This window comes from Camelina sativa, chromosome 17, assembly GCF_030686135.1.
Source record: "Camelina sativa cultivar CO46 ecotype springtype chromosome 17, ASM3068613v1".
NCBI classification, from domain to species: Eukaryota; Viridiplantae; Streptophyta; class Magnoliopsida; order Brassicales; family Brassicaceae; genus Camelina; species Camelina sativa.
In genome coordinates, this window is record NC_141896.1 from 38,456,269 (window position 1) to 38,525,228 (window position 68,960).

The 68,960-nt window shown below is 33.9% G+C and overlaps 8 protein-coding genes and 4 pseudogenes across 28 annotated transcripts; 10 read left to right on the top strand and 2 right to left on the bottom strand.

Annotated features, from left to right (window-relative positions):
• The first annotated feature begins 5,349 nt into the window (after window positions 1–5,349).
• LOC104758645 (lectin-like protein At1g53070 pseudogene) lies at window positions 5,350–6,663 on the top strand (annotated as a pseudogene). Its single transcript, XR_015585752.1, has one exon. The product of XR_015585752.1 is annotated as a lectin-like protein At1g53070 pseudogene (transcript).
• Window positions 6,664–7,464: 801 nt separating this feature from the next.
• Window positions 7,465–10,310, top strand: LOC104760004 (lectin-like protein At1g53080 pseudogene; annotated as a pseudogene).
• Window positions 10,311–11,706: 1,396 nt separating this feature from the next.
• LOC104758647 (protein SPA1-RELATED 4) lies at window positions 11,707–15,364 on the top strand. 13 transcript variants are annotated; one of them, XM_010481548.3, is made up of 9 exons: window positions 11,707–11,903; window positions 12,097–12,155; window positions 12,300–12,801; window positions 12,890–13,047; window positions 13,134–14,022; window positions 14,105–14,251; window positions 14,371–14,682; window positions 14,776–14,835; window positions 14,936–15,364. In XM_010481548.3, exons 3-9 carry the CDS (start codon window positions 12,529–12,531, stop codon window positions 15,122–15,124), a joined length of 2,028 nt encoding a protein of 675 aa, XP_010479850.1. In that variant the 5' UTR covers window positions 11,707–11,903; window positions 12,097–12,155; window positions 12,300–12,528; the 3' UTR covers window positions 15,125–15,364. The 13 variants fall into 13 exon arrangements, 8 of the variants coding, with proteins under 8 accessions (XP_010479850.1, XP_010479853.1, XP_087350541.1 ...); XR_015586355.1 differs by having other exon boundaries at window positions 11,753–12,013; window positions 14,105–14,277; XM_010481551.3 differs by having other exon boundaries at window positions 11,753–12,013.
• LOC104758646 (beta-glucuronosyltransferase GlcAT14A) lies at window positions 15,227–17,484 on the bottom strand. 5 transcript variants are annotated; one of them, XR_015586357.1, is made up of 5 exons: window positions 17,282–17,459; window positions 16,392–16,998; window positions 16,238–16,313; window positions 16,034–16,145; window positions 15,227–15,929 (listed from the first exon to the last, which is right to left on the bottom strand). XR_015586357.1 is itself a non-coding variant. In XM_010481542.3 (5 exons), the coding sequence occupies exons 2-5, from the start codon at window positions 16,810–16,812 to the stop codon at window positions 15,427–15,429; spliced, it is 1,116 nt and encodes a 371-aa protein (XP_010479844.1). In that variant the 5' UTR covers window positions 16,813–16,887; window positions 17,282–17,484; the 3' UTR covers window positions 15,227–15,426. The 5 variants fall into 5 exon arrangements, 4 of the variants coding, with proteins under 4 accessions (XP_010479844.1, XP_010479843.1, XP_019094692.1 ...); XM_010481542.3 differs by having other exon boundaries at window positions 16,034–16,149; window positions 16,392–16,887; window positions 17,282–17,484; XM_010481541.2 differs by having other exon boundaries at window positions 16,034–16,149; window positions 17,282–17,484.
• Window positions 17,485–23,327: 5,843 nt separating this feature from the next.
• LOC104758649 (proton pump-interactor 4) lies at window positions 23,328–26,222 on the top strand. Of its 3 annotated transcripts, none has more exons than XM_087495614.1 (5): window positions 23,328–23,881; window positions 24,013–24,327; window positions 24,419–24,691; window positions 24,792–24,890; window positions 24,991–26,222. In XM_087495614.1, the coding sequence occupies exons 2-5, from the start codon at window positions 24,019–24,021 to the stop codon at window positions 25,690–25,692; spliced, it is 1,383 nt and encodes a 460-aa protein (XP_087351740.1). In that variant the 5' UTR covers window positions 23,328–23,881; window positions 24,013–24,018; the 3' UTR covers window positions 25,693–26,222. The 3 variants fall into 3 exon arrangements, with proteins under 3 accessions (XP_087351740.1, XP_087351741.1, XP_087351742.1); XM_087495615.1 differs by having other exon boundaries at window positions 23,508–23,823; XM_087495616.1 differs by lacking the exons at window positions 23,328–23,881; window positions 24,013–24,327 and having other exon boundaries at window positions 24,551–24,691; window positions 24,799–24,890.
• A 29-nt stretch (window positions 26,223–26,251) lies between these two features.
• Window positions 26,252–28,578, top strand: LOC104758651 (uncharacterized). The gene is made up of 10 exons (XM_010481555.3): window positions 26,252–26,638; window positions 26,884–26,993; window positions 27,092–27,223; window positions 27,297–27,370; window positions 27,463–27,568; window positions 27,678–27,746; window positions 27,845–27,909; window positions 27,991–28,089; window positions 28,177–28,276; window positions 28,362–28,578. Exons 1-10 carry the CDS (start codon window positions 26,494–26,496, stop codon window positions 28,422–28,424), a joined length of 963 nt encoding a protein of 320 aa, XP_010479857.1. The 5' UTR covers window positions 26,252–26,493; the 3' UTR covers window positions 28,425–28,578.
• A 38-nt stretch (window positions 28,579–28,616) lies between these two features.
• Window positions 28,617–29,450, bottom strand: LOC104758650 (protein GRIM REAPER). Its single transcript, XM_010481554.3, has one exon. The coding sequence runs from the start codon at window positions 29,359–29,361 to the stop codon at window positions 28,852–28,854; it is 510 nt and encodes a 169-aa protein (XP_010479856.1). The 5' UTR covers window positions 29,362–29,450; the 3' UTR covers window positions 28,617–28,851.
• A 2,667-nt stretch (window positions 29,451–32,117) lies between these two features.
• Window positions 32,118–38,001, top strand: LOC147924870 (uncharacterized; annotated as a pseudogene).
• A 9,371-nt stretch (window positions 38,002–47,372) lies between these two features.
• Window positions 47,373–47,909, top strand: LOC109130009 (putative cytochrome c oxidase subunit 5C-3 pseudogene; annotated as a pseudogene).
• Window positions 47,910–55,086: 7,177 nt separating this feature from the next.
• On the top strand, window positions 55,087–58,687 carry LOC104758653 (dynamin-related protein 5A). The gene is made up of 8 exons (XM_010481557.3): window positions 55,087–55,577; window positions 55,860–56,051; window positions 56,134–56,340; window positions 56,436–56,864; window positions 56,971–57,198; window positions 57,284–57,479; window positions 57,566–58,223; window positions 58,311–58,687. The coding sequence occupies exons 1-8, from the start codon at window positions 55,224–55,226 to the stop codon at window positions 58,495–58,497; spliced, it is 2,451 nt and encodes an 816-aa protein (XP_010479859.1). The 5' UTR covers window positions 55,087–55,223; the 3' UTR covers window positions 58,498–58,687.
• A 3,244-nt stretch (window positions 58,688–61,931) lies between these two features.
• Window positions 61,932–63,263, top strand: LOC104758654 (squamosa promoter-binding-like protein 4). 2 transcript variants are annotated; one of them, XM_087496286.1, is made up of 3 exons: window positions 61,932–62,438; window positions 62,527–62,689; window positions 63,039–63,263. In XM_087496286.1, the coding sequence occupies exons 1-3, from the start codon at window positions 62,116–62,118 to the stop codon at window positions 63,105–63,107; spliced, it is 555 nt and encodes a 184-aa protein (XP_087352412.1). In that variant the 5' UTR covers window positions 61,932–62,115; the 3' UTR covers window positions 63,108–63,263. The 2 variants fall into 2 exon arrangements, 1 of the variants encoding a protein (XP_087352412.1); XR_762759.3 differs by having other exon boundaries at window positions 61,997–62,438; window positions 62,527–62,841.
• A 3,641-nt stretch (window positions 63,264–66,904) lies between these two features.
• On the top strand, window positions 66,905–67,924 carry LOC104758655 (uncharacterized). The gene has a single exon (XM_010481559.3). It carries the CDS (start codon window positions 66,918–66,920, stop codon window positions 67,821–67,823), a length of 906 nt encoding a protein of 301 aa, XP_010479861.1. The 5' UTR covers window positions 66,905–66,917; the 3' UTR covers window positions 67,824–67,924.
• Window positions 67,925–68,960: the final 1,036 nt, after the last annotated feature.

Below are 68,960 nucleotides of genomic sequence, written 5' to 3' on the forward strand. Positions count from 1 at the left end.
TTTGCGTTGTGATTCTCAGAATATTTACTGTGGTAGATTGACTTAACTTTATATTTATTATATCTCTGCTTTTGTGCATGTATGTATCATAAGATCTCTTGCTTGTATATGTCTTTGTGTCATGCTCTTAGTCTGGGTGGCTCAAACATACAAAATGACATTCTCAAATTGTGAATCATACACTGATTATTATTTCCCTTCATTCTACATGTATACTCATTGCCTTGATTTGTTTACAATATATTGATTGTAAATATCTGTGTTATGGCCCTAGTGTCTATTCTTTAGTCACTTAATCTTACCACTTGATGGAGCTCATTGAATCACTAGTGTATCCATTTAGAAAGTGCAACGAATCTTAACTTGATTTCTTTGTTAGTTATGTTTTTGTTTAATAATATAGTTCTGTAATTGACATACAGTTTTATCATCCCCACTATAGGCATGTGGCATAATGTGTTTCTGCTCTTTGTGTACTAAATGTATTATATTTTGTTAATCACTTCTCTGTTTCTTACTATTCTATTTTAAAAACATTGTAAGAGTTTGTTTGATTATTTCTGTTTTGTTTGTAATTATGATACAATTTTGATTTGTTCAGGTATATGCTTATCTCTGTTTTGGTGCTTGTACATTCTCAGATCAACTGCTATGATATTCTCTGCTCTTTAGGTTGACTAATTGTATTCTATGTCTAATATTCTGTTTCGGTTTGCTATATTAGTTGTTAAACTTGAAAGTTCTTCTAGTACACATATATATACATGTTCAAAGTCGAGTTTTTTTTGTTTGTCATTCGGCAAAGTCGAAGAACTTTGTTTCGGTGTGCAATTAGTTAGTAACTTAGAATTATAGAACATTGTAAAAGACTGTAAGAGTCATGTTCTCTTACGTTTATATGAAACAACGCTACTATCAATGTGTATATATCTTGTCTACTTCATTTTTTAATAATTCTTTGTTTGTTTGAAATAGACACTTTGAATTTCAATTTTGGGTTTGTCAATTACCATTGTCCTCTGTAATTTTTTTTTCTTTGTCTTGCATTTTGGTTTGTTGTCAAATTATCTTTGGATGATACTTTTGTGACTTTTGCCTGTTGATTCTCTGAATATTTACTGTGGTAAGAATCCATCATCAATGTCGTATAGTTAGTATGAATATTCCAAAATCTCTTGCTTTATGAATGTATTTTGTCTTTGCGTCATGCTCAAACTCTGGGTGATTGGCTCAAACATACAAAATAACATTCTCGAATTGTGCATCAAAGAGTGATGATTATTGTCCTAGAATTCTACCAAGTATACTCATTGCCTTGAATTTTTTTACAATACATTGTTTGCAAATATATGTGTTATGGCACTAGTGTCTATTCGGTAGTCACTTAATCTTACAGCTTGATAGAGCTTAAAACTCCATTGAATCTCTAGTGTATCCATTTAGAAAGTGCAACAAATCTTAGTTTAATTTCTCTATAGTTATTTTTTTGTTTAATAATACAATTCTGTAATTGACATACAGTTTTATCATCTCCACTATATGCATGTGACATAATGAATCTCTGCTCTTTGTGTCTACTAAATTTTTGATGCATCTAAATGTGTCTCAGTTTTATCATGCTTTAGTAATCGCTTCCCTGTTTCTTACTATTCTAGAACATTAAGAGTTTGTTAGATTAATTCTTAACATGAGACGCATGTGATTAATAAATATGTCTAGTAAACATATAGTTCTTACATTTTGGTTGGTTGTCTAATTTTCTTTTGATCATTCTTTTCTTTGGATGACCACCATCTTGAATTCTTCATGGTTTTTGCATAATTTAAGAGTGGCAAAGTCTTACTTAGGAATATTTATTTTTCTGTGTTTATCCTAAATTATTCTCGATAAAGGGTCCATGATCATTTGGTTATGCGTATGGAGGATAAGACATTACTTGAATCTTTTGTTAGAGAATAATACTTTTTCATGATCGAACCCATAACTTGAATACTATTAAACTAAACTAACTAAACCAAATTATTACTTTCTCAAATATAAATAGAGAGGTATATTCGTATTAGGAGATTGACTAGGAGTGGCAAATACTTTGTTTTGAAAAGTTTCATCATCCTAATATATTAATTAAGATTAATTAATTAATTAAATATATATAATTAATTAAAAACGAAAATTGAGAACACATAAAATAAAATAATTTGTAGAAAAGAAAAAAACAATCTATTAGAATCAAAACTAATTCGTACTTAAAAAAATGAACAGCTAACTATTTAGAAAATCTAATTGAATAAAATCTATAAAATCACAAATTTTTATCAAAAAGCTTTCTCAGCACAGTTTAAATTTTTTTATCAAATATCTAATCAAATAAAATATTCTACTATATTAATTTGGAAGCACAAATATGAAACTAACATTAAAATGTGTAAAAAGTTACATTCAATTGCCACTAGAAAAACTTAACTAAAATTAATTAATTAATTAATTAAAAACGAAAATTGGGACACACAAAAGAAAATAAATTGTAAGTAAGAAAAAAAATCTATTAGAATCAAAACTAATTCGTACTTAAAAAAATTAACAGCTAAGATTTAGAAAATTTAATCCGTTTAAGGAACGGCTTAGATTTTTAAAATTAATAAATAAAAAATAAAAGATATAGATATAGTATCTTAAATATTAAAAAATTATATTTTTCTTTTAGACACCGTTCTTTAGGAAAATAGAACTAAGTTGAGATTTAAATATATTCAATGCTTGAAGGTGTTTAATGACAAGCAAATGAAGCCATAGAAAAAAACAATGAATGTTGTTTTCAAATATATTTTTCAGAACCTTCACTAGTTATATTTAGTTGCTTTTTTATATGTTAGTTATATTTTTTTACTTATTTAAACAAGAATTGCGTTTAACTGACAAAAGTTTAAACAATTTTATTTATTACATGCAAATGTTTTATTGACAGGTTTTTAATAAAAACTTTTAAAATACAAAATTTTTATTATAAGAAAACCAAATTTTTAATCACAAACCATTATAATAACAAAAATTATTACAAATTTTTATTTAAAAAAAGTTCAGCCCGCGGTTATTCACGGGTTCGTACCTAGTCTTCTATTAAAAGATCAGACCAAAACATGATGAGTTATATCATACTATATTAATTGAGAAATATGAAACTAATCTTAAAATATGTAAAAAATTACATTCAATTGCCATTAGAAAATTTTAATTAAGATTAATTAATTAAATAAATAAATATAATTAATTAAAAAATAAAAACACTGACAGATCAAATATAAAAAAATCTAGAAAAAAAAAAGAAATCTATTCAAATCAAACTGTGATTTCAAAGATTTTGCTAAAATTTCAAATTATGATTCTCCTATCATCTTTATTTTATTTTACTTACAAATTATTTGAAATTTTTGTATAATACTTATGATTAATAAAAGGGAATGGAGATTTTTTTCTGTATATGTTGTGATTTGAATTTTTAAATTTAATTTTCACATTGGCGGGTTGGTAAAACTAAAACTATATAGTTGATAAATTAAGAAATTTTATTTGTTCATAATTATAATATTAAAATTACTACTTCATATTTAACAAAATAATGATGTAAATACAACAAACAAACAATATAAAACTGTAATACACGTCAAAATAAAATATTATAATATTCTAAATAATTAGTATTCAAAAAATATATATAGATTTAAAGAACAATTAAAAATAAATATTATCTCAAACAAAATATTTTTTTTAGAAAAAATATAACAATAACTTCTATTATTCTATTATATTTTTTTTTTTAAAATGTTGACCCGTGCATTAAGCACGTGTTATTTCCTAGTAACATATTTAAAGGGGAAAAATCTTAATATAGTATAGTGTTTTTTTTTGTCTCAATATAGTATAGTGTTATATTCAAAAATTTGAAATATAGTCTATCATAGACTGTCTATGTCTTTTATATTAATTTATAAAATAGTATAAGAGATATCAATCAATCTAAGATTCATTGCATTCTAATTATAATACAGGGTTATCCTACTGTAATTATAAATAATTAGAGCATTTATAATGGCAATATAATTTATTTGAGTTTAATTTTCTTATTTATTTAAATTTTAAGTGATGAATAAAATTGAATTATGTTAAGATATATCCCCTATATAATAAAACGGAAGTACATAACCTTTTTTTGTAGACTATAATTTTTATAAGTTGGTTACAAAATAGGTTATAGATTAAATATAGGTTTGTTACAAAAAAATATTATAGATTAATTGGTCAATCCGTGGGCTATATGAATACACTTAAGAATATCCCAAAGAATCTTCTTAAAGAGAATATTTCAATGATTTATACAATTTCCAAAATAAAATCTTTAGTATTCCATGTATTCTTACAAAATATATACGGTTAGACATAAAAATATACTATTAGGCGTAAAAAGGAATAAAATATTGGTAATTTATCACACTTAATCATGATAAAAAAAACTTTTTTACCTAAGCATGGATCATATTAAAACACTTTCACCACACATGTTCAAAAATTGAAATAAAAACAAACAACAAACATAACCATTTCTCATACAAAAAATTATAAAATTAACAATATAAAACTTACAAAATAGATATTTTTTTCAAATCATCATATTTAGCATATGATTTTATTGCATAATATTTTATCCAAAAAAACTTTTAAAACAATTATATAAATTATTAGAAATTTCTTTAAATACCACTAAATTTTTTTTTTTCAAACAATACCACATTGTAGTTTTTTTTCCAAAAATACCACAAAATTGATTTTTAATGATGTAGAATTTTTTTTTTTAGGTTTGGGTTGACACATTTAGTTTTAGGGTATAGTTTTTAGGGGTAGGGTTTAGTATTTAAAATTTAGAAATTAGTTTTTAGTATTAGAACTTTAGTTCAATTATGTAGTATTTTTGGAAAAAATATATTTTAGTGGTATTTTTAAGAAAAAAAACTAAATTATGGTATTTTTGGAACAAAAACCTATTTTAGTGGTATTTATGACAATTGCCCTAAATATATTTTATTTTAAAATTATAATATAAATAAAAGAAATTTCAACCCATCCTAATCTAGTACCATATGTAAAGGGAAACTTCATAACCTGCCTGCTTTTGAGCTAATCTAATATATTTGTTGGCAAAAAAAAAAAAGAAAAAAAAGAACTCCCTGCTTTTAGAGATATTGAAAATAGAATTTAACTGTTAGCATTAACAAATACAAAGATCACTTCGTATAATACTAAAAAAAAATTACTTAACTCTTAGGGAAAGCAAAACCTCATCTTACTAGTCATTCATTTTGTCATTCATGCTTTGGTTCAATTATAGTGGATAGGAAAATTTTAGAACTTGTTTTTCTTTTCTTTTTTTTTCCATTTGGCCACCACCACTCATAAAGTTTTGTTTGCAGCATCATCGTGGCCACAGAAAAAAGAAGAAACGTTTTTGTGCGTTCATAATTAGAATTTGTCATGTAATGCCATAATTCAAATCTCTTGTCTCTTTTTTCATTCTCAATGTCCATTATTTTAACACAAAGCCAAAAAATTTTCTCGATATCTTCACCCTCTTTTTACTTTTGATCACTTTCACAGATCACTCCTCAAGTTCCCAAACACAGAGCAAAAAAAATGAACAACCAAATGCTCTGTTTCACCTCTTTGTTCATAGCTATCTTCTTCACCTCTCAATCCACTACCACCACTGCTTACAATTTCAAATTCAATTCCTTTGGTGGTAACGGCACCGGTCTAATATCATTTCATGGAGACGCTGAGTATGGTCCGAACAGCTCCGGAGCCATCACATTGACACAAGACAACCTCCCTTTCTCACACGGCCGAGCTATTCACATCAGTCCAGTCACTTTCAAGCCTAACGCTACGTCTCTCTACCCTTTCAAAACCTCTTTCACTTTCTCCATTACTCCTAAAACAAACCCTGCTCCAGGTCATGGCCTCGCCTTCATCGTCGTACCCGCTAACCAACACGACGGTTCCGGTTTAGGTTATCTCAGTCTAGTGAACCGAACCAGCAACGGTAATCCCAATAACCATCTCTTTGCTGTCGAGTTTGATGTCTTTCAGGACAAGAACCTCGGTGACATGAATGACAACCATGTCGGAATCGACATTAATTCGGTTGAGTCGGTGGTTTCGGCCAAATCCGGTTATTGGGTTATGACAAGAAACGGTTGGTTGTTTAAGGATTTGAAGCTGAGTAGTGGAGATAGATACAGGGCTTGGATTGAGTACAACAACAATTACAAAGTCATCTCCGTTACCATTGGTTTGGCGCATTTGAAGAAACCGAACCGGCCTTTGATCGAAGCAAAATTCGACCTTTCCAATGTGGTTCACGAGGTAATGTATATCGGTTTCGCCGGTTCGATGGGACGTGGTGTCCAGCGTCACGAGATTTGGGACTGGGCTTTCCAGAACTGAAGAAAAAAAACCGGTTCGATTTGGTTCGATCTGCTTTACTATCTGTCGTGACTTTAGCTTGCGATAATTGAAGTGAAATAAATGCTCAATTTTATGGCTTTACCGACATTGTGATGAATTATTGTTGTCAGATTACTAAAAATCAACGACGTTTAATTCCTGATTTAACAGATTCGGGTAATTTTAGTAGTTTTATGTTTTAACTAACATATTCTTATTGTAAGAAACTAAGAATAATAAGTGGACCTTAGATAGTATTATTTAGTTATCATATTCACAATCAAATAACAAAAACAAACGTAAGCAAACAAACGAACCGACAGATACGTTTCGGTCAGGCTCAAACGGATACTACGTAGTTTTGTTTATAAGAGATAAGCAATAAATAGAAACCAAAAAGTATTCGAAGAGATAAAACAATAAAAGCCAATTAAAAGTGCCCAAAATAAAAAACGACTGGAAGTGAATAAGACTAATGCTAATTCATCCATGTCATCATTTAACAAAGCTTGTCTTCGACTAACTCCGTATGGGAGGAGACTAAAGATACTGTAGGAGGTAGTTAGACTTAGACCACTTCGCCATATATATGTAAACATGTTGAGATAACCTTCCAAACACATACAAGCGAAGTCTAGAACAATCGTTTTGTTTGTTTGGAGGATACATGTTAGTGGTAGTTGCACCACCGGCGTTACGTTAAAACTGATGTGTTTGGACCTGATTGAAACTACTAAATATATATCTAGTGCTAAACAGAATAATCAACTAGAAATAAAATTAACGAGTCTTTTTATGCGTCCGAGTTGTCGTTATGTAAATTGACCACTAGTATTATATGTTTGAAAAGTCAAAGTGAATGGCTCTTGCCACCCTATATATATAATACACACAATCTTCCCTTACCATAATAATATACCAAAATCAAACACAAGTACACAAAACTCATAATGCAAATGCAAAAAATTATGTTTTATTGCTCTGTTCATAGCTTTGTTAAGCTCTGAAACCATTTCCGCCGTCAAATTCAACTTCAACCATTTCGACGGAACAAATCTAGTGTTCATCGGATACGCCGAGCTAGGACCAACAACCGATGGCATGAGCCGGTCCGGAGCTCTCTCCATGACCCGTGACAATATTCCATTCTCACATGGTCAAGGCCTGTACACAGACCCAATCCCATTCAAACCATCCAACAACACCTCTTCTTCTTCTTCTTCTTCTGTTTACTCTTTCAAAACATCATTCACATTCTCCATCACTCCTCGCCGGTCAAACCCTAACAACCCCGGTCATGGTCTCGCCTACATCGTGGTCCAAACCGTAAACTACGACAAAGACTCAACCCGTGGCTTCCTCGGTCTAGTTAACCGCACGACCAATGGCAATCCTAATAACCATCTCTTTGCCGTCGAGTTTGATGTCTTCCAAGACAAACGTTTTGGTGATATTAATGATAATCATGTTGGTATTAATATCAACTCTGTTAACTCAAAGGTCTCTAAGAAAGCTAGGTATTGGGTTCAGACAAGAACCGGAGGGAAGAATGAATGGTCGTTTAAGGAAGTGAAGCTTAGTAGTGGAGATAAGTTCAAGGCTTGGATCGAATACAAGGACAGTAAAGTTACTTAACGCTAGCACCTGCGCATTTAAAGAAACCAAAGAGACCATTGATTGAAACACAAGTTGATCTCTCGGGGGTTGTTCTTGAGACAATGTATACTGGTTTCACCGGTTCGATAAGTCGTGGCATCGAGCGTCACGATATTTGGAGCTGGAGTTTTGAGAATACCGCCAAAATCAATTAATTTTGGTTTGGTTTTGATTTTATTTTACATTGGTCTTGTTTGGTTTGATTTGTGTTTTGCCTTTTTATTATGTTTGTCACCGGTTTAACATTTATTCTATTTTCTCCTGTATTTATTCAAATGTGGTTTAATGGTATATACAAAAATCAACCTGAAATTTATGATTAAAATTTAATTTTATTAATTTTCATTTAAGTCAACATAAAATATAAAAAATGACCGGTCGAACCGGTTTGATCTAGTCTAACAGAAAATTATGTTGATTTCGTATATTGATCGGCCGCCACATTTGCTCACTAAAAACAAAAAGCAAATCCTAAACACCCCTGGCCACGGTCTCGTTTTGGTCTTCTTTCCTTCTCATAACTACGAAAAAAACAAAACCAGTCGCCGGTAAGATGTTTCCATAATTCCATCAGTTTTCTTAACGAAACCAACAAAGGTGATAGAATTGATTGTTTCAAACGCTTTCTGCGTTTTCATTTTTGTCACAAAATATTTTGGGTGAATTAGGTAGCTGACCAAAATACAATTGAAATGAAGAATATCGAATGTTAATTGGAGAAATTAAGTGACTGACCAAAGGGTAATGTGATTTTACCAAACTACACACAGAACTACGAGTGAGAGTGAGGAGAGATAAATTATATAATTATTTTATGAATTTTTTTTACTTTTATCCCTTTTGATTTGTATTTTTGTTTTTTCTTTACAGTAAATACATTTTGATTTTTTATAAATCTTCTAACAACTAAATTTTTTTTCTACATATATCATGATTTGAATTTTGGAAAACTGACATAAACTTATTTTAAAAAAAAATTACTGTATACAGAAATTACAAATAAAATAGTATAGAACAAAATAAAATAGTATGAAGTATTAGTAATAGGGGTGGCCAATGACTGCCGAGTTAATTGCATGGAAAGAAAAATTATACCCTAAAGAATATAACATAGGAAACTCAAATTATCAAGTTAAACGTTCGTAAAATAAAAAAATAGTATAATTAAATGAAATAGTATGGAATAAAGCATGGTAGTAGTGATTTGGGCGGCGATGATAAAATGGTAATGACGATAGTAGTAATAGTGGTGGTCGTAACGATGATAGTGGTAAGAATGCTAGCGTTTGCGATAGGCGGTGGTGATGTCAATGAAAGTAGTAGTAGTAGTAGTAATAGTGGTGGCCAATGAAACATGCAAAAAGAAAACTATACCCTAAAAGATACAACATAGAGAACCCAAACTGTCAAGTTAAACTTACACCAAATAAAAAATTACTATACTACAAAAAAATTAATATATATAACGGACCTAAATTATCGATTTGAATGTTATTAAAAATACCTTGTATTATATACATGATATAATATTTTCTATATTATAATTTTTATCTGTATTATGTTTCTCCAATAATAACAAATCAGATATGACCAAATGAACAAAATTCTAATAAGCTGTAGTCAAATTATTTATGCAATAGTATATATTTTTAGTTACAAGAGAATTAATGCATAATATAGTTAATATATAATTATATAATAATCAATATAGAGGTTGTCATGTTCAGTTTTCCTCGCGTCACTTTTTGTTATGCAGCCATCAAGTGAGAGTGAAAAACATTGTAACTGTTGGTCATGTATAAGGGTTAATTTGGACATTATTATACATAATACAGAGAATATAAGAGATGGATGGTTAGAGTAGTCATAGAGTGAATTATAGTTTTTTTTTGGGTTATTGGTGCCAAATTCCCAAATATTTTTGCATAATGCAAAGAAACTTAGAAAAGTACTTATTTCGTTAGTTGTTGCCTTGTTGGTTTATCGTGATTTATCTCAAACAACATTAACAAAAGGTTGCAATTATTTAACTAGTGCTACATAAACATTCTTTCATCTTTATTTTATCGTTTCCCTTAATAGGTAACCCGGACAACCATCTCATTCTCCTCGCTGTCGAGTTCTTCCACAACTTGGAAGACAAGTTTGTTGATGTGTGATCTAGTGGTTTTTGAGAAAGCCGGTTATATATTGGATTAAAGACTATATAACTGGGAAAGTAAACCGGTGATTATTTAAGGAAATGAATTTGAGTAGTGGTGTGTGGAGATAAATACAAACTACAAAGCTTGGATTGGGTACAAGGGCTAAGGCTATTGTTATGGTCCAATAGAAAACGTCAAGTATCCTAAGAGGCCTTTATATTGAAATTGCCAAACTGGGCTATACGGTATAGCCTATACCTCCGTAAAGTTCTTATTGGAGAAAACCGGTTTAGCCGGGTCAACAGTCGTGGTGCTGACTGCTGAGCCTCGCAACATTTTGAATTTGAGGTTTGGAAATTGGAACTAATAATCCGGTTTAGTTTAGTTAAGCAAGCATTTAATAGCTTCTCTTCTAATCCGTAGTTTTAGTGATGCCGAAGTTAGTATGCAGCTTACTTAAAAATCAGTCATTACTCATAAGGCTTAAAACTACTTGTTCCAACGTGTTTTGTTAAATAAAGAAAAAATCTATCACGAAAGGGAAGAAATATAGAGCTAAAATCTAATAACACCCTTTCTATAAAAAACGGAGAGCTGCTACGTTATCTAATCAGTAATCATAGGAATAGAAAACACACGTGGCGTGTCCGGACGCATGTAGTTTTGTAATTTAGCTTTGTAGAGAGTAGTCGACTTGTCTCAATCCATTCCATGGAAATAGAAACTCCCCTCTGGTCATTAAATGCTCCCCCCACCTATACATTCTCTCTTCCCTTCACCAAAACCAATAATACATACAACAAACCATTTTGTTTTTCCAACTAGTACAATCATCATTCTAGGTACAAATTTTGTAAGGCTTCTTCAATTCAATACCATTGCTTAAAATTCCTAATATAGCCTTACAAAAACGTATACTAATATATACTAGTACAATCATCATTTCTAGGTACAAAATTTTTGTAAGGCTTCTTCAATACCATTTCCAGCTTTTTTTTTTTTTGTCATTCTAGAGTAAAATTTTTGTTTTTTAATACTTGTCATTTTAGGTTTTTAATGCATATGTTTGGTAAAAATATCAATTTTATTCCAACTATTTTAATATTTTGATCAATAAAAAATTAGAAAATGTATTAAAGAAGGGATATAATAGAACATTAATCTATTTTCTTGATTTGTGTCCAAAGAACGACAAGTAAAAAAAATCGGAGAGTATAGATTTGAACAACAATTTTTGGCTTTTGACCCTATTGTTTGCATATATTTACGTATTTGGCCCAAAACCAAACATACGAAGAAAAAGGTTTACACGCTTTACGTTCGTTGTTGTTTGTGATTCCTAGGTCGTCGTTTCACCACGTTGCTTGCGTGGAAAGAGAAGTGACGATTAGCAAACAAAAAAAGCTAAAATGAAATAAAATAAAAAGCAATAAAACCCTCACTGTGAAGTAAAAATCGTAGGCCCAAAAATAGATTTTTTTTTTTGCTTTTGCCGAGAATTTAATTATATGAATCTCTCTACGAACTGTGTGTGTTTGTGTGGTGTGTGTTTGCGATGTGTGGTTCTCAAAAAAGATCATTTTCTTCGGTGCCTCTTAGTCCTCTCAAGTACTTACTTCTTCTTATCTTCTTCTTCCTTTTTGCTTTTTCCTATATAGAGAGTTTAGTGGTGTACAAGCTTACTCGTGTTTGTCTCTTTTATTATATGTAATTCAAAGGTTGCATTTTTTATATCTGGTTTTGGTGTTTTCTGTCAAAGGGCCTTTTAAAAATCTTAACTTTTTTTCGATTCTTCTCTTAGGGTTCTTTTGGGATGGGATCATAATGAAGTATTGGAGGATACAGAGGAGTTGTCTTTTGGTAATTTCTGGTTAGATTTTAAAATCAAATGATGAAGGGTTCTTCAGAATCTAATTCCAGAGGATTAAACAATAATAATACCTCTGGTGTTTCAGAGTTTTTTACGGATGGTTCTAAGTCTTTGTCTCACATTGATTATGTCAGAAGCTTACTTGGTTCAAACAAAGACGATAACTTGGGACTTGTTGATGATGGCTCTATTGTGAGAGCCTTGGAATGTGAAGATGTTAGCTTGCGTCAGTGGTTAGACAATCAAGACCGATCCGTTGATGCGTTTGAGTGTTTTCACGTTTTCAGACAAATCGTTGAGATTGTCAATGCAGCTCACTCTCAAGGCATTGTTGTTCATAACGTTAGGCCTTCTTGTTTCGTTATGTCTTCCTTTAACCATGTTTCCTTTATCGAATCCGCTTCTTGTTCGGATTCCGGGTCTGATGAGGAGATTACAACAAAGTCTAGAGAGGTTGGGAGCTCGAGTCTATCAGAAAGACGAAGCAATAGATCAGAAGGAGCAGAGAAGCAACCTTTCCCTATGAAACAGATATTAGCAATGGAGATGAGTTGGTATACAAGTCCTGAAGAAGATAGTGGGTCTCCGAGTACTTGTGCTTCTGATGTTTACCGTCTTGGTGTTCTTCTCTTTGAGGTTTGTGCGTGAAAAGATGGATTTATATGTTCTTAGCTGCTTTGTTTTCTTGAGAATACTGATTTGATGAATGTTAGTTGTTGTGCAGCTATTTTGCCCTGTTTCATCAAGAGAAGAGAAGTCAAGAACTATGTCTAGTTTAAGACATCGTGTTCTTCCACCTCAGATATTGCTCAGTTGTCCTAAAGAAGCTTCCTTTTGCTTGTGGTTACTGCATCCTGAGCCTAGCTATAGACCAACGATGAGGTGATTGATTCTCTCTTTGATGTTTTAGTTTTCATTCGGAAACGTTTTGTTCTTTTTAATAGTATTGGCTTCTCTGTCTGGTGTAGTGAGTTGCTACAAAGTGAGTTTATCAACGAACCTAGAGAGAACTTGGAAGAACGTGAAGCTGCCATGGAGCTAAAGGATGGAATCGAGGAACAGGAGTTATTGCTGGAGTTCTTGTTTCTGATTCAACAGAGAAAACAAGAAGCTGCAGACAAATTGCGGGATACAATATCGCTTCTTTCTTCTGATATTGATCAAGTCGTTAAGCGACAGTTGGTTTTACAGCAAAAAGGGAGTGATATTCGTTCGTACTTAGCCTCAAGAAAACGGATTAGACAAGGTTTTGAGACCACTGCAGCAGAGGAAGAAAATGATGATAATACCATTGATGATACTCTAGAAAGCACACTTCTTGAAAGCTCTCGGTTAATGAGGAATATAAAGAAACTGGAATCAGTCTACTTTGCTACGCGATACAGACAAATCAAGGCAGCTGCTGCTGCTGAAAAACCAATGGCTAGATACTATTCTGCGTTGAGTAGTAGTGGTAGAAGTTCAGAAAGAAGTTCAGTGAGCAGCCCGGCACAACCAACTAAAGATCCTATCAATGAGTCTAGACAAGGCGGGTGGATAGATCCATTCCTCGAGGGTTTGTGCAAGTATTTATCTTTTAGTAAGCTACAAGTGAAAGCGGACTTGAAGCAAGGAGATTTGTTGAACTCGTCTAACCTTGTTTGTGCAATTGGTTTTGACCGTGATGGAGAGTTTTTTGCCACGGCTGGCGTCAACAAGAAAATCAAGATATTTGAATGTGAGTCAATAATAAAAGATGGCCGGGACATTCATTACCCGGTTGTGGAACTTGCTAGCCGCTCTAAGCTTAGTGGTATATGTTGGAACAGTTACATTAAGAGCCAAATCGCATCAAGTAACTTTGAAGGCGTGGTTCAGGTAAGTTCACGATTGAAAATAAGATGTAGAAGTATAAAACTCAACGAAAAATGTCTAAACAAAACTTTTAATAATTTCATAGGTATGGGATGTTGCAAGAAGCCAGTTGGTTACAGAGATGAAGGAGCATGAGAAGCGTGTTTGGTCCATCGACATTTCATCAGCAGATCCAACATTGTTAGCCAGCGGTAGTGATGATGGTTCGCTTAAGCTCTGGAGTATCAATCAGGCAAAATTTCTAAACTAAACCAAAACGTATTATATAAAGACGATTTCTTGGAAATGCGAGAATTTAGTTCTTTGAGGGATGTATATTAACGGTTAAGAGTTCGTTTTCCTCTGTTTCAGGGAGTTTGTATTGGAACCATCAAGACAAAGGCAAACATATGTTGTGTCCAGTTTCCGTCAGACTCGGGTCGGTCTTTAGCATTTGGTTCAGCAGATCACAAAGTTTACTACTATGATCTAAGGAACCCCAAGCTTCCTCTTTGCACTATGGTTGGTCACAACAAGACCGTGAGTTATGTCAGGTTTTTAGATTCATCAACACTCGTTTCTTCTTCTACGGATAACACGCTGAAGCTATGGGACTTATCAATGTCAAATTCCGGTGTTAACGAAACGCCTCTTCACTCATTTATGGGACACACTAATGTAAAGGTACCTTTTTAATTCTAACTTGGTTTCTTTTGCTTCATTTCAAGCCTGCATTCTGAGACTATAAATACATTTCTGTTCATGCAATGTGTGTAGAACTTTGTCGGCTTATCGGCCTCTGACGGGTATATAGCAACAGGCTCGGAGACTAATGAGGTATGTTTACTCTCGCTTCAAAAATATACAAAAAAGGAAGAACTTTTGGTCTTATTTGTTGCAAAAAGAAGATAAGCGTGACTTTCTTGTGCCTTGACAGGTTTTTGTGTACCACAAGGCATTTCCAATGCCGGTTTTGTCGTACAAGTTCAAAACTATAGACCCTGTGTCGGATCTTGAAGTAGACGATGCCTCACAGTTCATATCCTCAGTCTGCTGGCGGGGACAGTCCTCGACCTTAGTCGCTGCAAACTCCACTGGCAACATCAAGATTCTGGAGATGGTTTGAACCAATGTGGCTCAGGAGCAACATGGTATTTATCCAGGGTTTGATTGGTATAGGAAACAATTTTTGGGAGAGAGAGAGAGAGTAGAAAGAGTGAAAACATTGTTGCTACTAAAGAATTGTGTATAGAAGAATATATATGATCTTTGTATTTGTATAGTACTTATAGTAAACCCTAATGAGACCAGTGGTAACTTAACATACAAGTAATAGTTAATCACTTCTAAAGAATTATACAATCAATCTGTGATCTATATGTATAGCCTGGAACTGCAATATACTCCTCCACAAGAAATTGATTCTCTCTATACACACTGATTCTTTCCTGATTTAGCCTCTGTAACTAACCTATCTACAAGCCCCTTGAGCCTCTCAGCCCCTGAGCTAGGTCTGATCCTAGCCATGTCTTCAACAACCGAGCATTCTGGTTTCCCACCACACCAACCACCGGGAGTAAAACCGTCTTCGTTCATCCGCGTAAGGAGTTCCTTATCGATCTTATCCAAAACCGTGTCATTTCTTTTGAACTTCCTACCAAATGCAGATCCGCTCGCAATCATCTGTTCCATGTCTCTTACGGACAACACGCGAGGATGCTGTCTCGGTGGCTTGTCCCAAGCTATGTAGTGAAGATCATGGTTCACCACGGTTTTGGAGAATTCTGGCGTGTTACATATGACTGTATGGAAGTAACCTTCAGGAGAAGAAACGAAATTGGTGTAGTACATGAGTAAAGTTCTTGGTAAATTGTCCCAACCCCATATGACATGCTCCACGAATGAGTGTGATAGAGCCATCCAAGCTGATCCTGAGGAAAAGAACAGACAAAAAAAAGTTTCAAACTTTATTGCTACCAAGAAGAACAGAGTGATTCTGCTTTTTCAACTTCAGGATTAGAAGAACAGTACTGACCAGTAAATAACTTGAAAGCAGCTGGTAAACTTCGCTTAGAAGAGACCCAAAAAACGTCTGATTTGTTCAACATATAGAGTCCAGGATCAATCATTAATGGCATTGCCCGCTTCTTGCTTCACCGAGAGACATGACCAATAAACTTTAGATTCAAACTAATGAAAAAGCTAAAAAAGAGTTCATAAACTGAGAGAAGAAGCTCACTATTTCCACCCTAAGTTACTTGTGTGTTCGATAAAGTTGAGGCTCCGGTCCAAAGTCGAAAACGTGTAAAGCAGATCTTCAAACATAGAACAATGTTTGTCAGTCTTAACAAGAGGAAGATGAAGAACAAAACGAAAAAGATCGAAGAACTTACCATCTTGAGTCACGAGGGGGTAATCCGAAGCACTAAGATTGATAAACCAATCCCAATCCGGACTTCTTTTAAGAAGAATAGCGCATGCGTGAAGTGTATTCGCTACCATTGTTGGTCCGGTATAAGTCACAAGATTAGCTTTAGCTATCATATACACATTCCCTATGTTTGAAAACATAGGATCTTTTTTAATGCGAGAAGCCAACTCTGATCTCTCGTTAACCGGTGATTCAAGATCCAAGTGAACAATGTACTGGTTTCTTGGATGGTACACTGCTCTAAGAGTTCTCCAAAGACTTTCAAGATCTCCTTTAGATCCTGAAACAAGGTAAGCGAAACGTGGGAGCTTGTCCTTGGCTTCTGAATCATTTTCAGCTGAATGAGATAAAGTTCCGTTGATTGGTGGTCGAAGGGAAGACATTAAACCAATGTTGAAGGAAGTTGCAAGGAGAACAACGCAGACGAGAGATGTGATCACAAATGAGCATACGAATCTCTTCTCCATGATTACATACCCCATTGAACAGAGTTTGTGATCATGAGACAAAATCATGACGATGACACCAAAGCAAAAGAACCAAAACCTCTTTAGTTAGCAAATTTTCTTCTGCAAATACATCATCAATTTAAGCCTGATTATAAATACATCAGCTCAAGCTCGAAGTAGGCCTCTAGCATCATCACACACACTAATTACTTTCAAACAAATCAAGATTTCAAGTACATAACAGAAACAGAGAATGTTTTCTGTCCTCTAAAACATCTCTAATCACAATTTCTAAGTTGATTAATGAACCAGACCACAAATTAAGCAACTCTTCACGAAAACCACACAATAAAAAAAAACGTCTCACACGATAAGTAAAGAGAGGAAGAAGAGAGATTGGTACCTGAGTTCCTCTGTAGTGGTGTGCAAGAGAGGAAGAAGAGAGATTATTGCTTTGTTTGATACGTTTGGTGTGAAGACAGTTAAAACACTTTTGTGTGGACTAGAATTATTATATAGAGACGATGAAGAGAGAACATTTTATTAAATCCTTCCAAACAAAAAAAAAAAAAAGATTTTAAAAAACTTTTAAAACCTCAAAAAAGTAGATAGAAATTTTCCTAGAGAGGTTATATCCAATCCTTTTGAAGCTACAACACGAAAACGACTTTAAATTCCGTTTTTTCTTTATTTGTTAATTTTTGCTATGCGAAAACGATTTCATTAATTAATTATCTGCTAAAGAAAAAATAAACGATTTTGCCGTTCTGGTAACACGAATATAGTTTTCTTGACATATTCCAAAAACTTGTATAATATATGTTGCATGAAAACTCTTTTTAAGGTATGTTTCTCGTTTTTGAAATGTTTTAAAAACAGAAACTCGTGAAAACACGTAAACAAAATTCGTAAAATTCTCTGTTTGGAAACACCGTGGAAACTTTTGGTAACACGACAAAAAAAAAACTTAGTTTAGAAAATTATTAAATAAATAATTTGGAAATATATATTCATGATACATATAAATATATATATAATATTATTAGTGTTTTAATTCAATTATTTAATATTTATGTTTTAAATTTGCATTTTTCAAATATTCCTTTTAATATAATTTTTTATATTTTGTGTTTTATTATGTATATAGTTTGATTGCTATAGGTATTTCAAGTAGCTATAGTAAGAAATTGGGCGTGGTTGAACCTATCAGACGAAGAATTTGGAAATCATATATCGACTGTTTTTAGCATTTGCGTTTATGTTTACGTATATACAATAAATAGGTATTAACTTCTTTGCTTAAGCCATCTCCTAAAAAGATAGTGCCCTTACAGGCTTAAACTATATATAAGACTAGATATCCTATTCTTATACGCTGAAAAATTCTGCAACACAAGTTCTTTTACAATAATTAATTAATTCATATATTATAGAACCAACATCCTTATCACTAAGAATCGTTCAAACTCCAATAAATTTTACAACAAAATTTGTAGTTGTAACGTTGATTTTCTTTGGTTTTCTATTTACTAGTTCAACCATACTTTTCTACACTATCTATTTTTAGTTCATATGTATTTGTGTTTCAATTTAACTTATTAATTAAGCCCACACACAAAAATAGACTAAATTATTAACCGCACAAAATCATATATATAAAAGTAGGGTTTTGATCTCTCCTTATTGGTTGATTTTCATTTAATGTTTTCTAATTTTTTTTATTTTTTTATTTGCTTTCTAATTGCTTTAAACAATATTTAAGATCCAATAAACACAATACATTTAACTCACACATTAAAATAAAATTATAACTGAAAATAAAATAAATTATGCATTAATCATATTCTACCACTCAATTCTATTCAAACACAATAAATTACTATTGTAACTCCATAGTTCTAAATGTAACTTCCATCATTTCTTATCATATAAATAAGCATTCTCTCAATCTATCATTCTCTCATATTGACATTCTTTTACTATCTCATTTTCACATTCTCTCATTCTCTTCTACAATACCTCAAATCATTTTTCAATTTTTTTTGTTATTTTTGATTTCTTATTTTTGTTGTATGGGTTGTAAAAAAAAATGAAATATCATTGTAAATTGTTAATGCTAAATTTTAATTTTAGAGACTACATGATATATATTTTACATTGTTCTTATTTTCAAAGATTTATCTCCCTTATCTAATTTGGATTATTATCTTATAAGTAATCATTCTCTATTCCTCTCCCACCAATATCAAATGTTGTTATATTTCATATGTGTTGTAAGAGTTTGATTTTATATTTTAATTTAGAAAGTATTATATATATATATATATTACATTGTTCTATTTTTTAAAGATTCATCTCCATTATCTAATTTGGATTACCATCTTATAGTAAACATTCTCTCTTCCTCTCCTACCAATATCAAATGTTGTTATATCTCATATGTGTTGTAACTTGTAAGAGTTTGATTCTATATTTTAATGTAGAAAGTATTATATATATTTAACATTGTTTTCAATTTTTATTTTATTTATAGAAAAAATATTTCTTTTATATTTCTTGCCTTTCTAATCTATTCATATTTATTTTTTAAATTTGCATAGTTAAATTTAAATTCACATATGTTGGTTTTAACAAAACAATCAACTTTATTTGAGAATTAGATGTTCCTATTCATTTTTAAACGATCAATGTGTAACATATAAGCATTTTGTCTTGCAATCACAAGTTCCATTTCCATTTCTTAACTCCATGGTTAAACTATATTATATGTTGTCCTATTTGTAGCAATAACAACATACTTATTTAATTTATTTAAAAGAGCAGATGATTAAATGAAATAAACATTTCTCCAAATTTTATAATTCAATCAGTGAGTGTACTTATTACTTTGAAGAACTTTTACATTGAAGTTCACAAAATCATATAAGAAAACTAAAATACTATATCACTTCAAATTTGGAAGGAAACACTTGGTATTCTTTTTTTAAAAAGTCAAGACACATATAAAAATTTATTAATATTTAACTCACTTTAAAGACATTAAAGGTCATTTAACTCAAAAATAACTTCTATCCAATAATTTCATACATTCCTCCCACAAATAAATAAATATATATATATGTTCAAGATTGTATTTATATATTACATAATTTTTTAGTTAGCTAAATTTATAGTCACATATATACAATATATATACATAAGAATTTATATTACTTATTAACACCATAATTCGACCCATTATTTGCTTAACTCAATATTGGTTTCAAAGCCAACTAAAGAAAAACAGAAACGATCTTATTGATATTAGACCAAACATGGGCATACAAACATAATCACTTACACGGAAGATATTTTTTAAAAATAACTTATTATTGCAACATCAACGTATGAAGGGTTTACATAAGTAGTTAATTAAATAATCTATAATACAATAAATGTATTGGAAACAATATCAGTCAATGATAAGATTGGATCCTCAAAAGCAAGAAACAACATCTTCATAATTCATAAAAAGTAAACGCCACAATTATACACATCTGAACGAAATAGTATAAATATATAGTGTATAAATAAAAGTGACGGCAAAACCCGTACATACCTAATTAAAACGAAATAATATAAAAGAGAAAACGAAAAAGACCAAAAAAAAAAAACAAGAAAGTGTTAACTACACCACAACCCACGCGTTGCGTGGGGAAGCACCTAGTCATTATAAATACTACACTTTGATGTCATTAGATTCATGCATCTTATTCTCCCAAAAGTTTCATATTACTCCCAAAATATCCTAGATAAAAAAGAAAATGAATCGTTTGATGATTTGTATGTTTGTTATTGCAATGTGTTGTGGGTTAAATGTAGCATGTCAGCCAAACCAATTTGCAATTGAGAACAGTCTTGGTCCCGGTTTGGTTCTCCAGTACCGTTGTCGTTCCAGATATGACTCTTGGGTTGGCGGAAATATACAATTCAAAAAGAGTTACAATATTTCGGTCAAGGACATATTAGGCAGAAAGCCAGATTGGACTTGTCTTTTGAAATATGGATTGTACCTGCGATATAGTCAAGAATTTATAGCATACAGCATGGCCGACATTGGTCAATGTGCTCAACAGCGTCATTGGGTTGCCAAAACTGATGGCATTTACCTTATAAAAAATGGAAATCGACCGGGAATGTTCAAACATGCATGGAAGAAAAGAACTAATTAATGTTTATGGTGCATGACAATGGTATATATTTTTTTTAAAATCTTAATTATAATCTACTAGATTTATAACTCGCGAAAAAGTATAAATCTATATAGATGTTAAATTTATTTTATTAAGCAGTATATAACTTATCTATCTCTTTTAATATTTTTCACAATTAATTATTATTTTTTTTCTGGTATACACTCGTCATCTCTTGCATCTACTCTCTTTTCATATTATATTATCTCACTTATAATATATTGATTATGAAGATATATCGTAAGTATTTTTGTTTTTATCTTTTTCATCTTCCCATTCTCTTTTTTTTATCGGTTGAGTTATATTACTTACTGACACAGATGTAAAAAAATCTAAGAGAATATATCCATTTTTTGTCTCGAACTTTCTCTGACGGTTTTGTGTTACACTTAAATTTTGCTTCCGAATTATGAATCTCATAATTAGACTTGTTTATATCCATAAACATCACATTATAACATCAAATATTACATTTATCTTAACTATTTGAAAAAAGAAAAAATATATTCATATATATAATTTTTTCTACTTAAAAATATGTATAGTCTACTATGGTTCTATATAGTGTTTTTTTTATTCTCCTATTTGTACAAACTCATAAGATTACTCTATCTTTTAAATATGTGTATTTATCCAAAATAGGATTCTTTTCAAATTTTCATTAAAATTCTACAAACACATTTTAATTTAATTTTAATTAAACTCTACAAATAGCTTTTTCAAAATTCTTTTTAGTATTTTTCACTTTTTTGTGTGTGTGTGATGTTCAGAATAAGTTTTTTTAATATGTTTAATTTCAAGTAACCTTATACATTTCTCTTAAATATATACATTATTTGAATTGTTGATCACTTCAATAATATTTTCTTCTTTTTTGAATATACATTTGTTTAACAAAATTCACCATTTTTCAAATTTTAAAACGACAAATAACATAGATCACTCAAACTATTTTAATTATTTATATTATTTAGAATTCTAAATAATAATTTACACCAAATCCTTCTAGTTTTAATCGGTAACATTTATTTATAATTAAACACTGACAAACATAGTCTCAAGTTATATATATATATATATATATACGATTAATTATATTATACTATTATTGAAAATAATAATATACATCGACTTTTAATCGATAACATAAATTTATAATTTAACACTAATAATTGAATAACCTCTTGACTTGAAAAACCTTTAAATTTTTGTGTTTGATTTTCTTTTTTAACTTATTTTCTTTATCCTAATAATTGTAGTTTTTGAAAGTAATTGTTGTTCCATTAAATATATGATAATTTTTTTTCTCTCATATTTCTAGTTTTTTACAAATATTTACACAATTATTATATATTATGTAATCTATATTCATATTTTACTTTGATATTTTTTTGTTGTACTTTTTTCATTTATGTTTGGAAACACGATGGAAACTCCATTTCTGTTTTGGAAACACGACAAAAGAAAGTTTTAGAACTTAATAAATAAATAATTTGGATATATATATATATTCATAATACATATAAATATATAATATTAATACATATAATATTAAAAGTATTAATATTAAAAAAAATATAATTTTAATTCAACTATTTAATATTTATGTTTTGAATTTGTATTGTTTCAAATATTCCTTTTGATAGAGTTTTTAGGTTTGGTGTCATGTATATACATATGTATACAAATATATAATATATATATATATATATACGTTTCCAAAAGTTTTTGATTTCTTAATTTTAGAAAAAAAAATTATTTTCTGTTTTCGAAACGTTTTGCTCGCGCGTATCCGTTTCCGTTGTCATGCAACATAATATAGAGAGTTCTATTTGTAGATGTGAGTGTAGTTTATGAAATTCTTTTTAAAAAAATGTTATCAATTTTGTTATTTGTAAGGAAAATGTATAAATGCAACATGTTCCGTAGCCATTGGGTTATGCAATTGTAACATACGCATAAGGAAATTGTGATAACAACACTTCAACAAACACTACTACTACCATTCTCTCTCTTTATTATTACTTTGCCATTGTTTGATAAAATTTCTCTATTTCTTCACCTTGTTTCAATTTTTTGGAATTTTATTTTGTTTTAGTATGTACTCGAGTAATAAATTATACATTCAATTTTTTAATAACCGATTGAATGTGATAGTTAACTATGTGAATGTGATAATTAAAAACAATGTTAGTTGGATTTAATTGTCAGTGTAGGAAAACGATTTTTTTCTTTTTTCTTTTTTTGGGTTGAATTGTAATAATTGTATCATATGAACAAGTCAACAAAAAAAGACCAAGTCATATGGTAGAGGTCCCTCCGTATGGGCCACGGTTATTACCTGAAATTGATAACAATGTCAATTAGTATTTGATTAATTCAGATTCAGATTAACATACAAAAGACTAGGGTCAACAAAGAAGAGTATAACAATAAATAGTTGTCAAAATAAAAATTAAAAAACGTGTTATTTGGTTTGCAAGAAGAAACAAAGAAACATAAAAATTGAAATGTGAACGCAAAAACAAGAAATTTTTTAAAAATCTTTCCTCAGTTTCTTCTTATGGGATCAACAAAGAACAAGACTAGCCTCTTTCTTGATTTCCGAAAGATCTGTTTTTTTTTTTCTCTCATTAAAAACTTTGAATTTTTCTTTCTTCCCTTTAAAAATTCGATCTTTTTCTTCAGCTAAAACCCTCAAGATTGTAGTAAGGTTCTTGATTCGACACTTATCTCTCTCTCTCTATCTTCTTGGACTGTGTTCTTTCTGGGTAATGTTAAGTGATTCTGCGTTTTTTTTTTGTAATCAAGAATTGAATCTGTTGATGAGTTTTGATGTAAAGGTCTGATCTTTAGCTATTTCGTGTTTCATGAGTTCTGATATAAAGGTCTGATCTTTTAGGAACAAATGAGTGCGCCTATTTTACTCTGTGACGGCTTCGATGTGCGTCGAATTGTTATCGGGAAGTTAAACGACGATGAGTCATCGACGGTTACGGTGACCACCGAGGAAGACGACGACGAAGCTGTGTTTTCCGGTGATAGCTTACTTGAGGAAGAAGAGTGGTCTGGAGAGAATCGTTTCTGTTTTTACTTCGTTAAGCAGTTCGCTTACGATAACCCTGAGATTAAGACCAAGATTGATGAAGCTAATGATGAGATTTATCACTGTAACACTGACCGGATTCACATTGCTAACAGCTTGAAATCCAAAAGGGTGAGAACATTTCTTGACTCTTCTTTTTGGTTTTGTTGAGTTATACAATTTGGAAAAAAGGTTTTTGATTAAGTGTGTAAATGATGTGTAGGCTGAGAGATTGTCTCTGGTTGCTTCAGTGGAGAAATTGGTCTCGTCACTTGATGAATACAATGCCATATTTCCTTATCATCAGTCTGTGACGACTCTGGAGATGAACAAGGATCAAGAAGTGGTTACAGGGGAAATTTATAGCTTGAGTGAGAGGTTAAGTGAGATTAAGATGGAAATTGAGTTGTTGGATGTTCAAATGGCTTCTGTGCTTGATCAAAGAGACAAAGCCGTCGAAAGGATTAAGATGTTGAGATTACAACGTGACAAGGGGGTGCGTTTACAGCTTTTTCCTTGTGTTAAAGTCTTTTTCTTTCTCTGTCAAGTTGGATGTAAAAAGATCTTTTATTTATCGTGTGTATTCTGTGTTGTAGAATGCAGCCTTTTTCCAGAGTCGTGTTGTGATCATGAAAGCCATTGAATTGGCTGCTTCTGGAAATGTTAGAGATCTTGAAGAGCTTGCTAATTCCGAGGTTTGTTTTATCAGTCTATTGGTGTGTGTGTGTGTGTGTGTGACTGAGAGATTTAAGCATTTGTTCTTAATGTGTCTTTGGTGTTTTGTCTTTTCGATAGGTTGAAAAATTTATGTCTCGTTGGAACAATGACAAGGCTTTTAGGGAAGATTACAAGAAAAGAATCTTGCCTTCACTTGAGGAGCCAAAGCTGAGGCGCAATGGGCAGATTAAGGATTCGGAAGGCGATGTAGATACTGAGCATGGAAGTGAAACAGCAGGGGAGAAGGCAATAGAACTCAAGAGGTTTAGTACTGAGGAGGAGATTGATGATTGTATGGATATTGATATCCCGGTGTATGAGAAGCTTGAAAAGGATAAAGAAGAGATTGATGAAGAAATTTTGAAAGAGAGGAAACGAGAAGAACAGATAGAGAAAGCTAGGCTAGCAATGGAAAGGAAGAGGAAGCTACATGAAAAAGCTGCTGCTAAAGCTGCCATAAGAGTTAAAAAGGAAGCTGAAAAGAAACTTAAGGAACTTGAGAAGAAAGCGAAGAAGAAGAAGGCTTCTTTGGATGTAGATAGAAGAAGAGAGACAGTCACCGATGCATCAAAACCAGAAAAGGAGAAACTATTAAATGGGAGATCAGTGTTTCAGAAACAGAGAAGTTTTAGGTATAGATATTACGAAAAAGGAAATGAGGCTGTCCTAAAAGCCATCCTGAAGCGTAGAAAAGCTTATAGGTTATGGGTTTGGACTGTTTCTTCCGCTGCAGTTGTTCTCCTGGTTGCTCTCCTGGTTTTCTTCTATTACTTTGGATGAGGGGAAGAAGATTAACAAAGGTTTGTTTGTCTGTCTTTTGGAGAGTTAAGTGATGAGCAAACAGGTTCAAGGTTTATAGTTAGTTTAGAAGCAAATGACATTGGCAATAATGTCATAGTCAATGGAGTAGACTTGAACAGTCGTTTTCAGAGTCGTAGAGACATTCACCTCCACGATGAAATATGTTTGACATCTCAAAGCTGATTCGGTCGAACACAGCATGACCTAGTCACTCTGAAAAAGCGCTGGCGCAAGGATCAGGTCAAGATGTTTGATCGGAACAACTTTATGACCTCAAGAAATCTCTCCATGGATGCAAATGTCTTGACAATGACTCCAAATGCAGTTACTTTTAGTTGACTTGTAGGAACCAAAAGGCATCCTCTTACTCTTAGTCTTGTGTATTAGCTTTAGAATGTCTGTACATGGAAGAGAGACCTCATGATTTTTTTTTTACTATTTTTACATAAACAAAACTTATGTTTATGTACTTACCATTTTATTACAGTCGAAAGTCTCTCGTCTTCAAATGTGATTTGGAAAATCTTGACAAAGGTAAAAACAACAAAACATAACGCCTTCCCAAATGCGCTCTCAGTCATGTAACAGAACAAAAGTTACCAAAGTTGAAAGTTCCCAGAGGCTTTTGCTTTGCTACTATAGTATACATCATTGCTAGGAGCCTAGGACTAAACCTTCTGTGCCAGAGTAAGGTGTCCGAGTTTCTATTAGGCAACAAGTAACCTTCTAAGGGACTTAGAGGCTTCTCCTTAAGCAAAGGTTTCAGAGACGAAAACAGCTATGGCTGTCACGAGCTTGGCTCCTCCATGGGTCATCTTGAGACAAGCTTTCCGGTCAGTAGCAGCTTCTTCTCAACTTCGCACAAATCACAAAACCCTAATCACAAATCTCTCCATTCCCGCTTCATTTCCTCTCCGACATTCAGGTTCATTCCCCATTACTTATCTTGTTTTGTCTGAAATTAGTGATGATTTTGGATTCACCATCGAACTTATTTGACGGAGAACACCTTCAATTGACTCTTCTTGATTAAATTTTGCAACTTTTTAATTGGGAATTTAGAGGTTAGGGCATGAACTTGTGTGACATGTTACAATCAAGCTAACTGTGTGTGAGACTTCACCAAAGTTTTGTTTTTTTCTGATGAAATGTCCAAAAAAAAAATTGCAGCTTTGAGAAGATGTCACGTTACAGAAGCAATAAAGGGAGATGTAGATTTCCTCCTCAAAGGAGTTGGAGACCAAGCTGTTGCTAAAGAAGTTAAGCAAATTCTTGAAATGGTATTATTCTCCCATTGTTCTCTTACCTTAATTCTCTGTTTCTCTGAGGATAGGTCTTCATTCTCAGTGTATCTCAATGGTGTGATTTTTTTTTGTAGGCAAGACGTGCAGCATCAAGAAGAGAAGTTCTGCACACAGATTTTCTCACACCACCTGTTGTTAAAGAATCAGTTTCAGTATTGGGGAAATTTGTTGATGTTAAGATAGTTTCTCAAGGAGGTTACCCTGAGGTTTGTTTTCCATCTTTCAACGAAAAGCTTCCTCTGAAATATGCTGAGGTGGAATCTGTCTTTTGTCTCTTAGGCTGAACGGTGTAGGATCTCTATTGGACATCCTGATGTGTTAACCAGTGATCCAGATATAGTTGCAGCTTTAAGGTACAAGTCTTCAATTGTAATGTTCTGTTTTTGAGTTTTTTTTTCTTGTCTAAATCTGAGTGTGTCTATGTTGGTTTTTTTTCAACTGATAGTATCACAGGGGATTTTGGGTTTCAATCTTGTTCTCATGGTGACTTCCTCGGCGCGATTCTTGGCACAGGAATTTCAAGGGAGAAACTTGGGGATATCTTAATTCAGGTTCCATCATCTGATTGATTCTTTGTAACAACACTTGTCAGCTTCATTACAAAATCTTTCCTTGTTTCATCATTTCTTTGGTAATAAATGACTTTGATGATTACTGAAGGAGGAAAAGGGAGCTCAGGTCCTGATTGTTCCTGAACTAGTTGACTTTGTTGTTTCTGCTCTCGACAAGGTTTAAACTTTTCTGGCTAATCTTTATAATCCATTGACTAAATCCTTGCTCTGCAGTACTCTCTGATCATGTGATGTAAAATAAAAATTTATTCATAGGTTGGAAATGTTGGTGTAACTTGTACGAAGATACCTTTGCTTGCTCTTGAATACGAACCTCCTAGGTATGAGTGCTAATCCACTTATAAACATATTGCGGTGAAAAGGTTTTTTACGTTGGCTTGATTATTTTGTTTATTAATTAGGACTAATACCTTTAAAACTGTGGAAGCCTCGTTGAGAATTGATGCAGTAGCTAGTGCTGGTTTTAAGATTTCGAGGTCAAAGCTTGTTGACCTGATTAGGTACGTAAAAGAAAACTTTCTTTCGTCTATGTGAGATCTTTCACTGCATTCTCATTTAGCTAAACAGCATTCTTCTGCGAAATGCAGTAGTAAAGACGTTCGGGTTAATTGGGCAACCGTTACTAAGAACGGAACCTTAGTGAAGACTGGTGATGTTGTCTCCGTTAGCGGGAAAGGGAGACTTAAGGTAAAAAACTTGGAAAGTGAGTTTTTACTTAGTGATTAGTTCCAAAGTATTTAAACTCTTGTGTTAACTTGTTTTTGAATCACAGATTGGAGAGATCAATGAAACGAAGAAGGGAAAATTTGCAGTTGAAATCATCAGATATATTTAGAAAGAAAGAAGTTTAAAGGACCTTTCTCTCTTTCTCTTCTCATAATCAGTTTTTTTTTTTGTTTCTTTGTTCTCATTTCTTCGTTTGTTGACATTTTGTATAATCATAGCTAAAATAAGATGAATGAATTAAATTAATCTATGAAACCAACAAATGGATCTCAACTATATTGTAAAAGAACCGACGAAAAAATGATGAAGAGTATAATATTTTATTTATTTATGTTTATTAAATAATAATTTTTGTGTTTACATATATTGGTATACTCACTTACAAAATCATAACATGCCTATGCATGAAGATTTTGTAGAAGTGAAATTCTTACGTATGCTAATAACGGTTCCCTCAAGAAAACCAAAACTAGAAAACAACTCAAAATTACGATATAGCACTCATTTTCGTCTCTTTTTTTCTTTAATATTTAAAATCAAGCATACCCACAATACCCGTACTCACATTTAACCCCGGATGCACATTTCCTCGTGCATTTCCCACAATGGTTAGGGTTAAAGTTAACGTAAGTGCAAACTCCACCACAACAACGTTGCCCGAAACCGCATTTGTGGCCGCATCGACCACAGTTATTCATATCTCCTAGGATATTTCGACAATGCTTCTTGCAGCAATGCAATAGGCTTGTCCCGTTGTTCGCTTTTACGCCACTGCAAATATTGTAACTCGCGACGTGACATCTCATTCCTTTCTTGATCTTCTTGTACTGGGAAACTAGTAGCCTGGTTTTGGATGAAATAGTCACATTGGATAGTATCGAGGGAGCTTCGTCAAGAATGTAGTACTCCGGGTCTTCATCTTGGTCGACAACTTCTTCATCAGCTAAAACCAAGGTAGGACTAAGTGTTGCTGTTATTAGGAAATAGAGGATTAAGGAGAGAAGTGAGGTGGCTTTAATGAACGTATTAGGGAGCTTAATGGCCATTTTGTTTTATGTAAAAAAATTAGCCAAAGAGAGTTTGGCTTTGGAGCAGAGAAGAAGCAAGGAAGGGAAGAGTGGGACTTAAGAGAAGATCTGTGTTCTTGCCAATGAAGGGTATTTTAAGGCAGCAAACACATTATTGAAAATTCGAATTTAAATTTATTTAATAGAAATTGACTTTTAATAAGCAGTTGTTAAATTGAATTGATTAATTAAATCTAGGCTACCCACAAGTGATTGTTGTCTAGATTACGTCATACAACTTTGGATCTGATTGGTGAAAAAATATTAGAAAAACAATTATGGTTAATGACAGTATAAAATATAAAATTGACTATAGAGTAAAAAAAGTTTAATACTAATTTTAGATTGTGATATTTTCACAAATAACAGAAAGGATATTTCTAAAATTTTTCAAGTATATAACAGAAAGTAGTAAAAAAGAAAAAACAAGTTAACTTGGATTACAAACGTCAGAAACTAGAAAATAATCTATTGTTTCTAAAAAATTGTTTAGGCAGTGAAGTGTCTTTAGTCAAATAGTTACAACAACACGTCTACGACCAATCCAACCGGAGTTCGACTCCATTAAATTGCGTTACTCCGCCTAATAGAAATTGACTATGAATCGGGACTTGTCAATTTTGACAGAAGAAAAATTGTGTAGGCAGTATATATGAACAATATACTTGCTTGACTAAAAAAAATTAAAATTGCATGTCGGCAAATGATGTAAGGAACAATACTGTAACGAAGCAGTTTATAAATTGGCTAAATTTGGTTATTGATTTCAAATTTTTGTCCTGGTGTATCTAATTCACCTCCATGGCTCAATCGAAGACTGTATCTGGATATAACTGATTCAAGGTTAATGTATTTTTATTTTATTTTTGGTACTAAGTTTAATGTAATTAATTTCCGAAAGAAAAAAAAAACATGTCACCCCCAAAATATAGGCGGTATGAACAATATAATACATTTGCTTCTCATTGATTAGAATACAGTTCTACATTGATATATACGTTTCTATAAAATAATGCATACGATTTATGTATAACTCTCGGTTCTTTGAATACGTTTCTATAAATATCTTATTTTAATTTGATCAAAAGGTTACTTTTGTTTTGTTCTGGCCTTCTGGGCATAACTTTTGTGAATCATAGTACCTGTATTTTATTATATGTAGATGTGAAATTTGTTTGATCTTGAGTATAGTTTAATTCGTGACAACGTACGTGTACGAAAATAATTTTTAAAAGGGAGTTAAATAAGTATAAAAATTAAAAATCATGTGGGAAAAAAAAAGACCACCAATAAGAAAACAGCACAAGTGATCATCAAGTACATGAACATGAGTTGTCTCTTAAACAAGAGTTTTTTTGTTCAAACGACGCACGTGTGGTGACGGTGGAACTAGATCCTCTTTTTTTGCCACTAAAGCCGGTAAGAGTCACATACACCGGTTACGGTTACTGCGCAACGGAACCTGGCGACTGTAATGTGCTTCTCTCTCTTTACGTGTCACTATCTATCGTTCGTGACAGTCGTTTCGTAACCATCTAAGTTGAATACTTTACCCGGGACCGTGAGGTCCTTAACGTTGTGACAATTTGTCATTGACCATTGACCTTTTCCACTTATTAATGGCCGGCGGGTACAGAAAAGTAGGAGGATTCAATTATAAACCTTATGCGCACAGCTAATTATATTGAAATATATAAGAAATAATTGTGTTTTTCGTTAATTATATAATCTGATCAGTGATTCCAAACTCTATGCCGCACATGACATGCAAAGGCTTATAAAGGTATAAGCTATGAAGCCTATGGGTGTTGACAATTGTATAAAGTATATGCATTAAAACTCAGACAAGAATCTTTAAATAATGATATAAACTATGTGGGATAATACTATAATAGTAATCGAAGGAGATTGAATCTCAGGCATCTTTATAGGGGGACCATTTTAGGTGTTCTTAGAGTAAAAATATTATGAAAATAATGTAAGATCAGTAGTTAAGATCTTTTGCTAAAAAGTTAGTTATTGAGAGAACATGTTTAAGATCATAAGATTTAATAATATAATATTCTTAAACATATTACAATTATAAAAACTTATAAAATAACATTTAAATTGCAAACTTATAAAACTTTTACTAAAATTCAAAATACAATACCAAATTTTTATGAAACAATAAAAACATTAAAGATAAAAAAAAAACATATTACTTAATTAAAGCACACAAACATTTTATTTAATTAATATATAGTTTAATGTCCAAATTTATTTTATATATTCTCAATCAGATCCTCTTTTAATTTGTGAAAAATTATTTGCAAAAAATTGTATCCATTCACAGCTTGCCACGTCAGCTTAGAACTGAGCCAAGATCAGTTCTACATTAAGAACTAAAAAAAACGTGTTCTAAGCCACTATTCATTATTTTTCTATTTTTTTGGGCTAAGAACACCCCTCATGTTCTCCCTATAAAGATGGCCTCATAGATGCGGGACTCCACGTTTAATTGCTTTAAGTATTTCAAGTAGCTATAGTAACTCATAGATGCGGGACTCAACGAGATCTTCCAACCAAATTCTCGTTTCAACACTTCTCCAAGAAGTTCCTGGTAGATTAACTGCATTTACTACCCCTGCTCTAAGACGCATCCTCTCCTTTACTCGAGTCACATCTACTTACGCTACTCCCCTCTCTCCCCCTCACCCCAAACCTATTTAAACCTCCCCCCAAGTCTCCTCGTCATGTCAAACCGAATTCCCTACCACCAGAAAGGGAAAGAAAAGGTGGAAGATTTCTCCCCTCCCATCCGCAAAAGAGTCAAAGCTCCTGAGGTAGACACATCCGATCTGATTCAAGAAAACTCCCTCACCCTCATAGGACGACTCACCAACACCTCCATCCAACGAATCTGGGCCTTGTTCCCTTACCTACTCAACCGCTGGAATTTAACTGGTAGAGCAACGGGCTCTGATCTGGGACACGGATGCTTCCAGTTCAAGTTTGACTCAGAAGAGGATCTCCTTCGCGTCCTGGCAAACAGACCATATCACTTCGATCAATGGATGGTTATTGTTCAAAGATGGGAACCCATTATTTCCTCTTCCTTCCCCTCACAAATACCTTTTTGGGTAGCGGTTCAAGGTCTACCTAAACACTACTGGAAGCTGGAGATGCTCCAGTCTATAGGGGAAGTCCTTGGAGAGTTTCTCGATTGGGAAATCACATCATCTACGATCCAACTCAAAGTTCTCGTGAATGGCCTGGAACCTATAACAAAGGAAACTATAGTTGAGTTTCAGGATGGTAGAGAGGCTATAATCTGGCTTGAGTATAGAAACCTCAAAAACCATTGTTCCCACTGCTTCCGTCTTACCCACGAAAGATCACACTGTCCGGGGTTAAGGACCAGAGCTCCATCCCCCACTAATGCAACAGCCCTACTTCCACCACCCCCTGCACCAAAACCATCTTCGAGAAATTACTATACCCCCCAAGATAATTTCTTACCACCAAGAAATAGCACTTTACCAAACTCTAGAGGTACTCAACCTCACCTATCCTCATCATCAAGAAAGAGGAATTTTGAGGATATGAGTGGTAGGGTTCGCACCAGTTCAGGCTCTCGATCATCCCCCTGCCACCAAAAGAATCCGTCTTCAGAGCGACGTACAGGAAGATCCCCTGCTAGAAGGTCACCAACCCGCTCTTCAGTATCTGGGCAACGCTTTACTGGATATCAACCTCCCCCTCCACCAGCCCGAAACCTACAATGGCGAGAGAAGTCAATTTCGTCAAGAGAAGAACTAAGAGAAAACTCAGTGTCATCCTGTGCAAGGAGACCACCATTAGAACGGGAAGCTGTTAACCCGGATCCTGAAACTCCCCCTCCCCTAGGAGAACAGCAAACAATCTTACCTCCTCCTCCACCTACTGAACAAGACCCCTCCTCCTTTCTGTCGAGAAATCAAGTAATGAATGACCTCAGGGAAGTTACTATCCAGTACATGTCTTGTCCTGATCCCACGGAGAGTACAGCACGAAGAATGAGAGTCCTCCAAAGCGACTCTGAGAACCTTATGGAAACCACTGCAGACTCAATCCTAGCTGCAAATCTAGCTAGGCAAGCCCCTGGAGAAACGTATAGTCAGGTAGCAGTGGAAACTGTTCCCCAAAGTTCTAAAAGCACTGAGGTGTTACCTTCTGCGAATCAAAATCAAACAGGTGTGAGTAAGCGAGGTAGGGGACGCCCCCCCCCCCCGTTCGTAAAAAAGCTACTAAGCAAACCATAAGCCTCCCAGGTGCGAAATCCCAGAAACGTAACCTTACCAAAGGATCCCCAAGGAAAGCCAGCGATCATAAGGGCTCAGATAAAGCAGGGCCTTCAAAGCCAACGCCAAGACGCCTTTCCAAATCTCAAACCTCAGAGTCTTCCCGTAACTCCACTGATATAACCCCGGAAACAAACCAAAGCAGGAATCTGAACCCCCCAAATGCTTTACCTGATTCCTCAAGGCCCATAGAATCGCTAAGGATCAATCTAATACCTGCAGTAAGGAGGAAAAAGACGGATTTTCAGAGTCCGTCTGCCCCTCTTCCTTAAGAATTGTAAGCTGGAACTGTTGTGGATTGGGGAACCCCATAACAGTCCAGAGATTAAGGGAAATAAAGAAGTTTATTTTCCCTGATATCTTGTTCCTCATGGAGACCAAGAATAACTCTGATACCGTATTGCAACACCTTGATTGGCTTGACTACCATTCCAACCACCTGGTTCCCCCTCAATCCCCTGGCTCGGGGGGATTAGCCCTTTTCTGGAGAAAGAGTATAGAGCTGGAAATTCTTAGTTCCTGTCAAAACTATGTAGATGCAAAGATCAAAGCAAAAGGACGGTCTTTCTTTGCTACCTTTGTATATGGTGAACCTGACAGAACAAAGCGCTTGGGTGTCCTAAACTCCATCCAGGAGCTTGCAGCAGACAGATCCTCCCCTTGGCTCCTTACTGGCGACTTCAACGATATTATCCACTCTGCGGAGAAAGTGGGAGGCACACAACGACCAGAAAGTTCTTTTTCGGATCTTCGTTCTTTTATGTCCACCTGTGACCTCTTCGATCTCAAACATACAGGCAACCCTCTCTCCTGGAGAGGGAAAAGACATTCTCATGTGGTTAGGTGTAGATTGGACAGATCCATGGCGAACAGTGAATGGATAATGGAATATCCCTCAGGGCGTAGTGAATACCTGAGGTTTGAAGGATCAGACCATCGTCCCCTTGTTACTTCCCTCAACCCTAAAAAGAAAAAGAGAAGGGGTTTGTTCAGATATGATCGCTGCCTGAAGGATAACCAGGAAGTCACAAAACTCATCTGTGAAGCCTGGAATCTCAACTCATCTGCTACTGTTGACCAAATACTTGGTCACTGTCGAGAGGCTATTATCACCTGGAGCAAGGACCAGCATATAAACAGTCAGCAGGAAATCTTAGCACTCCGAGAACAACTACAGAACGCAATGAATGCAGATGATAGCACACAGGAAAACATTGATGTTATTAACAACAACCTATTATCTGCTTACCGAAAAGAAGAATCCTTTTGGAAACAAAGAAGTCGCAATCTTTGGCTTGCACTAGGAGACAAAAACACGAGCTTCTTTCATGCTGCTACAAAAGGGAGACGTGCTATCAATACTATCTCCGTTATTGAACACAAGAGGGTATACCAGTGTTTGAGGAAAATGAGATAATTTTAGCAGTTTCTGATTACTTTAATAACATCTTTACCTCCCAATCCGTAGAGCGACGAGCAATAGTAGATGCCGGACTCTCTCCTTGTATTACACAGGAGATGAATGAAAAGCTCATCAGAATGCCCTCTAACGTTGAGATAAAAAATGCTTGTTTTGCGGTGCATGCTGACAAGGCCCCGGGTCCGGACGGCTTCTCAGCAAGCTTCTTCCATTCAAATTGGGAAACTATAGGACCGCAGGTTATCTCTGAGGTCCACTCCTTCTTTGTCTCAGGCAACCTACCACAAAAGATTAACCACACCCATGTGAGACTTATTCCTAAGATCCTAATCCCTCAAAAAGTTTCAGACTACAGACCTATAGCTCTCTGCTCGGTCTACTACAAAATCATCTCGAAGATCCTATCCATGAGACTCTAGCCAATCCCGCACTCCTGTATTTCAGACACGCAATCAGCCTTTGTCCCCCAAAGAGCTATAGCTGATAATGTGCTTATAACTCATGAAACGCTTCATTACCTTAAGAAGTCAGATGCAAAGAAGAGATGCTTCATGGCAGTTAAAACTGACATGAGCAAGGCTTATGATAGACTTGAGTGGGATTTCATCCAGGCTGCCCTCGAGAGAATGGGGTTCCACCCTCGCTGGATTCACTGGATCATGCAATGTGTCAATACAGTATCTTACTCCTACCTTCTCAATGGCACAGCCTTGGGTTCCGTCACTCCAGGTAGAGGCATTCGACAGGGCGACCGTCTCTCACCGTACATCTTCATCATTTGCAGTGAAGTCCTATCTGGACTGTGTACTAAGGCACAAGATCAGGGCAGTCTCCTTGGAATCAGAGTCTCAAAAGGCAGTCCGCGGATTAACCATCTTCTTTTTGCTGATTACACCATGTTTTTTTGTCGCTCTGACCGAACTAGCTGCCGTAAACTCCTCCAAATCCTGAAACATTATGAACAAGCTTCGGGGCAACAGATTAATAAAGCCAAATCTTCAATTACTGTCTCTGCAAAGTCCCCCCAGGAAGTAAAGGACATCGCAAAAACCATCCTTGGTATTCAAAAGGAAGGAGGGCAAGGCAAATATCTGGGCTTACCTGAACTATTTGGGCGAAAGAAGAAGGATCTGTTCAGCGAGATAGTTGATAAAATCAAACAACGTGCTCTTACCTGGTCCTCGAGGTTCCTCTCGTCAGCTGGAAAGCTAACTATGCTGAAGTCACTGCTCTCTGCTATGCCCACATACACCATGGGCTGCTTTAAACTCCCAAATAACCTGTGTAAGCGAATCCAGTCAGCTCTTACGCGCTTTTGGTGGGATTCAAAGACTGAGAAGAAAATGTGCTAGGTTTCATGGCAGAAAATGACTAAATCCTTTAAGGAAGGTGGATTGGGATTTAGAGACTTACAAACTTTTAATGATGCACTGCTAGCAAAGGTTAGCTGGAGGATCCTGACTCACCCCTCCTGCCTCCTAGCCAAAGTTCTCCTTGGAAAATACTGTCGCCACACGAAATTTCTTGACTGTCCGGTCCCCAACTCTGCCTCCCATGGCTGGCGCTGCGTTTGCATAGGGCGAGACCTCCTCAAACCCCGAGTTGGTTTAATAGTAGGCTCAGGACGAACTATACCACTCTGGCGAGCTCCGTGGCTGTCAAAGGATCTCCCTAGTGCACCAATGGGTCCCCCCACACAAGAATCACACCTCTGGACAGTATAAGACCTCATTGATCCCATTTCCCTTACCTGGAACATCCCACGCATTCGAGAAGTTGTTCCTGAATATGAGCTTGATATCCTGAAGATAAAACCCAGCAAACACGATGCGGCGGATAGATGGGCATGGTTACCTAATCAGAATGGTGTCTACTCCACCAAGTCAGGTTATTTTGAAGCTCTCCTCCCTGACCCACCCCCTCGCATCAAACAACCAAAACCAAGCAGCACAAGTTAGTCAATTCGATTGGAAAGCGCATGTCTGGGCCATCAAAACTTCCCCTAAAACAAAGCTTCTACTCTGGAAACTAGCTCAGAACGCTTTACCTGTGGGAGAAAACCTAACCCGTAGAAGAATTATAGACTCAGTACTCTGTCCCCATTGTCAAGCAGCGGAGACAGAACTCCATCTCTTCTTTCACTGCCCTTTTGCAACTAGAATCTGGTCCCAAGCCCCTTTCAAAGAATCTTTCGACCCAACCAAAGTCCCCTCGATCCAATCAGGGCTAAAGACGTTGACAAAGCTTACCTGTTTGCCCCCATCTGGAATCAGTGATGGACCCCTCTACCCGTGGATTTTGTGGTTCATTTGGACCTCTCGAAACAACCTAGTGTTTAGTAAGAAACAAATCCCGCCGGAAGAAGCCCTTCTCCTCGCCATACTTCGAGCTAAGGAATGGCAACAATCCCAACCCCATAGACCCTCAAGCCCCCAGGCACCCAACCCCCAAAATCTCCATCCTACAGAGATCCCAGAAATATATCTCGTAACGTGTCACACGGATGCGTCCTGGAACACGGAAGCTAAAGCTGGTCTTGGATGGATCTTCCACAATCAAAACCACCAGATCATCGGACAAGGATCAGATCTTGTCTTGCATGTTTGATCACCGCTGATGGCCGAAGCGATGGCAACTCTCACCGCCATGGAAGTTGCAATCGAATCGGGTTTCACGCACCTCTCTTTCGCCTCCGACTCGCAGCTGCTGGTCAAGGCTCTTAATTCGAAGCTCCAATTGAAGGATCTTCATGGGATTCAATACGATATCCTCTCTCTATCGACTGTCTTTGCCTCTTGCTCTTTTTCTTTTGTTCCCCGGAATCTAAACCGGCAAACAGATGAATTAACCAAGTGGGCTTTATCTGGTTCTTTGTAGTTGGGCTTCAAACCGTTTTAATTAATATTATAAGCCTTTGATCAAAAAAAAAAAAAGATGCGGGACTCCACGTTTAATTGCTATAAGTATTTCAAGTAGCTATAGTAAGAAATTGGGCGTAGTTTAGCCTGTCAGACGAAGAATTTGGAAATCATATATCAACTGTATTTAGCATTTGCGTTTATGTTTACGTATATACAATATATAGGTATTAACTTCTGTGCTTAAGCCATCTCCTAAAAAAATAGGGCCCTTACAGGCTTAAACTATATATAAGACTAGATATTCTATTCTTATACGCTGAAAAATTATTCAACACAAGTTCTTTTATAATAACTAATTGATTCATATATTATAAAACCAACATCCTTATCACTAAGAATCGTTCAAACACCAATAAATTTTACAACAAAATTTGTAGTTGTAACGTTGATTTTCTTTGGCTTTCTATTTACTAGTTCAACCATACTTTTCTACACTATCTGTTTTTAGTTCATATGTATTTGTGTTTCAATTTAACTTATTAATTAAGCTCACACACAAAAATAGACTAAATTATTAACGCACAAAATCATTATAAATACTACACTTTGATGTCATTAGATTCATGCATATTACTCTCCAAAAGTTTCATATTACTCCAAAAATATCCTAGATAAAAAAGAAAATGAATCGTCTGATGATTTGTATGTTTGTTATTGCAATGTGTTTTGGGTTAAATGTAACATTTGAAATGTCTCCATGTGAGCCAAACCAAATTGCAATTGAGAACAATCTTGGTCCCGGTTTGGTTCTCCAGTACCATTGTCATTCCAGATATGAAAATCGAGATATCGCAAATTTACAATTCAAAAAGATTAACTATATTTTTATCGGAAAGACAAGATGGACTTGTGGTTTGAAATATGGATTGTACATGCGATATAGTCAAGAATTTATAGCATACAGAATGGCCGACGTTGGTCAATGTGCTCAACAGCGTCTTTGGGTTGCCAATTCTGATGGCATTTACCTTATAAAAAATGGAAATCGGCCGGGAACGTTCAAATATGCATGAAAGAAAAGAACTAAATAATGTTTATGGTGCATGACAATGATACTTTTTTTTAATCTTTATCATAATCTACTAGATTTATAACTCGTGTTGCACAGGAGTATAGTTTTTTATTATTAATGTGAACCATTGAATATAATTATGATTATTTAATAGTAAAAGTATAAATCTATATAGATGTTAAATTTATTTTATTAAACAATATATAATTTTCTATCTCTTTTAATATTTTTCACAATTAATTCTTTCTTTATTTTCTGGTATACACTAGTCATCTCTTGCATCTACTCTCTTTTCATATTATATTATCTCTTAAAATATATTGATTATGAAGATATATCATAACTATTGTTTTTATCTTTTTCATCTTCCTCTACTCTTTTTTTTTTATCGGTTGAGTTATATTACTTCCTAACGTAGATGTAAAAAAATCTAAGAGAATATATCTATTTTTTGTCGCAAACTTTCTTTGACAGTTTTGTGCTACACTTAAATTTTGCTTCTTAATAATGAATCTCATAATTAGACTTGTTTCTATCCATAAGCATCACATTATAACATCAAATATTACATTTTATCTTAACTATTTGACAAAAGAAAAATTATATTCACATATATAATTTTTTCTACTTTAAAATATGTATAGTCTACTATGTTTCTATATAGTTTTTTTTTTCTCCTAAATGTACAAACTCATAAAATTGCTCTATCTTTTAAATATGTGTAATTATCCAAAATAGGATTCTTTTCAAATTTTAATTAAAATTCTACAAACTCATTTTAATTTAATTTTAATTAAACTCTACAAATAGATTTTTCAAATTTCTTCTTAGTATTTTTCACTTTTTGTGTGTGATGTTCAGAATAATGTTTTTTTTAATATGTTTACTTTCAAGTAACCTTATACATTTCTCTTAAATATATACATTATTTTAATTTTTGATCACTTGAATAATATTTTCTCCTTTTTTGGATATACCTTTGTTTAACAAATTTCACCATTTTTCAATTTTAAAACGATAAATAACATAAATCACTCAATTTATATTTATATTTGTTGTATATGCATTAAAACTCAGAAAAAAATTTTTACCGGAAAAAAAAAAAACTCAGACAAGAATCTTTAAATAATGATATAAACTATGTGGGATAATACTATAATAGTAATCGAAGGAGATTGAATCTCATAGATGATATAAACTATGTGGGACTCCACGTTTGATTGCTATAAGTATTTCAAGTAGCTATAGTAAGAAATTGGGCGTGGTTGTCTGTTTTCAGCATTTGCGTTTATGTTTACGTATATACAACTTCTTTGCTTAAGCCATCTCGTAAAAAGATAGTGCCCTTAGACCTTCTCTATCGCAGGGTTCATAGGGGAATCCTTAGTGTTGTGTTGAAAAAAAAAAAAATCAAAACAAAACAAAAAATGTAAGATCTCCCCTTATATAGTACGTTACGTGTCAGTTCTCTGTTGGGCGAACAAAAAATACAAAAGGAAAAAAAAAAATTGGACAGATAATTTTTACTATTTTTCCTCTCTTTCTCTCGCGATTGAATCTCCGAAACGAGAAAAAAATTTGGAATCAGAAGCTTCAAGGTTTGGAATCGAAGGACCTGTAATGGTTTGGATTCAGTTGGGAATGGAGAGAAGTGTAACACCCGTACCGTCGCAAAAGACGGAACAACATGTAATCCATCCGGTCTGGCCAAAAACGTTTCTTTCTTTAAAATTCACCAACGAACAAACTTCAAACTACAACTCTTGAACTTACTAACTTGAGAAAAGGGAAAGAAGGGGGTGAGTAAACAAGTTTACTCAGTGAGGAGATCAGACTCTGCCCACTAGACATACAATAATCATGTTCCAAATATAATCAACAACTATTACTTAGCATAGATCCATAATGTTTATCAAGCAAACAAACAACAAACAACTTATTTCTCCTCAGTAACTTTCATCTTATTTTATGCACTTCTGTGGCAACTACCACATGCAAACATTTATGTTTCTTACATTACTTAAGAAGTTTTACTTTAAGTTTGGCCATTATCACTTTTTCTGGCTCCCAAACCCTCTTTCTTAGAATGACCATGTGACAACCCGTCCCGCGGACCCCACTAGCCCACCGCTAGCTGCCCCAACGGACCGTCTGTGGACCCTGCTAGCCCACCGCTAGCCGTCCAACAGACTCCAAGCTGGCCCTGCAGGGCATCGATCCTAACCCCTCACTGGGCAAATGGAACTATTCATCCAAATCCACAGTAGGTTATTGGTGCACCAGGCGTTCCTCGAACCCTGGTCCCCACCCTTTAACAACCTTCCCACAGGACAAGTTGCCACCAAGCTCTCAGATCAATTGGTGACAGCTTGTCCTGTGGGAAGGTTGTTAAAGGGTGGGGACCAGGGTTCGAGGAACGCCTGGTACACCAATAACCTACTGTGAATTTGGATGATTAGTTCCATTTGCCCAGTGAGGGGTTAGGATCGATGCCCTGCAGGGCCAGCTTGGGGTCCGTTTGGGTAGCTAGCAGTGAGGCTAGCGGGCTAGCAGTGAGGCTAGCGGGGTCCACGGGACGGGTTGTTACAGACCACGGCCAATAGCTCGATTCTTCCCCTGCTCGTCAGCGGTTTATGACCTGCAATGAACCCGTCAGTCCATTACAGTCCAACATACTCAAATATCCTTTCCTTTCTTATTCTCATTATACGTTCATAATATTTTGAAATATAATGTATATAATAATTCGTAACATCAAATCATATTACTTATTTGCTTCACATATATCATGTTATTAACAACCTAATTTACCATGCACACAAATCCACGCAAACACATTCAATTAACGAACAATTCTTGAGTCTATACTTAACAACTATCAAAGAGTATATAAGGAAAGAAGTTACTGCATATCCGCAAAAACCACCCTCACCTTAGCCATTGTATTTAATCCTTGGTTTAGAAATAGCAACAACAGGAATCCGCTTCAACAACAGTCTTGGCCTGCAACGGATTATAATAACCGATCAAAGACCATATCCATAATAATGATCCATTAGTTCATCCCCAAAGCAAAGTCTCATCACTTATGCTTATATGGTATTTCCTTCATTTAAATTAATTACATCAAAATCTAATAATTTAATATACCAAAATTTAATCCTCACGATCACAACATTTGGTTTTAAGAACAATCTCAGTTCTCGGTCATACTATTAATTATAACAGATTAAATCCTTCCGGTTAAGAGATTAAACCAACCAAATATAATAAACACCACGTTACCCACTTAAGGTCCCAAACCAACTCACGCCTCATGCACGTACGTTCGATAATCAAGTTTCGGTTTAGTTGGTTTATCCTTCCGGTTCAATAATGAACAAAACACAACAACAGTACGAGACAAGGTGCAGCCGATTATCTTTCTCGACAATTACTCTTGGCAAATCTGATCCGCGGCTTGACTTCGACACGGCCATTAAAGCTTACAGCGGTTAGGTCCTCATGGCTCAACCATAAATCAACAACAACAACAATTCAAGAATTAGATCTACAACAACTTCAGAAACTTCCGGTCCAAGTTATAAAACAAATCTAGGGTTTCCTTACCCATAACGTCTTCAACGATTGTTACGGCTGCTCCGGTGACAGCGGCGGACATCTCCGGTGACAGCGGCGGACATCTCCGGTGACACACGGTGACTAACTGACCAATGATGGTGTTCGACGGTGAGTAGCGAGAACAACGGTCCGTACGGTAAGCTTCTCCTCCACGAGACTCATCACCACAACAACGTATCTTCATCGTTTCCTTCTTACCGACAACAACACCAACAACAAGAACACAACTTAAGCTTTCCAAGACTCAACAATCAAGTTTCTGGTGTGTTTTAGGGTTCATCGACTCTCCTCTCTGGCTAAACAAGGACGGCAATATTAGTGTACACACGTTAACACAGTTAAACACAATAACCCTTGTCATTTTGTCACTTTGCTCTTTTTGGATCTTAATGGGCTGCAACTTAGAAACAAAACTGGCCCAATTCAAGAAATCGGGGTGTTACAATTCTCTCCCGCTTAAAATAAATTCGTCCTCGAATTTACTAGTTTCTCCCCCACTTAGTTTTCTTCCCAACTCAAGAGTATCTTTCTCTTTGATTTTTAACGTTTTAGATTATCCATTCCAACTTGGAGTGTCCTTCTCCTATATGCTTGTTTTGACTTCTATCCAAACTTTTCCGATCAACAATGAACCGCAAGTTTTCACTTGGTTATACTGTAATCACTTTTGTTTCCATTTACTAGGAATAATCGCTTCGTGCTTCTCATTTTCAGCTTTTTAACCAACACAAAACTAATTCTTTTATTACTATGATTAGTTCCGACGTTTAGCAATATTACAACATGGAACGTCAAGTGTCATAATTCCTTTAACTTTCCGTTGCTTAGACATAATACACATCCTTCAAATAAGGTCTAAAACTTGAATAGAATACTCCAATTTCCAACAAAAGGTCTTTCCATTACCTTGATTTGTGAAAATAACTAGTTCACCAACATACGACCTACGACCTGGTCTAACAATGTTCTGAAGTGTACACATCCACCATGACCATTACGGTTTTGTGCAACACAGAGCTAAATGATTAACCAAGCTTCTTTTGCGCTCACCCTGTAAAGTTGACATCCCTTTGAAAGTTTCCCAATGTTAAATTTAACATAGTGTTTTCCTAACACTCTCTTAGGCCATGTTTATCGGCAAAACAATGAGGTGATCTTGGGCTTTATTAAAATAAGAAATAATGAATAGTGTTTTTTAGATCAGGCCAAATGATCTTAATTAAGATCTGTTCTTCAAGTGTTCTTCTGCTGACGTGTCACCTTGTAAACAAAAGAAACGTTTTATTTTTTTCATTTCATTCGAAGTTTCTTTTTTATTTAAGCAAGTAAAAGAATCCGATCCGACGGACACTAGTGATTCTTCACCGATCGATTTGATTTTGTCGTGAGGAGAACAAGCTTTGCTGATCGCAGATCACGACGATTCATTTCGGTGAGCAACTCAACCTTTTGATTCAATCCAAACCCAGAATCCTAGGGTTTCAAAAGTTTCATACTTTTGTTTGAAACCTTAGGCTCTGGTTCAGTTCAGGATCATCTATGGTGGGTAAATTGTGTTGATACGATTCAAGGTTTTGGATTTGGAGGAGAATGAGAGCTGTGAATTTCATGTATAGCTCGAGCAATACCAGATTTCGTGGGGTTTTCAATGGGCTTTGCGCTGTAATTATCTTCATCTTCTTCTTTGATCAGAGCAATATAATCAGGAACCCTTTATTAAAGAATCTGTCTTTCGTTGATGCTAGTGGTAGAGGAACTGTTTCCCAAGGTCAGTTTAGTAATGGGTTTAGCAAGTTTACTGTAACTCGTCGACATATGAGTGAAGTTGTTGACACTCATGGTTCTTCTGGTTATAATAACACCTTGAGTGGTGGTGGTTGTGGTGGTGATAGTACTACTGTATCGTGCTCTGGGTTACATGAACACAGAGGTTATGCTGATGAATGTGAGTTCTTGAAATCAAACCCGATTTGTTCTCCTGATGGGTTCTTTGATTACCTCAAATTCTTTTATTGCTCCTGCGGAGAGTTTAGGATATTCGGTTATATGGTGTTAGGTGTTTGGCTTGTTGCTCTCTTTTATCTGTTGGGTAACACTGCTGCAGATTACTTCTGCTGTTCATTGGAGAAGCTTTCTCAGCTTTTGAAGTTGCCTCCAACTGTTGCTGGTGTTACTCTACTTCCGCTTGGTAACGGAGCCCCTGATGTGTTTGCGAGTATAGCTGCTTTTGTTGGTTCAGATAAAGGGGAAGTGGGTCTTAACAGCGTCTTGGGTGGTGCGGTGTCGCAAAATAGAGCTGGTAATTCAGATAGGAATCATGGACCTCATAGTTTCGTAAACCAGAATCATCATAATCCATGGAACATGGAAGGACGGGCAATGACAGCTTTAAATTCATTTGGTCAGAATGCAAGATCAAGAACAATAACAACATCTACCCCAGGCTGGTCTCGAAGAGTTCAACATCAGCAAGCAGTTATAGAGCCTGCAATGATCAATGAGAAAAGAAAAACTCTGTCAGAGCTGTTTTTATCTCTGATTCTCTTCCGGTTTGGGAGTATGGTTTTATCTCTAATTCTCTTAAATGTTGTGGAGGAAGTAAGAGAATCTGCTTCTGCTGTGTCGCATTGTGTAACTTTATTTTATTTATTATGTGATTATGAAACATTGAAACTTGATTGATATTTGCTTAACACTGAACTATGTGGTTCACTTTATTATATACAATGTGTATTGAACATAATGATACTTCGATACATCTTTCACCTTCATAACGAGTTCTAAAAAGCCAACATAAAAATTGTAATATGTTTAAGAATATTAATAAACATTATATTATTAAATAGTATTAAACATTCTTAAATTATTTATTAAACATTAATCTATGTATTTATTAATCCATATATTTTTATGAATTTTAGTAAAAGTTTTATAAGTTTGCAATTAAAATGTTATTATATAAATTTTTATAATTATAATATGTTTAAAAATATTAATAAACATTATATTATTAAATAGTATTAAACATTCTTAAATTATTTATTAAACATTAATCTATGTATTTATTAAACATTTTAAAATTTCTATAAGAATATTATATTATTAAATCTTAAGATCTTATACATGTTCTCCCAATAACTTACTTCTTAACAAAAGTTCTTAAGAACTGATCTTACATTATTTTTACAATATTTCTCCCCTAAGAACACCCTTACCTGATCCCCCTATAAACATGCCCTTACGGTTTTTGTTCCTTTTGGGTTTCACACTTCCATGCATTTTTTTTTCCCTATCAAAGTAGTACTTTCCATATAATCCTCATTCACCATATATTGACCATTCTGCATTACTCAAACACCAAATCAAAATAATGTTGCCTCTTCATAATTCTTAGTGATCTCCATTTCGCTATCCTTAGTGGATTCCTATACCACCTATCAAACTTCATATGTTGTAGACTTAGCGTTTTCCTCTTCTTCAAATCATTTTTTTTTCTGTTTATAATAACAACTATTTTCTAAATCTCTCTCCAAAGCCCCAATATTATAATCAACAACTTTTTTTTTTCAACATTTTTTGTCTTGACTCATCCTGCTCTACAACTACACAAGTTGCCTCCTTACTGCTAGTCGTCTGCAGCAATCCACCAACAATCTCCATACCCTGTCCCATTCGGGTTAAGACAACGTCAAATTATACACAACCTATCTCCATTGTCACAACACATTCTTCTTTTTTTTTTTTTTCTATCTTTAACGCTTACATACAATACTCTGTAGAAGTCCATAATCCACATAAATGTGTGGTCTTCTCCCACACTGCTCTTTTTCACTTCCTCCGCTGCAAATCATGTTTGTACTCTCCAAGCACTAGGATAACTTTGACTAGTGATCTTTATACAATACTTCATCTTTAAACTTTGTGGTCCACCTCAAAAAATGTCTTTCCACTATATTAACACCAATATTTTGTCAAATGTCCATTTGACTTTTATAAGCTAGTATCCCACATCTTCGTCCACTCGAACAACACATCCTTCCATGTGAGTTGAGTAATTGGTTTAGCCATACTAGCATATCATCTACCAAACTTCCGTTTATGATCTACTACTCAAAGAAAACTACTGAAAACTACTGACCTTAATAGCATTTGTGGTCCTCAACGTTAACTTCTCCAAGTCAACTTACATTTCAACTTTTAGAAACAATCCCACACTCTTTCGTCCATTCAGGTTCCAACGAGTTGAGTAGTTTGTTTAACCTTACTGTATGTCGCACAAGTATACATTCTTGCCAACACCATATCAACTTATATGGTGTTATCATCCATATGAGATTCCTTCCCATTTTTCCTTTCATCTACGGTTTATAGGGCTCATTTCCATGTTATTTATCACTTTAATGTCACCACACATATCTTAGGGTGTTCTGTCCCTCTTAAGGAAACCCTAGATTTTTTTTGGGGACGGAACATCAACCAAAAACTATGTCTCACAAGTACATGAATGAGGGTGTCGTTTGTAACACCCCGATTTCTTGATGTTTATGATTCCCTCATTCATGTAGGTTGGACATAGTTTTTGGTTGATGTTTATGATTCCCTCATTCATGTACTTGTGAGACTAAAGAAGAAGTATTGCAGTTATAGCATTTGCCAATTTTGTGGTAAAGCTGAAGAAAGTATCCATCTCTTTTAGTGTTTTTTTGATTGAGTATTACTATTCTCTCTGTTCGTTGATACTTTAGTGTCTCTCTTACGGCTGGAATTGATATGAAGAACTATTACTATGTGTGTATATCCGAAGAATGATGTGCTAAATTTTAATGATGCCTTGTTGCAATGTTTGATTGGTTTAGTGAGCAGTGTAGAGTGAGTAAAGAGATGGCTGGGCACAATATCGCACATGCAACTTTGAAAGGTCCAAGTGTTGTGAAGTAGTTAGTAATCGGTCTCGCACTATGGCTTGCGGCTGGTGGGCTATGGAAAATGCATCACTGGAGCGAGCAGAGGAAAACAAGAGCCTTCTATGATTTGCTTGAGAAAGGAGAGATTGGTGTTGTTGTTGCAGAGGAGTAAGTTGGTAATAGAGGGAGATTTGAAAATGACGATTACCTCAAATTCTAGTGTTTGCTATTAAAAAGGCTGCAATGTAACATACATACCATGATTTGATAACATTATTTGTCAACGCCTATTTATTTACCAAAACAAGATCCCAAATATTTTTGATTTTGCCACTATCTAAAAAAAATTAAACTCTTGCAAGATGATTTGGTTGAGAATATTTGGGCAAAATTTGGAGCAAATCAGTATTAAAATTAATCTTTCTCTCTATTTATGAATTGCACTTCTATTGTAATATGTATTAATGTTTTTATTATGTTTTGTATGTTTGAAAATTAATTAAATGCAATATTTTCTATTTTTATAAAATCTAAAATGTTTACACATTTATACCACTTCTATTCTATTTAAAATTTTTAAATTTCAAAAAACAATATTTTCAAATGTAAGAGACCCAAAATTAGAACCTACCATTGGAGGAGAAAATTTTAACTAAGAGATCATGAGTTCTTATATTCAAAACAAAACATAATTAATTCATAAAATAACCAAACAGTGTTTAACAACCCCAAATTAAAAGACCACCGATAATCTTGCTCTTACAGGCTTAAACTATATATAAGACTAGATATCTAATTAATTCCTATATTATAGAACCAACATCCTTATCACTAAAAATCGTTCAAACTCCAATAAAATTTACAACCAAATTTGTAGTTTAACGTTGATTTTATTTGTTTTTCTATTTACTAGTTCAACCATACTTTTCTACACTATCTATATTTAGTTCATATGTATTTGTGTTTCAATTTAACTTATTAATTAGCCCACACACAAAAATAGACTAAATTATTAACCGCACAAAATCATTATAAATACTACACTTTGATGTCATTAGATTCATGCATCTTATTCTCCAAAAAGTTTCATATTACTCCAAAATATCCTAGATAAAAAAGAAAATGAATCGTCTGATGATTTTTATGTTTGTTATTGCAATGTGTTTTGGGTTAAATGTAGCATGTCAGCCAAACCAAATTGCAATTGAGAACAGTCTTGGTCCCGGTTTGGTTCTCCAGTTCCATTGTCGTTCCAGATATGGCTCTCAAGTTGTCAGAAATTTAGAATTCAAAAAGATTAACACAATTTTGCTCGAGTACACGTTAAACAGAAGGCCACAATGGACTTGTCGTTTGAAATATGGATTGTACATGCGATATAGTCAAGAATTTATAGCATACGGAATGGCCGACGTTGGTCCATGTGCTCAACAGCGTCATTGGATTGCCAAACCTGATGGCATTTACCTTATAAAAAATGGAAATCGGCCGGGAAAGTTCAAATATGCATGGAAGAAAAGAACTAAATAATGTTTATGGTGCATGACAATGGTATTTTTTTTTTAATCTTAACTATAATCTACTAGATTTATAACTTGCGCGTTGCGCAGGACTATAGTTTTTTTATTATTAATGTGAACCATTGAATATAATTTTAATTATTTAATAGTAAAAGTATAAATCTATATAGATGTTAAATTTATTTTATTAAGCAACATATAACTTATCTATCTCTTTTAACATTTTTCACAATTAATTCTTTTTTATTTTCTGGTATACACTCGTCATCTCTTATATCTACTCTCTTTTCATATTATACTAGGTAATATCCCGCGCATATGCGCGGGTTGTTGTATTAGTTATGTTAATTTATTTTCGTTTATGTAAAAATTATAAATTATGAGAACTTTCTGAGAAGAAAATAAAGTTTTTAAAATGATATTTCTGAAAGTGATATTGAAAAAGATGTATTTTTGAAATTCTCCTTAAAATTACATGTAGAAAAAGCAAAATTTCTTAAATGTAATTAATACACTTTATTTATTCAAATTATAAAATATACCAGTTATGTAAAAAATATTCCTTGTAGTAAAATTTTGGAAATGAAATATCAAAGTGTTTTTTATATAGAAATCATTAAATTACAAAATTTTGAATTAAAAAAACATTATAATGATCATTATATAATTATATTTTGGATCACAAGAACTAAATATAATGATGAGTATACAAATTCTCAAGAAAAAGTCGGAGGTAAGAGAGAGTTAAAAATTTTGATTTAATAATTCTATTATAATAATTAATTTTATTAAAAACATTGCATACTTTTAAAAGTAAAATATAGATACATGTATGAAGATGATTTCTTTAGTTTGATTCCCTCATTGGGCTTTGATTGGAAGTAGTGTTGTTGAATCTGCATCGATAATTGTTTTTTACAGCCACCAAATTTTTATTATACATATGTAAGTGAAATTTGAAAATAATATGGAGAGAGAAAAGGAAGAAATAAATACATTAAAAAAAATTAACAAAATATAAGATAAATCCAGCAAAATATATAATCACACTATTACTATGAGTTTTGAATTCATGCAAGAACATAAACAAAACAAAGAAAATACTTAGAATTTGTGAAATGGTGTATGATTATGTGAGAATGGTTATTTATAGGATTTTAAGGATGGAAGTTACATTTCTAAAATAATTTAATTAGAGGAGTTACAAACTTACAATTATAATTTATAGTGTGTTTGAGTGAAAATGAATGGAAAAAGTCAATTCATAATATATGTAATTTCAGTTATAATTTAGTAGTAAAGTGTGGATTTAAAGTATATATTAATGCATTATTACATTTTTATTTAATTAAAAATAGAAATTAGATGCCAAATGGACCAGTAAGGAGAGAGTGAAACCTTATAAAATCATATGAAATGCAATAAAATCTCAAAGATTAATTTAATCTTAAAAATTGAAAACAATGTTAAATATATATAATATTTTATAAATTAAAATATAGAATCAAACTCTTACAACACGTATGAGATATAACAACATTTGATATTGGTGTAAGAGGGAGGAGAGAATGATTACTTATAAGATGATAATCCAAATTAGATAATAGAGATGAATTTTAAATGTAAAATATATATCATGTAGTCTTTAAAATTAAAATTTAGCATTAAAATTTTACACTGATATTTCATTTGGTTTTTTGTAACCCATACAACAAAAATAAGAAATCAAAAAAAAAGAAAAAAAAATGATTTGAGGTATTGTGGAAGAGAATGAGAGAAGTGGGAGAAAATGAGAGAATGAGAGAATGTGAAAATGAGAAAGTAAAAGAATGCCAATATAGAGAATGTTTATTTATATGATAAGAATTGATGGAAGTTACATATAAAATTATGAGAGTTACAATTATAATTTATTGTGTTTGAATAAAATTGAGTGGTGGAATATGAATAATGCAAAATTTATTTTATTTTCAGTTATAATTTTATTTTAATGTGTGAGTTAAATGTATTGTGTTAAATGAGTCTTAAATATTGTTTAAAGCAATTAAACAATTAGAAATCAAATAAAAAATTAGAAAACATTAAATAAAAAGCAACCAATAAAGAAAGAAATGAATAGAAAAAGTCAATTCATAATTTATGTAATTTCAGTTATAACTTAGTAGTAAATTGTTGTAACATCCGCGAAGCAATTTTTTGTGGTTTTGGTGTGAGTGTCGATCGACACCCTTGGTGCATCGATCGACACCATGATTTTTCGGTTTGGTCGGTTTGTTTTAATTGCGGTTTGGTTCGGTTTGGTTCAATTAGAATCCCTAAATCGTATTTGTAAGTGACTAAACGTCGAATTAAGGGTTTTTTGGAGGTTTCATTTATCGCCGTTGAGTGAGAAAAAGGGAGAAAAATAGAGAAAACGTTTCTGTGATTTTCTGGGCTTGTTCTTGGCTTGTTCTTGGTGTTTTGGGAGAGATCTGAGGCTGTAGAAGTGATAGCTGTTGCTGGGAACGAAGGAGAAGCTCCTGGAAGTGTTGATTCCATCGTTTCTCAATCCAATCTTCCTGTTTTTGAGGTGAGTGCTTGACCATGGTTGATCTAAGCATGAAATCTCTCTTGTTGGGTGTTTTTCTTGGTTGTTTGTGTTGTTTTGTTGCTTGGGTTCGTTGTTTTCGTGCTTCCCAGTGATTTCCGAGGTAATTGGGTGAGTTTGAGACGGATTCGAGATGGATTAAAACGGAAGTTCGACGTTCGTGTTCGCGCAGATCGTGTCTGCAGAAGAGGCATCGATCGACACCTTAGTAAGTAGCATCGATAGACACCTCTTTGGTGGAGCATCGATCGACACCCTTCAGCATCAGTCGGCACCTTTTTTTTGGCATCGATCAGCGCCTCTCTTGTAGCATCGGTCGACACCAGTCTCATCCGAGACTCGTTTTCCTGGTTTGATGTATTGCTTGTGTTTTGTTTGCTTGCTTAAACATGAGGGTCTCATAAGCTTGTGTGTATAACCTAGTAGATGGGAGGACGGCCTCACTAAGTATTTGTGATAATACTTACGCATCTCAATTGTTGTTTGTGGTGTGCAGGTAAAGAAAAAGTGTGATCGTGGAATCAAAGGCGATGAGGAGGAGGATGTTATAGAGGCTTGATTGATTGTGGTCTAGCTATTGTTAGGTTGCTAGTATTGAGTTGATAGAGCATTGTAGGATGTTGGAGCCTTGCTATTTCTTTATTGGTTATTGGATTATTGTTGATGTTATTCTTATTGGATTAATGGAAATGGTTTTATTTGTTTATCCGCGGTTATTGATTGTTGTTAGGATGTTAGTGGATATGAGACCACTAGTAAATTATAGTATTAAAAGAAACGGGAAGGGATGTTTCAATTGTGGATTTAAAGTATATATTAATGTAATTATTACATTTTTATTTAATTAAAAATATAAATTATATGCTAAATAGACCAGTAAGGAGAGAGTGAAACCTTATAAAATCCTATGAAATGCAATAAAAATCTCAAAGATTAATTTAATTTGAAAAATTGAAAACAATGTTAAATATATATAATATTTTATAAATTGAAATATAGAATCAAACTCTTACAACACATATGAGATATAACAACATTTGATATTGGTGTAAGAGGAGGAGAGAATGATTACTTATATAATCCAAAGTAGATAATAGAGATGAATTTTTAATAATAAGAAAAATGTAAAATATATATCATGTAGTCTCTAAAGTTAAAATTTAGCATTAAAATTTTACAATGATATTTCATTTGGTTTTTTTGTAACCCATACAACAAAAATAAGAAATCGAAAACAAAAAAAAAAAACAAAAAATGATTTGAGGTATTGTGTGGAAGAAAATGAGAGAATGAGAGAATGTGAAAATGAGAAAGTAAAAGAATGCCAATATGATAGAATGAGAGAATGATTATTTATATGATAAGAATTGATGGAAGTTACATATAAAATTATGAGAGTTACAATTATAATTTATTGTGTTTGAATAAAATTGAGTGGTGGAATATGAATAAAGCAAAATTTATTTTATTTTCAGTTATAATTTTATTTTAATGTGCGAGTTAAATGTATTGTGTTAAATGAGTTTTAAATATTGTTTAAAGCAATTAAACAATTAGAAATCAAATAAAAAATAAAAAAATAGAAAATATTAAATAAAAATCAACCAATAAAGAGAGACCAAAACCCTACTTTTATATATATGATTATCTCACTTATAATATATTGATTATGAAGATATATAGTAAGTATTTTTTTTTATCTTTTTCATCTTCCCATACTATTTTTTTTTATCGGTTGAGTTATATTACTTCCTAACGTAGATGTAAAAAAAACTAAGAGAATATATCCATCTTTTGTCGCAAACTTTCTTTGACAGTTTTGTGCTACACTTAAATTTTGCTTCATAATAATGAATCTCATAATTAGACTTGTTTCTATCCATAAACATCACATTATAACATCAAATATTACATTTTAAAATATGAATAGTCTACTATGTTTCTATATAGGGTTTTTTATTTATTTATTCTCCTAAATATTTGTATTTATCCAAAATAGGATTCTTTTCAAATTTTAATTAAATTCGAAAAACTCATTTTAATTTAATTTTAATTAAACTCTACAAATAGATTTTTCAAGTTTCTTCTTAGTATTTTTTCACTTTTTTTTTTGTGTGTGTGTGATGTTCAGATTAAGTTTTTTTTAATATGTTTAATTTCAAGTAACCTTATACATTTCTTTTAAATATATACATTAATTTAATTTTTGATCACTTGAATAATATTTTCTCCTTTTTTGGATATACCTTTGTTTAACAAATTTCAACATTTTTCAATTTTGAAAACGATAAATAACACAAATCACTCAAACTACTTTACTTATTTATATTATTTATAATTCTAAAAAAGTAATATGCATCAAATCCTTTTGTTTTTAATCAGTAACATTTATTTATAATTTAACACTGACAAACATAGTCTCAAGTTTTAAATATATATATAATATTTATTATATTATACTATAATTGATAATAATAATATACATCAACTTTTAATCGATAACATAAATTTATAATTTAACACTAATAATTGAATAACCTCTTGATTTGAAAAACCTTTAAACTTTTGTGTTTGTTTGTTTTTAAACTTATTTTTCTTATCCTAATAATTGTAACTTTTGAAAGTAATTGTTGTTCCATTAAATATATGATAGCTTTTTTTTTTCTCTCCTATTTCTAGTTTTTTTACAAATATTTACAAAATTATTATATGTTATGATAGAAAGATCTAATTTTATATTTATGTAATCTCTATTCATATTTTACCTTGATATTTATTTTTGTTATACTTTTTTCATTTCGTTTTTGGTTATATTTTATTTTAGAATATTGTAAACAATTGTTTTTAATAATAATAAATATTACAAAAATGAGTGAATTAATTGATAAATTAACTTTAAATTTTCTTTTTTTTTATGATGTGAATCATTGTTTAAATTGAAAATAAGAAGAGATGACGTGGAGGAAGGAGAAGAGATAAAAACCAACTTTATATTTATCTGAAAAAGCCGAAATATTTTATCAAGAATAGAAAGAAACAGAGAACTATACTTTGTATTTAAACCCATGTACTGGAGTACAAAATCACGAACTTGCAAGTGTAAACTACGATTCCTAGAACCACATAATGTTAAAAACATAATACATTTCGTAGACACAACTCATGCCTGTGGTGGGGTTTATAAAACTGCATGATAATTTTCTTTTATTTTGAAACAAATTACAGAATTGTATCATTAACCAAAAAAAATAAGTAACAGAGAAATCAAGCTAAGATTCATTGCACTTTCTAAATAGATACACCAGTGATTCAATGGAATTCTAATCTCCATCAAATTTGAGATTCTCCACAGTAGGTGGTTTAATATAAGGCCAACTAGAGTTAAAAGTTTAGGCCCAAAACGGCCCATGAATTCAAATTTCAAATTCTGAAAACTCGTATCGTTTCTTACGCTCCGTCTTCTTCTTTCTCAGAGTCTCTGCGATATTATATTACCGTTGTTGTTGTTGTTGTCTCTCTTCCTCTTCGATTTCAATGGCGAATTCAAACACATACCTAACCACGCCGACTAAAACCCCTTCTTCAAGGAGAAACCAACAGAGCCAATCGAAGATGCAGTCTCAATCCAAGGATCCTGTAAACGCAGAGACTAGGTCACGGTTCGAGGCTTACAACCGTCTCCAAGCGGCGGCGGTTGCTTTCGGTGAGAAACTTCCTATACCTGAGATTGTCGCAATTGGTGGCCAATCGGACGGTAAAAGCTCTTTACTGGAAGCGCTTCTAGGGTTCCGATTCAATGTCAGAGAAGTCGAAATGGGAACGCGACGCCCTTTGATTCTCCAGATGGTTCATGATTTATCAGCATTGGAACCACGGTGCCGATTCCAGGTATAGACGATATTGTGATTCGATTTCTAGGGTTTTTGAATTTGATGCGTTTAGGGATTGATTCTGGGTTTGAATTTGGTGATTCGATTACTAATTTTTTTGTAATTCGATTTTGAATTACATTTGCATAAGTTTCAGATATCTAGGGTTGTTGAATTTGGAGACTGTACAATGTAGCAGGGTTGTTGAATCTGGATAATTCTGGGTTTGAGTTAATTTCAACGAGGTCTTGTTAATTTGGTGATTTTGATTACTAAATTTGATAAGTTTTTTGATTGGTAGGATGAAGATTCTGAAGAGTATGGTAGTCCAATTGTTTCGGCTACAGCAGTTGCAGATGTGATTAGGTCAAGAACAGAGGCGCTTTTGAAGAAGACGAAAACAGCAGTCTCGCCAAAGCCTATTGTGATGAGAGCTGAGTATGCTCATTGTCCAAATCTGACTATCATTGATACTCCTGGATTTGTTCTTAAGGTAGCTTTTACTCGTTTTTTTAATCAACTTGTATCAAAGTTCTTCAATTGGATAGTATAGTTTCTGATGCTTGTGTGAACAGGCCAAGAAAGGAGAGCCTGAAACCACACCTGATGAGATCCTCTCAATGGTCAAGTCACTGGCTAGTCCTCCACATCGCATTCTCTTGTTCCTTCAGCAGAGTAGTGTGGAGTGGTGCTCGTCTTTATGGTTGGATGCTGTGCGTGAGATTGATTCCAGCTTTCGGAGAACTATCGTTGTTGTTTCGAAGTTCGATAATCGTCTTAAGGTATTAGAATCTTTAAACACAATCCGTTGTGAACCATAAGTTTATGATCCTCTCTGGCTGAACTAAAAGCATATGAGAGTATACAACACTTGCAGGAATTTAGTGATCGCAGTGAAGTCGATCGTTATCTGAGTGCTAGTGGATACCTTGGGGAGAGCACTCGTCCTTATTTTGTGGCATTGCCAAAAGACAGAAGCACTGTCTCAAACGATGAATTTCGTAGACAAATATCTCAGGTGGACACAGAAGTTATAAAGCATTTACGGGAGGGAGTTCAGGGAGGATTTGATGAAGAAAAATTCCGGTCCTATATTGGTTTTGGGTCGTTGAGAGATTTCTTAGAGTCTGAGCTTCAGAAGAGATATAAGGAAGCTGCTCCAGCAACACTAGCTTTGCTTGAACAGCGTTGCTCTGAGGTAACTGATGATATGCTGAGAGTGGATATGAAAATCCAAGCTACTTCTGATGTTGCTCATCTCAGAAAAGCAGCAATGCTATACACCGCTTCCATTAGTAATCATGTGGTGAGTAGTTTGTAACATACTGTCTCTGTTGCGCTGTTTTTAAGACATAAAGTTTAATCATCTTCTAAGTCTTTGGAACGACATTGTTTGGCTCTTTTTTCTTAAGGGGGCCTTGGTTGATGGAGCTGCAACTCCAGCGCCTGAGCAATGGGGCAAAACAACTGATGAAGAACGAAGTGAGAGCGGCATTGGAAGCTGGCCAGGGGTTAGTATGGACATAAAGCCGCCCAATGCCGTTCTTAAACTCTATGGAGGAGCGGCATTTGAACGAGTTATTCATGAATTCCGCTGTGCGGCATACTCAATTGAGTGTCCTCCAGTATCAAGAGAGAAGGTACAGTTTAACTTTTCTTAGTAAACATCATTTTTTTATGTTTTCCATAGAACTGCAAAGATGAAACACAGCCTGAATTGAACAGGTAGCAAACATTCTGCTTGCTCATGCTGGCCGTGGAGGTGGTAGAGGGGTGACAGAAGCTTCAGCAGAAATTGCTCGAACCGCTGCACGGTCATGGCTGGCTCCTCTTCTTGACACTGCCTGCGACCGGCTTTGCTTCGTATTAGGAAGTCTCTTTGAAATTGCTCTAGAAAGAAACCTGAACCAAAACTCAGAATGTAAGAACCTTTCAATGCTCCTTGGATCTTTTATACTCTCCTAGAGTAAAGCCCCTGCCTCTAATGAACAGATGGTCTTTTTGCAGATGAGAAGAAAACTGAAAATATGGATGGATACGTGGGTTTTCATGCTGCTGTTCGGAATTGTTACAGCCGTTTTGTGAAGAATCTTGCAAAACAGTGTAAGCAATTAGTAAGACACCATCTTGATTCAGTGACCAGCCCATATTCAATGGCGTGCTATGAGAATGACTACCAAGGAGGAGCTTTTGGTTCTTATAACAGATTCAACCAAGTCTCAGGTAATTCATTTTGCTTCGAGCTCTCTGATACCAGTCGCGATGAACCAATGAAAGATCAAGAAAACATTCCTCCTGAGAAGAATAATGGCCAAGAGACAACACCAGGAAAAGGAGGGGAAAGTCACATAACAGTACCTGAGACGCCATCACCAGACCAACCTTGTGAGATAGTGTATGGTTTGGTAAAGAAAGAAATTGGAAATGGACCTGATGGTGTTGGAGCTAGAAAGAGAATGGCGAGAATGGCTGGAATCCGGAACATAGATCCATTTAGAGTACAGAATGGTGGGCTTATGTTTGGTAACGCTGATAACGGGATGAAATCAAGCTCGGCTTACTCTGAGATATGTTCATCAGCCGCCCAACACTTTGCTAGGATACGTGAAGTTCTTGTGGAAAGAAGCGTAACATCGACTTTAAACTCAGGGTTTCTAACACCTTGGTGAGTCTATTGATGACTTATTCTCTGTTTATTTGTAGAGTAAGAGATCATATTTATTTGATTTACGGTTTGTTTCATGTTTGGCAGCCGGGACAGACTAGTGGTTGCACTTGGACTGGATCTGTTTGCAGTAAACGACGAGAAGTTTATGGACATGTTTGTTGCTCCTGGAGCAATTGATGTACTGCAAAACGAACGCCAACAGCTTCAGAAACGCCAAAAGATTCTTCAATCCTGCTTGACTGAATTCAAAACCGTGGCTCGGTCTCTGTGATGGAAATGAATGATCATTGTCTCTATGATGTGTTCTCTTCTTGCTTGTGGCGCTATAATGTTGTTTGATGCCCAATTTCTACGTGTGATCATCAGTGTCTTCAAACGTAAAACTTTTCTTGTTTTATTTGAAATATTATGAGTCATATTTGATGAGTTTACAGGTTAATAGAAAGCTCACCTCTGCTTCATTCATTGTACAAACCAATTGAACCAGAGTAATTAACCATAACCGAGAATCGATTGAGTAAACCGGACATTGGTTTACCTTACTTTTTATTGCAGGTCCAAATGATGTATTCTTATGCAGTACAAGCAAATACAAATATGCATAGAATCCAGATGCTCCTCTCCATACCATGTCAGTCATCATCGAGCTCAGTACTATTAAAAAAAAAAAAAATTGAATAACGTGGTGAAATAAGCCTGTTAAAATTAGATACGAACACATTCTAAAATCGATATTTTTGATAATTAAGATGATATTTGTGGTATATATTCGGTTTGAGTTTTTCTTTTTTTAATGTTCTTGTCATAGCTTAAAATATTTATGACGTAAGAAATGAGAAGGGGTATGGATATAGTTTTGTATTTGTTGATGTGTATGTGTGTAAAAGAGCTTAGCTGGATTGCATATAGAGTTTGATGAAAGAATCTGAGAAGAAGATTTGAAGAAAAGATTTGTTCCGTTGAAATTCCTATAAAACACGAAGAGACAAATCTCGTTGTTCGTCGTGTGGTGTGATTGAAAGCAATGATATCACTTTTGGCACTCACACGAATCGATTCGGAAATTGTTGGTACTAATTTACAAAACTTTGTTTTCACAAAGATGCGTCTAGTATTGTTGAAGATTAGTACTCTACATCAACTAGCTAGATAGCAGTGTTGAGGTGGTCCGTGGATTACATAACTTCTTGGACCAATTCAGATTTTGGTTTCGTTTTATTTTAATTTTCTATATTGCTAGTTAATTAAAAAAAAGTATGCTGATCAGGGTAATTATCAGCATATTTAAGATGCATTCGACTTCACTAAAGCGAATAAACATTATAGAAATTCTATAATATGCACCTAAATTGGAACTTTTAATCTTTTGAAAAACCTTTAAACATGATACATGTACTTTATTAATAAACCTTCTACACACATAACTTACAATTAGTTTAAGACCTTTTTTAGTATAATAGGATATGATTTGTTAGTGGCATTAGTGTGTACTACGTACATGGTTCTTCAAAAAACATGAGAAGTCGTGCTCCTCTATTCCAAATGTTGCTTGGGAAGAGTTTCGGTTTCGATGAGAGACATGTATAAACATTTAAAGTTTTGAAAAATATAGGATGACTTTTTCTAGAGGTCCAACCCATCACGATTTCCCAATTTCCTAATTTTAAGACTTAAGGAATATATACATTAATCCATGCAAATCTTGATACGTGGCAAAACATAAATTTGACAAAAATAGATCACTGAGCTCGACAAATCATATAATTTGGATTCTAAAACCAAAGGCATCTTTTGTTATTGGAGGTGTGTAGCTACGGACAAGGTCCTATGGATAGTTACGTCCGTTTTGTTTGCTAACGTAAAAAGAGAGCGACGCGGAGGAACGAAGCAAGTAATGCAGAATAATGAATAAAGAAGGATCGAACCTTGTAAAAGTTTATATGCGAACATATTAGTATCAACCCATATGTACATTGTACTATTATCACTCAGATTGAAAACATAAAAAAAATCCTGTTCTATATTCTTTTTCTCGTGGATCATACTTCATACATATGTGTATACTATCTTTTTTTTAATTTCCGGTCGCAATTTGGAATCACTTTTTTTTTTGTTAGATAGTCCGAAACTTGAATATCAACCTTTTACTTGAGAAGATTCCAAGAGAATCACTTATGTATTTACCCTAGTAATACGAAGGTTAATTAAGTGTCAACAAATAAAAACCATTCAAATATATGAAATGAATCATTTTGTTACCTGCCCATAGGTTAAATGTAAGTTACTTATGACACAAATTTGCAGTACACACATACAAGAGAGATGTGACACATGGACTACCAAAACAAAAACCAAACTAAAAACGAACCAAACAAGTTTGTACCGAAACTGGATTGTAATAATGTTAAGTGAACCCCGAAATTGAATATAGGGACAAAGTTTATTCAGTTGTGTAGAAAATACAAAGGCAGCTTTTGGGTTTGTAAAAGCTAAGTTGCGTCAGGCAAGGCAAGGCAGAGTCAGAGAGAGAGTACAATGTCGCATGTGAAACCTTTGTGTCCTGTCTATTTCACTACCCACTAATTCTAGTATTTTAGTACAAAAAGACAACAACACTGTAAAAAAATTTAAGAAAATATAACAAACTTGAGTAAATCACTGAACTTATCTGTTTGCTGCTTGTTGGTTCTTTTACACCTATTCAACTCAAAGATTCAAAGTTACTTTCATTTGTTTCAGTGAAAATTCACACACTTCACAGAGAGCTATGATGATGCAGTTGAATCTGTCGGTGATATTGGCTTCTCCACACAACACACACTGTAAAAAGTAAGAAGGTAAAGTGAGAGACTTAATTACTTTCTTTCATGGTAAAAAAAGAACCTCAGAAGTCAGAACTCAAAAAACAAATCTCTGTCTTGAAATGGTTCCAGTTGTCTCTTGCATCAAATACTTTAAACTAAAGTAATAAGTGATCTCATTTGTTCTATTTCCATCTTTCAATCTGTAATTCCCCACTTCTACAGAGAATCTTTATATAAGCGATAGTGATAATAAACGCGAACACAAGAAAGAAATCAAAAGGGTTAGATCGTATATAAGCATCTACTCTAATGTTCTTTGTTTATCCTGGTCCAGACACATGATAATATCCATATCTAGGACATCAACTACCCCAAGTCTAAATTTTAAAAATAACACATAAAATTTAATAGAGATCAAATCCTAAGTTTATGGTAATGCATTTTGCAATATGAGGCTATCACAAGAAACTCAAGGTTGCAAGCAAATTTGTCACATCAATTTATTAGGAGGACTTTTGTTTTGTTCCTAAAGAACAAAAATGATTGTTATGAGTTTTAAGCCCATGTGTATATTATGGAGCCTTATGTACTATTGCAAAACAGGGCAGGCCAATAAAGACTTCCTCTATAAGGCAATCAATGATATCTTCAAGATAAATTAAGAAAAGATCTTTAATTTGAAACAAAAATTCATATTGGAACTTCAAATACTAAACTGGAAATAGTGATATTTAGTTTTCTATCAACTATTTTCTTGAATTTAAATCAAACAAACACATGAAATATGTTAAAAACACCTTAAACTTTGTAACGTTTTATTTTATTTTTCATAATTTTTCGTTATTCTATTTTTCTGAGCTAGCATATCTACGTAATCATGCACTTATTCCACCAGAGAAGCGTACAAGAACACAGTGGTCCATCTCCAGACTTTAGTTCACCTTTTAAGCACTTCAATTTCGTCAACAATATCACCAAGTCCCATTCCTCAACATTGCTTAACCTATCAGGGTTTTTTTTCTCCAAGGCTCCAACCAACCATCTTTTCCTAAGACTCCAACTTCAAGCTCTTGTTACTTAAAAAAATGGAGGGTAGAAAAACACAAGGAAAAGGTTACTTGAAAAGCAAGTCTTACCTTGTGGAAGAAGAAATGGAGAATGATATGGATGAAGAGGAAGTTGGAAGGGATGAAGAGAAAAGAAAAGGATTGATGGATGGAGTTAGAAGGTCTAGTGGGAGCATCGATCGTGGTGGCTCATCGCGGCTTTGCCAAGTAGACAGATGCACAGCTGATCTGAAAGAGGCTAAACAGTATCACCGGAGACACAAAGTGTGTGAAGTTCATGCAAAGGCATCTTCTGTCTTTCTCTCAGGAGTTAGCCAACGCTTCTGTCAACAATGCAGCAGGTACCGTACTACAACCTAATTTACGTACCCCTTCAATTACAATTTTTTTCTGGATCTTTGAATAGGTCTTTCTTGGAGTTTGAAACAGGTTTCATGAGCTTCAGGAGTTTGATGAAGCTAAAAGAAGTTGTAGGAGGCGCTTAGCTGGACACAACGAGAGGAGGAGGAAGAGCTCTGGTGAGAGTTTTGGAGAAGGGTCCGGTCGGAGAGGAATCACTGGTCAGGTGATCCAGAATCAAGAAAGATCAAGGGTAGAGATGACACTTCCTATGCCAAACTCATCATTCAAGCGACCACAGATTAGATAGAGAAGCTGTCTGCTCTCTCTCTTCTGTCATCTAAATAATCTAAGAATCTCAAAAATATTGTGGTATCTAACAATGTCAAGATCAGCTGAGTCATGGTATTGACTCCTAGTATAGAGAAATAAATAACAAGCTACCACTCTCTATGTTTCTTACTTATCTGCAAATATGCTAAGACTCTCCTTAAATCTTGAATGTGCCTTGTATGTTTCCAAAGATATGGCAAAAGATGTGTAATACTCCTACTTACTAGCTCGTATGTGTGAATGCTAATTGGTAAAGGTTTTCAATACAGATACGAGTAAGGAGTGTGATTCATCCAAAAGCACAGGGGACTACTAACCGAAAGCCACGGCCGCTCTGAAGTTTGATCATCCTAACAGAGAGACACTTTGCTGCAGATTTCGCATATCTTTTATTAATCCTCAATCGCGTTGACGGCTTTCTTGGTTTGACATAAAACTACAAGTAGTAGAATACAAGATTTGAATAATAAACGACCATTAGTTATATTATATCAGTAAGTGAGAAAGAGTAGATTACAGTAGAAGCAAAACTCAGTGATCACTTGCTATGATGAGAAACACCACCCACTATATACATTATTTGACGTTTGAGTGACAGTAGATATAAACAACAAGAATTACCATACAAGAAAAGAAAAAGAAACAAAAAAATCATATATCGCTTTCTAATACTAGATATAGCTTCTGGTTTCCGTGCCTCATTCGAGATTGTTACCAAACATATTGGAGTACTGGAAACTAATTTAGCAAAAATCTTATCTATATCTTAAGTGAAAGTTATAACCTTAATTACATGAGTTCTCGCTACGTTTTCGAATTCCCAAGCTATTATTCTTAACGAAGCATCAAATTTTCTATCAAATCTCTCATGAACTAATAGCCATAGAAACAACAACAACAACAACACAACTTGACAACTTGGGGGGTTATTTCCTCTTCTCTAGATCTGAGATCAGTGCTAGCATTTTAGCCAAACGCAGCCAAAGATGATACCTATCAAAATTGATGACAACGAGAAGATATCTTAACTGGGCTGAAGAGAGCCCAAAACTATGACGGACGGACTTAGGGCATTATTACAGGGGAACACTTTTGGGTGTTAAAAATATTATAAAAATAATGTAAGATTATTACTTTAGATCTTTTGTAATAATATAATAATCTTAAACATATTACATTTATAAAAACTTTAAAAATAACATTTAAATTGCAAATTTATAAAACTTTTACTAAAATTCAAAATACAATACCAAATTTTTATGAAACAAAAAAGATTTTAAAAAAAATAAACATATTACTTAATTAAAGCACACAAACATTTTATTTAATTAATACATAGTTTAATGTCCAAATTTATTCTATATATTCTCAATCAAATCCTCTTTTAATTTGTTAAAAATTGTTTGCAAAAAATTGTATCCATTCACAGCTTGCCACGTCAGCTTAGAACTGAGTCAAGATCAGTTCTACATCAAAAACTAAAAAAGTGTTCTAAACCTACTATTCATTATTTTTCTATTTTTTTTAGGCTTAGAACACCCTTGATGTTCTCCCTATAATGATGGCCTTACAAGTGGGAGCATAAACGGTAGATCCAATGGCTAATTAAGAAGAAAGTCAGAAAAGCTCATCAGAGGGGTAACAATAAATCAAATACCAGTGTACCATATACCACCATAAAATAAAAATAAGAACGAAAACCTAAAAAAAAAAGAACTGGAATTGAAGAGTATTAATACTGAGAGGCTTATTTAGGGTATGATCCGATCCAAAAATAAATAAAAGTCTTGTGCAAATATGTGTGATGAGCATCACGTTTTGACGCATATATGAACTTGAAAACCATTAGAGGAAGAGTCCTCATTCTTGGACCACAAGGAACTTATGTTTCTAGCTTCTCTTTGGAACAGGTAATATATGTGAAAAGTTTTCTTTTCCTATCCAACTATTATAAAGGATGTTTCTTTAGCAATCGAGGGAGAGCGATTGGTAACATTTTATTGTTCATTTTATCATTGGTTCAGCGACAATGTTCAGTGTAAATTTTAACAACTAGCAATTAGAATTTTAATTGTTCTATATTTCTGGTCAACTAGTCACCAACAACTGCAAATCAAACACAACAAAGTTGTTTCTTATTATCGTTGGCGATTGGCGATTAGAAAACGAACATATTAAGTCGTTATACAAAACAAGCAAACATGAAACATGGCAAGATGGCATAGTTAATTCTTGGAACTTGTAATACTATTGGATGGAAACGTAACGACCATATCAGAACAAACTGCTATATTACATGTCTTTAGTCATGTAACTCATGTCATTAACTCATGTCATTAACTCTATGGAAGGTTATAATATAGTATATGTTCTTTATATTATTGTAAACTAAACAAATTTCTTCCAATTACCGAAACATAATTACATCATTTATTAAACGTTAAGCAAAATCGAAGAGAGGCTACAATAAAGAGAAAGTAAGAGATTACTAAGCATGGGTGTTTATGATAAATGGTGGTCCCTAGCTAATCCCTGGAGAATGGGCCAGTGATGTGTCCTAAAGAAAGACCCGAATGGGAGACACAAAGCCACAAGGTGAGATCTTTGTCTTCAATTTTGCTTCAGTTTAGTTTACTTTCTTCTTCTTATTTGCTGGTGTGTATGTGTCCCTACATGGCTTCGTTTACTTCCTTGGCTTACTTAATTTAGCTATTGGCCTGATCAATAGACTTGGTGTGTTTGTTACTAAGCTTTAGTATAATCAGTAGGGTTAAGAGGAACATTATCTGGTCAAAATATATACTCCCTTCATTTTCCAAGTTACTTGTTTAAAATTTTTATTTTGTTTCAGAAATATAGATGCATAAAGTAGAATGATACGCAACAACAAGCTAAACTTCTCGACTAGTTTTGTTGGAAGCTGATGATCACGTACGGATCATGGATCATGATTAGAATTTTGGATATTTTTTTCTGTAAATTATTGTATTGAGTACTGAAAATGACTGTTGAGTAAGCTCAAAGTTATGATCACGTAAAAGAGACAGAAAACAGACAAGAATTTTGAGAAAGAATTGAGTCATTGACTATGACTAGTCCTGCGTTTATTAATATGGTTTAAGCTGCACATAACTAGTAGTACTACTGTACAGTATTTCTTATCTAATGAAGCTAATTAAGGAGTTGTTTCAATTCGTCTTAATGTTTTGTAAAACTAGTATTCTTGATAATATACAATGTATTTAAAGTTAATAGATTGGAAAAAATATTACTACAATGTTTTATTTTCGTGTGTAAGCATTTTTTTTTGATAATCCAAGTATCTAAAGCACAGTGAACCCTGACTAACCCACTAGGCCGAAGGTTTGGCATACGGCAAGAGTGGTTCCTGGAGGTGTGTGTAAGCATTTTATGTCATACTATTACTTACTTGTGTATGTATTGAAGCTAGATAATATTTTATAGTCATTAAAAAATGCAGTTTGTATGTGTTTTTTCTTAACTAGCATTTGATCATTAACTAATGAAGTGTGTCTCAATCTAGACCACAAAGGTCTAATATGCAAACTATAGATTCCATTTGCATATGATATGATACCAGTTAGACTTACCAATAAATAATGTGTTCTCTTCTTCTTTGAATTGCCTTTTAAGTATACTTTTATTATAAAGCGATTGTTGCTTTCTGCTTAAAACTTTTTAAGAGTATTTTTGGAAGACCGTGTCCCTTACTACGAGAACCTTCAAAGTTCAAAGCGTATGTGCTTCTGACCGTGAGCTGTAGACTTCTAATTTTAAAAATATACCAAACAACAAATCTAATCTAATAGTATATTAACAAGAACTTAAAAATCAAAATTTATGTAGTGCATAACTTAGTAAATTATATAGATAATGCCTCGTTATTAAGAAACTAAAATAGAGCAACATGTGGGATCGTTTAGGGATCCAAAACTACTTTAAACAAAATCATGACACAAACACCATAACCATTACTTCACTATATGGCTTAGATCTCATTCTTCTAAAGCCCCCACAAAAAGTCAAACCCTGATTGATTCGCCACGTATCCAACTAAAACTCCTCCTTATATAAACACAACTTCAATAAACAGTTTAACACATTCACACACAAGTACCGTTTTGAAAATGGGAGATGACCGGACAAGTACACCAAACTCCGGCGAGACCGAACCAGAGACGTCCCCGGAGACGTCATTATCATCAGAGTTCGAGTTTGGATCATTGACTCCCTCTTCTCCATCACAAGACCCCTTCTCGGAGAATTCTCCCGCCGATCACCTTTTTCTCAACGGCCGTCTTTTACCTCACTTTTTCCCGACGAGCACGACGACGACACGCTCAGTTTCACGTACGACCAGCGAAAACACTTTCCGGAGCAACAGTTCGAGCAGTGATAGTAGCAGCCCGACGTCTTACACTCCAAGAACAAGCACTTGCAATATCTTCAAGATCACGAGTTCGAGCGAAAGGGACAAAACTAAGTTAGCATGTTTCGGTCCTCGCTCCGAGAACGAGGAGATAATGGGCCTAAGGTCCGGAATCTGCCGTAGGAGCAAAGAATATTATCAGAATCATCATTACAAGCCATCTTTAATATTGGATCCAAAGAAGAAACCACCGACGAGGAACAATGGTAAAACCGTTAACACTTCAACTACTACGAAAAAGGTTTCGTATTTGCCGCAATGCAAGAGGAAGAAGGCGACGGAGATCGTGACGGCACAGCTTTACGGGTCATATTCACGGGGGTGGCAGCATATAACTCCGGTGTTTAAAAGAGAAGGATCGGTGAAAAGTAACGGAGGAGGGATTAAGGTCGGTGGAAGGAAGAAGAAGAAGAAGAAGACGACGATGAAGGAGAAGAGGACGAAGAAGGTGGAAGAGAGAAGAGGAATGAGTAAGTTGATGAAGTGGTGGAAGAGGATTTTAAAAGCGGTCGTGTTTGCTTGCAGGGAGTGTCATGCCATGGAACCTCAAATACTTGCGAATCATGATGCTGATGTGAAGAAGAAAATAATTAAATGTCCATAATCATAATTTCAATGTTTTTTTTTAAATCTATTTGATTTTTTTTTTCCTGATAATATAAACAAAATTTTTGGAAATCGAATTACATAAAAAGAACATTAAAATTATGTGTCAATAACTAACAAAAATAGACTTTAGTTAACAAAAATAAGGACAGAACGAAAATAAAAAACTAACACAAAGTGACCAAAACAGAAAAAACGACCGAAACAACAATTAAGAAAAGATTAATTTGTTTTTTAAATGTAGCTTAAGCCGGACGATCCAAAAGGTTCAGTCAAAGGAAAGGTCATGTTGGCTCTGCTATTATAGTTTTGGGACTGATGGTCCTGTACTTCTGTCACCTGAACCTTCCAAATAGAAGCTTTTATTAACGTTGGCAATGGGGCCATTTTACGTCACAGTCTTGCTCTTTTGTGGGTGGTATATATGAGAGGACCATGTTGATGTTGGAAGGTAAAATAAGTTTTGGAGTGGGACTTGCATGTGGTCCAACCATCGGTCGTTGGCTCGTCCAGTAGTTGAAAGGTGGACGAGACCGTTGTTGTGGTGGAACGGTAAAATGAATTATTGGTTGAGTCAACGAGAAGAGGTCTGAGAGGTAAATAATTACTTTAGATTTTATAAAAATACGAAAATTCACAAATTAAAAACAATAAATAAATAAATAATATTAACACCCGCGGTGTACCGTAGGACCATATTTTTTTGTTTAGAAAGGCAATATAGAATTTATTTATTATATTAACTATATATGTAACTAATATCTTTTGTATTTTTTACATCAATATATTATGTAGTGTATAACTTCCATTATCAACATGTAGTGGTGTATTATATAGTTAGGATATACTTATTGTTCATTAAATTTAATTTAGTCAATAAATATACTTTTTGTGATTTTCCTTTTTCATTTAAAATGTAAAGATAATAGTATTACATAATATATTCTATTTTTATAATTATATGAGTATACTATAATTTGATTTTGTAATTTTTGTTGTTTTATCTCTATATCATTTAACTTTTGTATTTATAGTTGTGCAAGTTGATTAAAATGGTGGAGTGTTTTTTTTTGTAAACTTTTTTTTAAATCAAGAAGTTTAATCGGAAATCTAGGCTGTTATTATTCTCTACAAT

What these genes read in the sequence shown, in the direction of transcription:
- LOC104758650 (XM_010481554.3), bottom strand. Translation starts at nt 29,361, where the DNA reads ATGGCCATTAAGCTCCCTAATACGTTCATTAAAGCCACCTCACTTCTC.
- LOC104758655 (XM_010481559.3), top strand. Translation starts at nt 66,918, where the DNA reads ATGGGAGATGACCGGACAAGTACACCAAACTCCGGCGAGACCGAACCA.
- LOC104758647 (XM_010481545.3), top strand. Translation starts at nt 12,184, where the DNA reads ATGATGAAGGGTTCTTCAGAATCTAATTCCAGAGGATTAAACAATAAT. An exon ending in AGCTATAGACCAACGATGAG is followed by an intron (nt 13,048 to 13,133) that starts GTGATTGATTCT and finishes TGTCTGGTGTAG; the next exon opens with TGAGTTGCTACAAAGTGAGT. An exon ending in TGGGACACACTAATGTAAAG is followed by an intron (nt 14,683 to 14,775) that starts GTACCTTTTTAA and finishes CAATGTGTGTAG; the next exon opens with AACTTTGTCGGCTTATCGGC.
- LOC104758653 (XM_010481557.3), top strand. Translation starts at nt 55,224, where the DNA reads ATGGCGAATTCAAACACATACCTAACCACGCCGACTAAAACCCCTTCT. An exon ending in AACCACGGTGCCGATTCCAG is followed by an intron (nt 55,578 to 55,859) that starts GTATAGACGATA and finishes TTTGATTGGTAG; the next exon opens with GATGAAGATTCTGAAGAGTA. An exon ending in TCAGGGTTTCTAACACCTTG is followed by an intron (nt 58,224 to 58,310) that starts GTGAGTCTATTG and finishes CATGTTTGGCAG; the next exon opens with CCGGGACAGACTAGTGGTTG.
- LOC104758646 (XM_010481541.2), bottom strand. Translation starts at nt 16,944, where the DNA reads ATGATTTTGTCTCATGATCACAAACTCTGTTCAATGGGGTATGTAATC. An exon ending in CCCCCTCGTGACTCAAGATG is followed by an intron (nt 16,314 to 16,391) that starts GTAAGTTCTTCG and finishes CTATGTTTGAAG; the next exon opens with ATCTGCTTTACACGTTTTCG. An exon ending in AGTAACTTAGGGTGGAAATA is followed by an intron (nt 16,150 to 16,237) that starts GTGAGCTTCTTC and finishes CTCTCGGTGAAG; the next exon opens with CAAGAAGCGGGCAATGCCAT.
- LOC104758651 (XM_010481555.3), top strand. Translation starts at nt 26,494, where the DNA reads ATGGCTGTCACGAGCTTGGCTCCTCCATGGGTCATCTTGAGACAAGCT. An exon ending in ATTTCCTCTCCGACATTCAG is followed by an intron (nt 26,639 to 26,883) that starts GTTCATTCCCCA and finishes AAAAAATTGCAG; the next exon opens with CTTTGAGAAGATGTCACGTT. An exon ending in AAGCTTGTTGACCTGATTAG is followed by an intron (nt 28,090 to 28,176) that starts GTACGTAAAAGA and finishes TGCGAAATGCAG; the next exon opens with TAGTAAAGACGTTCGGGTTA.
- LOC104758654 (XM_087496286.1), top strand. Translation starts at nt 62,116, where the DNA reads ATGGAGGGTAGAAAAACACAAGGAAAAGGTTACTTGAAAAGCAAGTCT. An exon ending in TTCTGTCAACAATGCAGCAG is followed by an intron (nt 62,439 to 62,526) that starts GTACCGTACTAC and finishes AGTTTGAAACAG; the next exon opens with GTTTCATGAGCTTCAGGAGT. An exon ending in AGAATCAAGAAAGATCAAGG is followed by an intron (nt 62,690 to 63,038) that starts GTAGAGATGACA and finishes TTTTCAATACAG; the next exon opens with ATACGAGTAAGGAGTGTGAT.
- LOC104758649 (XM_087495614.1), top strand. Translation starts at nt 24,019, where the DNA reads ATGAGTGCGCCTATTTTACTCTGTGACGGCTTCGATGTGCGTCGAATT. An exon ending in ACAGCTTGAAATCCAAAAGG is followed by an intron (nt 24,328 to 24,418) that starts GTGAGAACATTT and finishes AATGATGTGTAG; the next exon opens with GCTGAGAGATTGTCTCTGGT. An exon ending in GATTACAACGTGACAAGGGG is followed by an intron (nt 24,692 to 24,791) that starts GTGCGTTTACAG and finishes TCTGTGTTGTAG; the next exon opens with AATGCAGCCTTTTTCCAGAG.